This window comes from Nycticebus coucang, chromosome 17 (genome assembly GCF_027406575.1).
Source record: "Nycticebus coucang isolate mNycCou1 chromosome 17, mNycCou1.pri, whole genome shotgun sequence".
Classification (NCBI taxonomy): Eukaryota; Metazoa; Chordata; class Mammalia; order Primates; family Lorisidae; genus Nycticebus; species Nycticebus coucang.
Window position 1 is genome coordinate 87,270,100 of NC_069796.1, and position 70,476 is coordinate 87,340,575.

The 70,476-nt window shown below is 48.4% G+C and overlaps 3 protein-coding genes and 1 pseudogene across 3 annotated transcripts; all 4 read right to left on the reverse strand.

Annotated features, from left to right (window-relative positions):
• Window positions 1-15,745: 15,745 nt before the first annotated feature.
• Window positions 15,746-15,870, reverse strand: LOC128569429 (uncharacterized; annotated as a pseudogene).
• A 20,234-nt stretch (window positions 15,871-36,104) lies between these two features.
• On the reverse strand, window positions 36,105-36,869 carry BLOC1S4 (biogenesis of lysosomal organelles complex 1 subunit 4). Its single transcript, XM_053567484.1, has one exon. It carries the CDS (start codon window positions 36,831-36,833, stop codon window positions 36,186-36,188), a length of 648 nt encoding a protein of 215 aa, XP_053423459.1. The 5' UTR covers window positions 36,834-36,869; the 3' UTR covers window positions 36,105-36,185.
• Window positions 36,870-37,136: 267 nt separating this feature from the next.
• On the reverse strand, window positions 37,137-39,472 carry LOC128569311 (male-specific lethal 3 homolog). Its single transcript, XM_053567483.1, has one exon. The coding sequence runs from the start codon at window positions 38,795-38,797 to the stop codon at window positions 37,733-37,735; it is 1,065 nt and encodes a 354-aa protein (XP_053423458.1). The 5' UTR covers window positions 38,798-39,472; the 3' UTR covers window positions 37,137-37,732.
• A 6,174-nt stretch (window positions 39,473-45,646) lies between these two features.
• Window positions 45,647-48,920, reverse strand: S100P (S100 calcium binding protein P). The gene is made up of 2 exons (XM_053567486.1): window positions 48,652-48,920; window positions 45,647-45,944 (listed from the first exon to the last, which is right to left on the reverse strand). The coding sequence occupies exons 1-2, from the start codon at window positions 48,787-48,789 to the stop codon at window positions 45,795-45,797; spliced, it is 288 nt and encodes a 95-aa protein (XP_053423461.1). The 5' UTR covers window positions 48,790-48,920; the 3' UTR covers window positions 45,647-45,794.
• Between the last annotated feature and the right edge of the window lie 21,556 nt (window positions 48,921-70,476).

Consider the following 70,476-nt stretch of genomic DNA (forward strand, 5'->3'; position numbering starts at 1 on the left):
ACGGTTGCCTCCCTCCTGGAATAGCTGCCATGAGCTGGAAGAGCACCATGCCCAGTCCAGAGCACACACAGTATTTGCTGGTTAAATAAAATCAAGCTTCTTAGGGGTGGCTGAGAGAGCTGGGTTCCCTGGACTGTCAGAGGCTGTTGGGCTGACCAGTGGTATCCAAGCTGCCTCCCTGGCTTGGAGGTAGTCACTGAGCCCCTCACCCTGATGGGACCACTTCAGGGCTGCCTCTCCCTCTGCCTGGTACAGGCTTGAGTCTGGGGTCCCCATGGCCCACCTGCCCTGGTTTATAGTGACCCCTCTCACCCAGGAAGTCAAGCCCCCCTGAGTGGGGCTGGAGACCTCTGCTGAAGTCAGAACATCCACAGGAAGCAGGGCTAGGTCCCTATGACAATACTCCAGGGCACAGTGGGGGAACTGTCTCCATGTGGGGGAGAGGAGAACTTCCTGAGCAGTGCCTTCCTAGCAGGGTGTCACAGAAAAATGAGAGTTAGACAAGACAGGAGAGGGAAAGGCTTCAAGCCATAAATGGAGAGGGAGTGAGCAAAGGCAGGGAGGTGGGGAGGGCAGGGGACACTGTCTCTGACCCCATGGCCTCCTGTGCTTTGGCAGGACAGCCAGGACTGGACTCACCCACCCCTGGGTAGCAGCTGCCAGGAAGACAGGTCAGAGAGGGACAGACCTTGGCAGGATGGCAATCAAGCTTAGCGGCTGAGTGGGCTGGACCCTGACCTCCTCCCTGGAGCTGTCGCTCCTACCCTGACGTCTGGGTCACACAGCAAGTTTGTCAGCCTAGCCTGACCCTACGGGGTGCCCCAGTGTGGGTGGGAGCCCTGTTCTCACCCAGCTGTGCTGACACAACCCCACCCCCGCTGGACCTGCCCGGTAGCACAAGACAGGACCTGGCTGAGGTGTGCCTCAGTCTCCCCATCTGTAAATGGGGATGAGAATTTCTACTCACAGAGCTCTCAAGAGCATCCACTAAGAGAATGTTAGAGAAAGTGCACTTGAGCATGACACCATCATTCACAAAGGATTGTTTTGTTGTTAATACTATTAGTATTACTGGGTGGTGCCTGTGGCTCAGTGGGTAGGGCGCCGGCCCCATATACCAAGGGTGGCAGGTTCGAACCCGGCCCTAGCCAAACTGCAACAAAAAAATAGCCAGGTGTTGTGGCGGGCGCCTGTAGTCCCAGCTACTCGGGAGGCTGAGGCAGGAGAATCGCCTGAGCCCAAGAGCTGGAAGTTGCTGTGAGCTGTGACGCCACAACACTCTACCAAGGGTGACATAGTGAGACTCTGTCTCTAAAAAAAAAAAAAAAATATTATTGCTATTACTGTTTTTTGTTGGATTGACACATGGGAGAGTCAGAGACCTCCCATGTGAATTCCAGTTCTGCTCTGGGGAGCTGTGCTTCTGGGCAAGCCACTTCTTTGACTCAGTTTCCCAGTCTATAAGTATTTATGAGAGGTGAGCCTCTGGTCAGGACAAGGTCAGCATAGGAGGACAGGGCCCGGCTGGATCTAGTTCAAAGCCAGAAGCAGTGTCCTCTTGGACGAAGGCCAAGCCACTGCCCTGGCCTCTGACGCCATTCTTGCCCCAGGCTGACCCCTCCCTCCTACCTACTCACACCCAGCAAGCATTGAGCGTCCACTCTTGTAACCGGTCACCCCTGCATGAACCCACAGTTTATGAGGCATTTTACCTGAAAGGCACGCCAACCCCTTCTACAAGTAACACTGTGCAGCTGTGGACGTGGGTGGCCCAGGCTGGGCTGGGGCTGGTGGTGGGGAGGGGCAAGGCTTGTGAGGAGGTAGCCTTTGGCCTGGCCTGAAAGGCCCTTGTACCCCTCTCTCAGGTCCAGATTTGGTGTTGGATCCTGGTGTCTAGCACAGGCCTTGGGTAATTGGGTGTCTAGTGAGTGAGTCAGCAGCATGATGTGGAGAGCGTGTCACTCTCTTTACATGAGAATCTTTGCAGGGACAGAACTTGATTCTGAGAAATTACTTCATTGAGCCTCTTTGAGTGGTAGCAGAGGTGTCAGGGAAGGTTTGGTGTCTGAATGGTGGATGATTCCCCAGGTCCTTCCCAGGCATTCTTCTCAGCCCAAGAGCAGGGCCTCCCCACGCTGTGTGGCCTGAGGCCATCCGCTGACTCTCCCTTGGCCTCAGTTTTCCCATCTGTGAAATACGGTTGTGACTGTTGGCTGCCCAGGCCTATGTCCAGGAGATGTGGGAATGAGAGGACTCAGTAGACAACAAGGCCATGTAGTCGGGGGTGTTATTTGAACTCCTGGCTCTCTGGAGCTCCTTCCCCCACCCCCATCCGTGGGGAAAAGCCCTTTTATTCATGTTCCTGGGCACCCCAGTGCCAGCCATTCTGGCTATTGGCATACTTTTTAATTACCATGTCTGTCCCTACACCCTGGCACAGCTCTGTCTGCCTGAATGGGCTCATTAAGGCCCCATAAAACAGAGTGACAATGAGCCATCTCAGAGAAGAGGAGAGAGGTCTTCCCAGGGGCACTCTGGACTCACACAGGCACCTGGCAGGGCAGGCCCCGGGCTCCTGGGAGAGCTCCTCCGTAGAAGGGAGGTAAATAGGAGAGAGAAATAGACACAGACCCAAGGACAGAGACAGCAGAAGAGCCTGGCACATCCAGGAGTGTGGGGGGAAAGGAGACGGGAGGGGACGAGGGCAGAGAGGGGTCTTCTCCATGGATGGTTTAGACACAGCAGCTCTGCCTGGATACCAAGTGACCCTGGGACTGGGAAGCTCTGCCTAGGAAGCCTGGGCAGGTGGATGGTGGAGAGGGGCAAGGGGCCAGGTTGGGAAGGCCCCGAGGCTCCCGCCGTCTCTCCTCCCTGCTCCCAGCTATGGGCATCCGGATATGCCCTCTCATGTACATAAGTGCCCAGCCACCTTTCTGCACCCACACCAGCTTTCACACTCCCACACAACCAGCCATGTTCGTGCATGACTTGGGGCTCGGTCGGTGAGGGTGGCAAGTCCAAACCCAGGACCATAAACACAATACCTGGGACCCTTGTCCATCAAGGCCCTGGATCCACAGACACCTCTCAGGGTGGTCCTGGACTCTCCCCACCACAAGGCTGCACAGTCACGGTCCAGTGCTGACCCTGCCCACCCTTCACTCACCCCACCCCCGACACAGCTGGGGCCCCTTGGCACCCATTGTCCTTTGCCTGTGCCTGGTCAGACATCCCCAAGATCTCTCCTCACTCGGGGGTTTCCGTGTCTGTGGGTGCCACTGTCTCTGTGCTGTCCTCTGGTGCTGCTGTCCCTGGTGTGATGCTCAGCTACCCATTCATTGTGTACCCCCCAAATTGGGAACCGAGGAAGACCTAAGGGCTTGAGAGAAAAGACAAGAGGGGCCTTCACACTTCAGCAGCAAGGCAGCTCTCCAGGGAGTGTGCCTGTCACCCATACACAGACAACCTGCAGAAGGGGATGACCCTCAGAGCAGGCAGCCGCTGCCCTCAGGGCCCCTCTGTGGCATCACCATCTCAGTGGGCCCACGCCACTTCCCACTCCAGAACCTGCTTTCTTGTGCCCAATTCAAGGCCAACTAGAAGGGCTGGGAACCGGTGACAGCTCAGTCGCACTATTCTGCCTGGAGCAGAAGTGTGAGCTCTCTCTCTTCCATTTTGGTTAACCCAGATTTGTTACAGTTGCAAAATCCAAGCCAGCAGGACAATTCCACGAAGCAGAACAAATTGGGTAGGGGAGTTCCCAAAGGAAACGGCACATGCCAATAGGGCCAATAGGGTCGCAAAATAAAACTTAACGTTGTCGTGTTTACAGGTCTCAACCCTTTCATTTGTACATTGTTTCAGTGAGATATCATTCACATGACACAAAATCTGTCCTTTCAAAGTACAGTTTGGTAGTTTTCAGTATGTTTACAATGTCGTTTAACTATCACCACTAATTCTCAAAATTCTCATCATCCTCAAAAGAAGCCTCACATCCATTAGCAGTCACACTTTATTTTTCCCTACTCTTAGTCCCTGGCAACATCTGTACACTTTTTTTTTCTATTGTTTTGCTTATTTTGGACATTTTATATAAATGAATGCATACAATGTGTGGGTGTTAGTATCTGGCTTCTCTTATTCAGCATAATTGTTTTTTTTTTTGAGGCAAGAGTCTCGCTTTGTGGCTGAGTACCCTAGCATCATAGCTCATAGCAAACTCAAATTCTTGGGCTCAAGTGATCCTGTTGCCTCAGCTTCCCCAGTAGCTGGAACTAGGGGCACCCGCCCAATGACTGGCTATTTTTAGAGGCTGGGTCTCACTCTGGCTCAAGCTGGTCTCAAACTCCTGAGCTCAGGCAATCCACCTGCCTCGGCCTCCCAGAGTGCTCGGATTACAGGTGTGAGCCACCACCCCTGGCCTCAGCTTGATGTTTTTGAGGTTCACCTATATCACAGGGTGTATCAACACTTCATTCCTTTTTTTTTTTTTTCTTTGCAGTTTTTGGCCAGGGCTGCCAAACTGGTGGCTGGTTTGAACCACCTCTGGCACATGGGGCCAGCGCCCTACTCCTTTGAGTCACAGGAGCCACCCAACACTTCATTCCTTTTTATGGTTGTGTAATATTTCACTGCGTGGATAGGCCATCTTTTTCTTTACACACCCGTCAGTTGAGGGGCATTTGGGTTTTTTCAAACAAACTTTTTTTTTTGGTTGCAGTTTGTCCGGGACCAGGTTTGAACCCTCCACCCTCGGAATGTAGGGCCGGCTCACTGCCCACTGAGCCACAGGCGCTGCCCCCAAACTTTTTCTTTTTGAGACAAGAGTCTCACTCTGGCTCAGCACCCATAGCCCAGTGGTTAGGGTGCCAGCCAAATACCAGCTGGCAGGTTGGAACATGGCCTGGGCCTGCTAAAAAACAATGACAACAATAACTAAAAAATATCCAGGCGTTATGGTGGGTGCCTGTAATCCCAGCTACTTAGGAGGCTGAAGCAAAAGAAGCGCTTAAGCCCAAGAGTTTGAGGTTGCTGTGAGGTGTGATGCCACGGCACTCTACTGAGGGTGACATAGTAAGACTCTGTCTCAAAAAACAAAAAAGAGTCTTGGATGGTGCCTGTGGCTCAGTGGGTAGGGCGCCAGCCCCATATACCAAGAGTGGCAGGTTCAAATGAGCCCTGGCCAAACTGCAACAAAAAATAGCCGGGCGTTGTGGCGGGCGCCTGTAGTCCCAGCTACTTGGGAGGCTGAGGCAAGAGAATCACCTAAGTCCAGGAGTTGGAGGTTGCTGTGAGCTTGTGACGCTACAGCACTTGAGGGTGATAAAGTGAGACTCTGTCTCAAAAAAAAAAAAAAGTCTCTTTTATTTCTGTTATCTTGGCTAGAGTACAGTGGCTTCATCACAGCTCACTGCAATCTTAGACTCCTGGGCTCAAGCACTCCTGCCTCAGCTTTCTGGGTGGCTGGAACAACAGGCATACACCACCCCACCTGGCCAAGTTTTCTATTTTTTGTGACACCTGGTGGTGGTGGGGTTCCTTGTTCTTGCTTAGGCTGGCCTTGAACTCCTGAGCTCTGGCAATGCTCCCACCTTAGCCTTCAGCTTCCCAAAGTGCTTGGATTATAGGCGTGAGCCACCATGCCCAGCCACAAACTTTTAAGATAAGTTCTTTTTTTTTTTTTTTTTTGGTAGAGACAGAGTCTCACGTTATGGCCCTCAGTAGAGTGCCGTGGCCTCACGCAGCTCACAGCAACCTCCAACTCCTGGACTTAGGTGATTCTCTTGCCTCAGCCTCCCGAGTAGCTGGGACTACAGGCGCCCGCCACAACACCCGGCTATTTTTTTGTTGCAGTTTGGCTGGGGCCAGGTTTGAACCCACTACCCTTGGTATATGAGGCCAGCGCCCTACTCACTGAGCCACAGGCACTGCCCCCTAATTTTTTTTTTTTCTGACACAGAGTCTCACTTTGTCGCACTAGGTAGAATGCAGTGGTGTCATAAATCACAGCAATCTCAGACTCTTGGGCTCAAGTGATTCTTTTACCTCAGCCTCCCAAGTTAGCTGGGAGTACAGGTGCCCGCCACAATGCCCGGCTATTTTTAGAGATGGGGTCTCACTCTAGCTCAGGCAATCCACCTGCCTTGGCCTCCTAGAGTGCTGGGTTTACAGGTGTGAGCCACCTCGCCTGGCCTCCCAGTTAATTTTTTTTTTGCAGTTTTTGGCTGGGGCTGGGTTTGAACCCACCACCTACGGCATATGGGGCCAGCGCCCTACTCCTTTGAGCCACAGGTGCCGCCCGTTAATTTTTTTTTTTTAATGTATTTTTAGTGGAGGAATGATTCTCACTCTTGCTCAGGCTGGTCTCAAACTCCTGAGCTCAAGAGAAGTTTCTCACCTCTGCCTTCCAGAGTTCTAGGATTACAGGCTTCAGCCACTGTGCCAGGTTGAAATAAATTTTATTTATTTATTTATTTATTTATTTTGTAGAGACAGAGTCTCACTTTATGGCCCTCGGTAGAGTGCCGTGGCCTCACACAGCTCACAGCAACCTCCAACTCCTGGGCTTAAGCGATTCTCTTGCCTCAGCCTCCCGAGTTGCTGGGACTACAGGCGCCTGCCACAATGCCCGGCTATTTTTTGGTTGCAGTTTGGCCGGGGCCTGGTTTGAACCCGCCACCCTTGGTATATGGGGCCGGCGCCTCACCGACTGAGCCACAGGCAGCGCCCTGAAAAGAAATTTTAATGTAAAGACATGATGGTAAATGGGGTGGCGCCTGTGGCTCAAGGAGTAGGGCACCGGTCCCATATGCCGGAGGTGGCAGGTTCAAACCCAGCCCCGGCCAAAAACCTCAAAATAAATAAATAAATAAATAAATAAATGATGGTAAATGTAGAACTCCAAATTGTTTCCACGGCCTTTGTCTTCTTCCCTGGTCTGGAGACCGCAGGGCTGACGAGCTGTTAAACTTATTCAGATGTGACAGTGCCTTTGTGTGTAATTAGGATTTTCCATAGTCAAGGTATTTTTAGAAATCTGATCTAGGTGGAGAAGGTGATTCCAGCCCTCAGGGAAATGAACAATCATTATGTGTGTTGTCAGCACGTTTCCTGTCTGTTCTCCTTCTCACCCTGGGCGGCTTTCTGCCCGAGAAGATAGGGGAGGAGGCGTGGGCCAGAAGGCCACAGCTCCGGGCATGAGGGCTGCAGAGTCACCCGGGCCTGGGGAGGTCAGGCCTGCTCCCTAGATGATCCAGCTGGCCTCAGCCGTGTGTCCCTTCCTGCTGCTGACCAAAATAACAAGAGAGGATAGATGTCAACTGTATACTGTTCTTCCTAGCTAAGTTTAGGTCCCAGTCATCTGGAAATGGGGGTTGGCATTGGGAGGATAGGAAAGTGATAAGAAAATCATGGCTGGGCGGCGCCTGTGGCTCAGTCGGTGGGGCGCTGGCCCCATATACCAAGGGTGGCGGGTTCAAACCCGGCCCCGGCCAAATTGCAACCCAAAAAAAAAAAAAAAATAGCCCGGCGTTGTGGCGGGCGCCTGTAGTCCCAGCTACTCGGGAGGCTGAGGCAAGAGAATCGCTTGGGCCCAGGAGTTGGAGGTTGCTGTGAGCTGTGTGAGGCCACGGCACTCTACCGAGGGCAATAGGATGAGACTCTGTCTCTACAAAAAAAAAAAAAGAAAATCATGGCTTACATGATTGCAAGAGGGACTTTACCTAATAATGGCAATCAGTGTAACCTGGCTTATTGTACCCTCAATGAATCCCCAACAATTAAAAAAAAAAAAGAAAATCATGGCTCAATTCAATGGGTTAAAAATGACAGCATTTATTATAATAGTAATACAATTAAAAAAAAATTAACAATAGGAAAAGAAAGAAAAAACCCTCTGTTTTCACCTAGCACTGGTACTTACATTTTGCTGAAGTTTTAATTTGCTTAAGCATAAAAAAACCTACTTCTCCCTCCAAAAGCATTGTATGGCCTCATTACAGTAAACAAGTGAGTAAAGACGGGCAGAGGGGGAAAAACGAAAAATGACACGACTCATTTTACCACAATTTAAAGACAGCCATTATTTTGTTGGCATATTTCCTTCCAGACTTTGTTTTTTAGTCATTATATTTTATTTTATTTTTTAAATTATAATTTTATTTGTACTTTTTTTGTTTTTTTTTTTTGAGACAGAGCCTCAAGCTGTCACCCTGGGTAGAGTGACGTGGCATCCAGCTCACAGCAACCTCCAACTCCAAGCGATTCTCCTGCCTCCGCCTCCCAAGTAGCTGGGACTACAGGTGCCCGCCACAACACCCGGCTATTTTTTGGTTGTTATTGTCATTGTTATTTGGCGGGCCCGGGCTGGATTTGAACCCGCCAGCTCTGGTGTACGTGGCTGGCGCCTTAGCCGCTTGAGCCACAGGTGCTGAGCCCTTTTCCTTTTTTTTTAAATTATACTTTTATTTATACATTTTTTCTTCTGAGACAGAGCCTCAAGCTGTCGCCCTGGGTAGAGTGCTGCGACATCACAGCTCACAGCAACCTCTAACTCCTCGCCTTAAGCGATTCTCTTGCCTCAACCTCCCAAGTAGCTGGGACTACAGGCACCCGCCACAAGGCCTGGCTATTTTTTGGGGTGTAATTGTCATGTTGTTTGGCGGGCCAGGGCTGGATTTGAACCCGCCAGCTTTGGTGTACGGGGCTGGCGCCTTAGCCACTTGAGCCACAGGCGCCAAGCCACTCATTGTATTTTCCATGATAGTATTACATATGATACTATAACAATTTTCATGTGCAGTTTCATAATCATTTTCACCAAAAATTATGGACTGAAATTTTTCAGTCTGTTAACAAATAGTTGAAACTGTTTCATGGGTGGGGATCTCTCCTGAGTTTAAACATCCCTCAGGAAAACTTCTGTGTCCTGACTCTGTCACTTACCCTGTCCTCTGCCTTCACCATATCACATAGCTTTGACACGGGCACTTTGCTAACTGTCGTATGCAAATATACACATGGAATGGACAACAGTTTGCTGTTGTAATGGTGCTGCAAAGCCTAGTAAGTGTTCCTATGAATAGGGTTACCAGGTAAGAGTGTAAATAATGTTAGGTTTCTACAGGGTGTCACCCTTAAAGTCACATACATAGGGAAAACACGAAATAGTAGTTAAATGGACCTTTCTTTACAAAATATTCATTAAAAATATTTACAAAATATTCTCCATGTGTTGGCCACCTCTTTGTAAAATTTTGTAATGAATATTTTGTAAATAAATGTACATTTAGCTACAATTTTCCGTTTTCCCATTTTCCCTATGTATGATGACTTTAGGGGCGACTTTTAGGACTGATAGAGTCAAACCCTGCCCAAATAGGGCAGACCTGCATAAAAGAATCAACCCCCTACTCTGGCCTACTGGACGTCCACCTAAGAAAGGTGAATGTAGCTTAGTTGCTAGGGCACCAGCCCACATACACCAGAGCTGGGTGGTTCAAATCCAGCCCGGGCCTGCCAAACAACAACGACCACTGCAACCAAAAAATAGCTGGGTGTTGTGGTGGGCGCCTGTAGTCCCAGCTACTTGGGAGGCTGAGGCAAGAGAGTCGCTTAAGCCCAAGAGTTTGAGGTTGCTGTGAGCTGTGACACCACAGCACTCTACCCAGGGTGACAGCTTGAGACTCTGTCTCAAAAAAAAAAAAAACAAACAAACAAAAAGAAAGAAAGGTTAGTGGGTCAATCCCCTACACTACTCCACCAGATGTCCCACCTGGGAAAGGTAAATGGGCCAACCCCCACCCTTAAACAGATGTCCAACCCAGGAAAAGGAATGCCCTGCCCCCACCATTCCCACCTATAGATTTTTTCTCAGGAAATCTCACTCCCTGCACCCAGGTGGAATAAAGCCATTTTAATTGCACAAACTGGGCCTCTTCTTCCTTTTGTTTTGCACCTTTGAATAGTCTTTTATCTTTGGCTCTGTAACCTTTCAGGGATACCCTGTATTTAAGAGTCATTTTGTAGAATTTGCCTTCTTAATTTTGTAGGCATGAAAATAATTCTCAAACTCGTGTGCTCAAGCTATCCACCCGCCTTGGCCTCCCAGCGTGCTAGGATTACAGGTGTGAACCACTGTGCTCGGCCAGCAAATATTTTTGGCATAAAACTGGAAAATCCAGTACAGTGTTATTATATACATATAAGTAGCCAGGTCTGTTCGAGCTCACGGGTTCAAGACTAGCCTGAACAAGAGTGAGACCCCATATCTAAAAAATAGCTGGTAGGGCAGTGCCAGTGGCTCAGTGAGTAGGGCGCTGGCCCCATATACTGAGGGTGGCAGGTTCGAACCTGGCCCCAGCCAAACTGAATAAATAAATAAATAAATAAATAGCTGGGGTGTTGTGGTGGGCACCTATAGTCCCAGCTACTCAGAGGCTGGCGCAAGAGGATTGCTTGAGCCCAAGAGTTTGAAGTTGCTGTGAGCGATGATGCCACCGCATTTTACCAGGGTGACAAAGTGGGATTCTGCCTCAATAAAAAAAGTATGTGTAAGTAGATGATAAGTAGAACAGCAGCAGCAGAACAAACCGTAGGGCTTCTCTTTTGCAAGATACAGTCTTACAATCACAGGTGTCCCCACCAAACTCTCAGGGAGCAGAGAAAAGCCCAGGCAGGGGCAGCAGTAGGAAATGTGAGCCCAGGTAGGCTGTGGGCTGAAGATGCTGTCTGCCAGGTATGTGTCCACCTGCAGGCAGGGTTGGGGGGTGCATAACTTCAGACAGCAGAAAGTCGGCTAGCACGGCTGGGAAACCTCAGGAAAGCCAGTCTGTCGGGGGTCCCTCATGGATGCCACTTATCAGGACCCAGGACTGGTTGGTCTCCAGCCCCAGCCTATCTAGCTGTGTTCTGGAAGCAGATCACTCTGCTGTTATCTCGCTCAGGAACACTTGCTCTTAGGTGCCTGAGGGCTATTTCCTTTAGCTGAAGGGAGAGAGAGAGATAGTCTTTGAGAGTAAAGCAGTCTTCTTAGAAAGGTAGATCTTAGTCTTTAGCAGAGCTTAGTATCTTCAGCAGAGAGACACCGCGTTAGCGTTCTTGCTCCTGCCTGCTCCTCCAGCCTAATATAAGGCTGATCTCGTCCCTCTCAACACCACAGGTGTAGAGACTGCCAATTCACCAATGCTCTCACCTTGCAAGCTCTCATGCTTGTTAGGAGCGATAAATCCCTCTCCATGCCCTTTTCACCAAGGTGTTCCATTATTAAGCTATGCAGGTGTTTCTTATAACTCTCACTCCTCCTAGCCATAGGCTATACGGCCTGCTACACCAGTCAGCTGATGCCCAGGGGAAGTGGAGAAAACTCAGGAGTAATCACTCAATTCTGACATCCAGCTGTAATTTGCATCTTTGTCTTTTCTCAAGGGGTAATTTTCTCTTTTTCCCCCTTCCCCCTCTTCCTCCTCCTCCTCCTCTCCTCCTTTTTTTATGACAGAAAGATTTATTTATTATTATAATTTTTTTTCCTTTGAGACAGAGTTTCACTTTGTCACCTTTGGTAGAGTGCTATGGCCTCACAGCTCACAGCGACCTCAAACTCTTGGGCTCAAGCAATTCTCTTGCCTCAGCCTCCCTAGTAGCTGGGACTACAGCACCTGTCACAGCTCCTGGCTATTTTTAGAGATGGGGTCTTGCTCTATCTGGTTGAGACTGCTGATCTCAAACTCGTGAGCTCAGGCAATCCACCCATCTCAGCCTCCCAGAGTGCTGGGATTATAGGCATCAGCCACCTCCCGCGGCCCAAGAAAGGTTTATTTACTGTGCACACTGGGAGAATGACAGAGTGATTACTCCTAAAACATTCTCTTCTGTGTGTTTTTCTGTATTTCCAAATCGTCTTACATGAAAATGCATAACATTGGCTTGGTGCCTGTCGCTCAGCAGCTAGGGTGCCAGCCTCATACACTGGAGCTGGTGGATTTGAACCTGGCCTGAGCATGCCAAACAATAATGACAATTACAACAACAACAACAAAAATAGCCAGGCATTGTGGTAGGCTCCTGTAGTCCCAGCTACTTAGGAGGCTGAGGCAAGAGAATTGCTTAAGCCCAAGAGTTTGAGGTTGCTGTGAGCTATGATGCCACAGCACTCTACCAAGGATGACATGTGAGACTCTGTCTCAAAAGAAAAAAAAAAGTAGAAAAAGAAAATGCATGACATTGCCAATCAGGGAATAAATATAACTTTTTAAAACCTTTTTTTAGGCCAGGTGTGGTGGCTCACACCTGTAATCCTAGCACTCTGGGAGGCCAAGGCAGGTGGATAGCTTGAGCTCAAGAGTTTGTGACCAGCCTGAGCAAAAGCGAGACCCCCATCTCTACTAAAATAGAAAAACTGAGGTAAGTGGATTCCTTGAGCCCAAAAGTTGGAGGTTGCTATGAGCTATGATGCCAGAGCACTCTACACAGGGCAATAGCTTGAGATTTTGTCTCAAAAAAAAAAAAAAAAAACCCAAAACAAACCAAAAAACCCTTTTTTTTATTATAAGAAAATATATGCTTATGTTACAGAATACAAAATTTTCCATTTTAACCATTTTTAAGTATTTCTTTCAGGCTGGGCTCGGTGGCTCACACCTGTAATCCTAGCACTCTGGAAGCCTGAGGCAGGTGGATTGCTTGAATTCAGGAGTTATAGACCAGCCTGAACAAGAGTGAGAGCCTTTCTCTAAAAATAGCCTGGCATTGTGGTGAGCATCTGTAGTCCTAGCCTCTCAGGAGGCTGAGGCAAGAGGATCTCTTTAGCCCAAGAGTTTGAGGTTACTGTAAGCTGTGACAGCCATAGCACTCTAACCAGGGCCAACAACAACAACAACAAATTCCGTTCAGTGGCATTAAATACATAACCATCACCAATTGTGTAACCATCACCAATATCTATATATGTATAGAACTTTTTCTATCCCAAACAGAAACTGCCCCTGTGAACAATAACCCATCATTCCTTCCTCCTTGCTGGTAACCTCTATTCTTCTTTCTACCCCTATTGAGAGAGGGATGCCCTACGATGCCTTGGCACTCTACCGAGGATGACCAGAAAAATAAAAATGTCTAAAAAAAAGGCTTCTCACAGAAGTCCCAAGGACACACCTACAAAGTCCCCCCCATAGGGCTCAGCTCTTAAGAACTTTTAGAAACTTGGGTGGTGTTGGGGCGGCGCCTGTGGCTCAGTGAGTAGGGCGCCGGCCCCATATGCCGAGGGTGGCGGGTTCAAACCCAGCCCCGGCCAAACTGCAACCAAAAAATAGCTGGGCATTGTGGCGGGCGCTTGTAGTCCCAGCTGCTCGGGAGGCTGAGGCAAGAGAATCGCTTAAGCCCAGGAGTTGGAGGTTGCTGTGAGCCGTGTGACGCCACGGCACTCTACCGAGGGCAATAAAGTGAAACTCTGTCTCTACAAAAAAAAAAAAAAAAAAAGAAACTTGGGTGGTGCCTGTAGCTTAGTGGGTAGGGTGCTGGCCATGTACACCGAGGCTGGTGGGTTCGAACCTGGCTCAGGCAGCTAGAACAACAATAAGAACCACCACCAAAAAAAAAAAAAAAAAAAAGAAAGAAACACTAGCCTGCTATTGTGGCCCTAACCTGTAGTCTCAGCTACTTGGGAGGCTGAGGTAAGAGAATCATTTAAGGCCCAAGAGTTTGAGGTCGCTGTGAGCTGTGATGCCACAGCACTCTACTGAGGGTGACATAGTGAGACTCTGTCTCAGAAAAAAAAAAATTATCTTTAATAGTGATGTTAATACTGCCCAAAGTGGTCTATAGGTACAATGCAATCCCTATCAAACTACTAATACTTTAAAGCTGTACTCAGAAGGCAGAGGCAAAAGAATGATTTGAGCCCTAGAGTTTGAGGTTGCTGTAAGCTACAACACCATGGCACTCTACCAAGGGCGACAAAGTGAGACTTTGTCTCAAAAAAAAAACAAAACAGGGCAGCGCCTGTGGCTCAGTCGGTAAGGTGCCGGCCCCATGTACCGAGGGTGGCGGGTTCAAACCCGGTCCCGGCTGAACTGCAAACCAAAAAATAGCCGGGCGTTGTGGTGGGTGCCTGTAGTCCCAGCTACTCAGGAGGCTGAGGCAAGAGAATTGCTTCAGCCCAGGAGTTGGAGGTTGCTGTGAGCTGTGTGATGCCACGGCACTCTACCGAGGGCGATAAAGTGAGACTCTGTCTCTACAAAAAAAAAGAAAAAAACCCAAAAACTAAAAATGGCTCAGCGCCCGTAGTGATTACGGCGCCAGCCACATACACCAAGGGTGGTGGGTTTGAGCCCTGCCTGAATCAACTAACCAACAATAACAAATGCAACAAAAAATAGCCAGGTGTTGTGGCGGGCGCCTATAGTCCCAGCTACTTGGGAGGCTGAGGCAAGAGAATCGCTTGAGCCCAACAGTTTGAGGTTGCTGTGAGCTATGATGCTATAGCACTCTATCCAGGGTGACCAAGTGAGACTCTGTCTCAAAAAAAAAAAAAAATTACTCAAAATGGATTAAAGATAAAACTGTTAGAAGAAAACAGAGAAAAAGATTCATAATATTGGATTTGGGAGTGATTTCTTGGCAATGACAGGAAAGCACAGGCAACAAAAGGACAAACAGATAAACTGAATTTCCTTAAAATTAAAAACTTTTGTGCGTAAAAGGACACTATCAAGAGAGGGGAAAGGCAACTCCTAGAATGGGAAAAAGAATTGCATATCATATATCTGATAAGAGATTCATATCCAGAACACAGAAAGAACTCCTAGAACTTAACACCAAAAACCCAAACAACTCAATTAAAAAATGGATAAAGGACTTGAATAGACATTTCTCCAGAAAGATATGCAAATGAACAATAAGCACATGAAAAGATATTCACTGTCACTAAACATTGGGGAAATGCAAATCAAAATCACCTTCAGACAGAGCTTCACAGCCACTCCTTGGCTGCTGTTAAAACAAACAGGCTGGGTATGGGTGGCTCACACCTGTAATCTTAGCTATCTGGGAAGCAAGGGGAGTAGATTGCTTGAGCTCAGGAGTGCACAACCAGCCTGAGCAAAAGCAAGACTCCATCTCTACTGAAAATAGAAAAACTAGCTGGACATGCTGGTGCAGGCCTATTGTCCCAGCTATTCGGCAGGCTGAGGCAAGAGGATCACTTGAGCCCAAGAGTTTGAGCTTTCTATGAGCTATGACACCACTGCATTTAATCTCAGGGCTCCTGAGACTCTGTCTCAAAAAAGAAAAAAAAAAAAAGAAAGAAAGAAAAGAAAAGAAAATAACCAGTGTGGATAAAGTGTGGGGAAATTGAAACTCTTGTGCATTGCTGGTGGCAATGATATGGAGATATGGTGCAGCTACTGTGTTTTTTTTTTTTTACTGTAGAATTATCTTTTTATTTTGGGTAAAAACCTACAGTCATTTTGGGGAGCTGTAATTAAGATTTAACAGCATTATAATTCTAACGAATAACTTAAATATCCTCGTGAGATAAATATAATAATATTTTATGGGTATTTTGGAACCCGACAGTGTTAAGACTACAAATCACACTAGCCTACATTTATCACCAATGACTCATGTTGTTTCTTTGCAAATTTTTTTTTTTTTTTTTTTGTGGTTTTTGGCCGGGGCTGGGTTTGAACCCGCCACCTCCAGCATATGGGACCGGTGCCCTACTCCTTGAGCCACAGGCGCCACCCCATACTGTTTCTTTCTAATAAATTGACCATTACATTTCCAAAGTTCTGAAATGGCCAACAGACCATAGAAAGATAATTCTTTAGGCTCCTGCTTGAGCTACTATGTTAAATAGTATGCTAGTTCCTAAAAAAATTAAACAGAATTACCATATAATTCAGCAATTCCACTTCTGGCTGAAAGGTTAGAGACAAAGATAAAAGACCATTCCAAGGCCCCACTTTGTGCAATTAAAATGGCATTAGGGGGTGATCAGATTGAGGGAGGGCGAATGGTGAGATCACACCTGTGGTGCATAATGCAAGGGTGCATATCAGATCTATAGGATAGAGTATAAATGTCTTAACACAATAATTAAGTAAACGAGATGAGGTATATAGTAATCAGTGTGATGTAAGCGTTCCTGATTCTATATGAAATCAGCACGTTGTACCCCATAAGTGCATCAAAGTGTACATGATCTATGTGTTTATGATTTAATAAAAAAATGCTTTTTATTCCACCTGGGTGAGGGAGGGGGGTGAGATTTCCAACTAGGAAGAAATCCACATGTGGGTAATGGTGGATGGGGGGGTTTAAAGGTGGGAAAGGTGGGGGTCAGGACATTCCTTTTCCTGAGTTGGACATCCGTTGCAAGGGTGGGGGTTTCCCAGATGGAACATCCCAGGGGGAGAGAGTCGGGGGTTGGTTCTTTTAGGCGGGTCCACCCTATTTGTGCAGGGTTTAACTCTATCACTGGCTACATTACCCGAGAGAACTGAGAAGCACAGACTCCACAGACATGTGTATACCAATGTCTGTGGCAGCATTATTCACAGTAGCCAAGAGGTGCAAGCCCGGATATCCACTGACAGATGAGTCAGCAAAATAACAAAATGTAGGGAATCCATACAAGGAATGTTATTCAGTGTTAAAAAGAAAGGAAATTCTGGAGGGCCCGAGCAGTGGCTCATTCCTATCATTCCAGCACTTGGAGAGTCTGAGATGGGGAGATCACTTGAAGCTAGGAGATTGGAACCAGCCCGGACAGCATAGTGAGACCCTGTCTCTAAAAAAAAAAAAATTTTCTTTTAATTAGCCAGGTGTAGGCCAGGTGTGATCACTCACGCCAGTAATCCTAGCAGTCTGGGAGGCCTAGGCGGGTGGATTGCCTGAGCTCAGGGGTTGGAGACCAGCCTGAGCAAGACCTAGACCTCATCTGTAAACATAGCTCAGCGCCTGTGGCTCAAGTGGCTAAGTCACCAGCCACCTACACCTGGGCTGGCAGGTTCGTAATCCAACCCAGGCCCGCCAAACAACAATGACGGCTGCAACCAAAAAATAGCTGGGCATTGTGGTGGGCACCTGTAGTCCCAGCTGCTTGGGAGGCAGAGGCAGGAGAATCACTTGAGCCCAGGAGTGGGAGTAGTGAGCTGTGATGCCACAGCACTCTACCCAGGGCGACAGCTTGAGGTTCTGTCTCAAAAATAAATAAATAAATAAAATTACAAAATAAAAATAGCTGGGCATTTTGACAGGTGCCTATAGTCCCAGCTACTTGGGAAGCTGAGGCAAGAGAATCATTTGAGCCCAAGAGTTTCAGGTTGCTGTGAGCTATGACACCAAGGCACTCTACTGAGGGTGACAAAGTGAGACTCTGTTTCAAAAAATAAAATAAAATAAAATTACCTGGATGTGGTAGTTTGTGCCTATAGTCATAGCTGTTCAGGAGGCTGAGGCAGGAGGACTGTTGCCCAGGAGTTTGAGGCTACAGTGAGCTATGATTGTGCTACTACATTCTAGCCTGGGTGACAAAGTAAGACCCTATCTTAAAAAAATAAAAAAAAAGAAGGAAATTCTGACATATGGTGTAACATGGATCAGAAGAACCTTGAAGACATTATGCTATGTGTTTCTTCTTTTTTTTTTTTTTTGGCCAGGGCTGGGTTTGAACCCGCCACCTCTGGCATATGGGACTGGCGCTGTACTCCTTGAGCCACAGGCGCCACCCGTTCTTCTTTTTTTTGAGACAGATTCTCACTTTGTTGCCTTTGGTAGAGTGCTGTGGCCTCGTAGCTCACAGCAACCTCAAACTCTTAGGCTCATGCAATCCTCTTGCCTCAGCCTCCCAAGTAGCTGGGACTACAGGTGCCTGCCACAGCACCCAGCTACTTTTAGAGACAAGGTCTCACTCTGGCTCAGGCAGGTCTCCCACCCGTGAGCTCAGACAATCCATCCACCTCGGCCTCCCAGAGTGCTAGGACTACAGCCTTGAGCTACCGCGCCCACCCAGCATTATGTTGTGTGAAATAGACTAGTCACAAAAGGCCACTCCTGTATGATTCCATTCCTAGGAGGGTACTTAGAAGAGTCAAATTCATAGAAACAGAAAGAAGAATGGTGGGTTCCAGGGCCTGCAGGGAGGGCGAAGTGGAGAGTTAGGGTTTAATGGAGACAGAGATTCAGTTGGGGGAGAGGAATAACTTCTAGAGAAGTGCTAGAGAGGGAGGTGATGGTTGTCCAACACTGTGAATGTATTTAATTTCCCCCAGAACTGTGCACTTAAAATGATTTAAAATGGAAAATTTTATGTCATGTGTATCTTATCACAATAACAAAATATTTGTTACTTACATCTCTAATTTGTTTTTTTCTCACATCATTCTGACCTCAGTGAAAATGAGGTTCTCCTCTAAGGTATCTGCTGCCCACGGACAGCCATCATCTACTAACCCAGGCCTCCCTGGCCCTCCTCAACTCACAAGGAGTCTTGGTCCTGGGAAGCAGGTCAGCAGTCAGGATGCAGAGGGTCCTTAGTTTATGTTTGACGTCTTGTAGATGTCTCCTTACCCTGGTCACCTTGCTTGATCCTTGAACTAACTCTAACAGGAAACAACTGTGACCCCCATTTTATAGATGGTAAAACTGAGGCTCAAGAAGTTAAGTGACATCCCAAGTTCACAGAATTAGCAGCGTGACCTGATCCAGGTGTGCTGATGATACCTTAGTACTTTCCAGTCCAGAGGATCTTAACTTACTGGAGGATATACCTGGGAATGAACCTTCTTGGGAGTTAGGGAGTGAGCTCCCCATCTCTGAAGGTGGGCAAGTAGAGGTGGAATCACTGCTGGACAGGGATGGAGCGGAGTTGTCCCATATATCAGGTGAGAGTTTAGGGGATTTTAAGTTCCCTTCCATCTCTGAAAGTTTTTTTTTTTTTTTTTGTAGAGACAGAGTCTCACTTTACCGCCCTTGGTAGAGTGCCGTGGCATCAATCACACGGCTCACGGCAACCTCCAGCTCTTGGGCTTACGCAATTCTCTTGCCTCAGCCTCCCAAGCAGCTGGGACTACAGGCGCCTGCCACAACACCCGGCTATTTTTTTGTTGCAGTTTGGCCGGGGCTGGGTTTGAACCCACTACCCTCTGTATATGGGGCCGGTGCCCTACTCACTGAGCTACAGGCGCCACCCCATCTCTGAAAGTTTTGATTCTAAGGGCCAGGATGGTTAAGTGACTTGCCCAAAGTCACACAGCTACAACCCAGGTCTCCTGATTCCTGATTTAGAGTCCTGAGGAGGAATGATTTGTGGTAGCTACTCAAATAATATTTAGAATCAATTAAGGTCCCTGGAGACACAACTGTGAATTTATTCATTTGGTCAACAAGTAGCTATTATTCACCACCACATGTGAGTCCTAAAGGATGGGCACCTTAGCAGGTGGAGAGTGAAGGGAGCAAGTTCCAGGTGGAGGGACAGCTGTTCTGAAGGCTTGGGGTAGGCAGGAGCACCAGGGTAAAGAGGACGGCAGCTGAGTGAGGCCTGGGTAAGCTGTTCTGACACCTGGTTAAGGATTTGGGTCTTTTTCTGACGCTTGGTAGTCCCTCAGGGCCCTGCCCTGGCTGTTTGTGACTATGGCCTTCTGAAACTGGGTTGTACTAAAAGGAGGGAAGGGATGAGGTGAGCCAGGGGGCAAGAAAAAACCTCAAGGAAGTGGCGTTGAAAACATGGCACATTTCAAATGGAATTTATTTATCTCCTTATCCTCTGGTATCTTTGTACCTCCTGGAGGCTGAGCAATTCTCCTGCCCTGGGACAGAACAGGCTGATTGCACAGATGAGGAAGCCCAGTGCCCACTCCCAGTCCACAGCCTGCACAGACGCACTGTCCTCGCCCCCAGCACTCCCTCTCTCCCTCATCTGTTCATCCAGCAGCTCCCCCAGGATTCTTCTGCCTCAGGGCCTTTGCACGCTGTTCCCCCACCTGGAATGCTCTTCCTGTAGAAACCCACTTGGCTGGTGCCCTCACCTCATTCAGCTCTGCGTTCCTTGTCTCACCCGTGAGGAGTAAGGAACGGGAGGGCAGGACTTGGTCTTCTGTGGTCACGGCGCTATCTGTAGGCCCCAGGACAGGAGGACCTTGTCCACAGCAAGTACCCGTAAATATCTGTTTCATGAATGCGTGAGTGTGGGTTTCACACAGGCAGCGACCAAGTTCACATTGCTCTGACCCCTGAATTCCAGCCTGTTCTCAGGAGAAGCAAATTCTCCATGTGTGTTCAAGTTTGCCATCTACCTGCATATGTGCGTGGGGGGCCGGCTGGGCATTTCTCCAGTAATGGCAGGCAGGGGGTGTTTTCTTCCTCAGGGCTATGGGGCCACCTCCCACGAGCTTTGGTGAGCACTGAGCCAATGGCCTGCCACAATCAGCAGGTCACAGAACCCCTCCAGAGATCCCAGCAGGTGGCCAGAGGGGAAACAGAAACTGAGGCACAGAGCCAGGGCTGGACCCCAGGCCCCCCGGGTCTCCCACACCTGCTGTGCACTACTAGCCTTCAGGAGACTGTTGTACCTTTGGGAACCTTTCTCCAGGAAGTCCCATGACACTGCCCCAGGAGCATTGTGGCTCTGAGCAGTGTGGGTTCTCTCCAGAGGGATCTGGGGGCCCAAAGCAAAGAGCACAGGCTTATTCCATCCTTGATGCTGCATGACCCTGGGCAGGTCAGCCACTCAGGCCTCAGTTTCCTCAGCTGTGAAGTGAAGGAACTGCTGGGCTCATCTACATTGTGGCTTTTCCTGTGACCAAGGCTTTTCCAAGGAGGGGGCATCTTTTCAACAGGCTCCCTGGGTCATGGCCTAGAGGCTTTGAAAGAAAAATAAAAACTTGACCAGTGCCTCTCAGGCTGCTCCTGCCTTCCTGTGGCCTGGCCGCTCCCGGCTCCCCTGGAGCGATCCCAGCCATCTGCCCACACCCAGATGCAGGAATAGCTGAGTCACCCTGGCAGGGCCATTCACTCCAGAGATCTGGGCTGGCCTAAGCAGGACTGGTGACCTCATGGGCTAGCCCCCACTCAGTGCACCGCTCTATGGGAAGTGACCTCCATGAGAAGTCTCTAGATCAGACAGGGCCCTAGGTCCCCAAAGTCTGGGAAAATCAGAGGCAGCCCCTTAGGACTGAAAGAGACACAGGGGTGTTTTGTGGAGTGCCCTCTGGTTGGTAGGACGTCAGGCTTAAGAAGAAAGCATCTTGGGGCATTTGTTTCTCGGGACTGATGTCAGGAAAGTAAGAGGTGGTTTTTGGAGGGTAACACCTGGTTGTTCAAGGAGATAAAGTCCAATCCTAGGCAGAACTCAGTAGAGGCTGCAGGAATAATAGAAATCACAGCTGATGTTGCCTGGCCAGTGAGGCCTGTACCACACAGCCATTTGTCCCTTGATACTCTTCCCCCACTGTCTGCAGGGTGCCCCTCTTGGGAAAGCCTCCCCGACCATCCAGCTAAAGGGCACCTCCCCTGCCTCGTGGCCTGTGCTCTGCCCCTCCCGCATCTGTCCAGCTGGCTGCCTCTTTACTGTTCGTCCTTTACTGGAATGCTAGGTCCTCAACAGTAGCACCTGCTCTTTCCTTAGGTCCCGCAGCAGTACCTGGTGCATGGTAGGAGCTCAACAAACATATCCAAGGAGGAGGGAATATGTCCTGTGAAGTAAGTTTACTTTCAACAGTTTTCCAGAGAGGTTGTATAACTTCCCTGAGAACACACAGCCAGAAAGAGGCAGGAGTGTGATTAGAATGAGGCCTCCTGCTAGGGTTGGGCTCCGTGACCTCAAAGCACCCTGCACATGAGGAGCTGTGTTTGTGCTGTCCACAGGGTGGGACAGCCGCAGGCATGAGCCCCGGGAGCAGGGTCCTGGGTGGCAAAGTTTGTGCTGTCATTGTAACCACAGAGGTGGGGGTCCCCTTCTGTCTCCTGTGGAGTCTTCACACTTCCTCAAGCCCTGGCTTACGTGGCACTACTTCTAGGAAGCCTTCCCCAAGCCAAGGAGTCCCCTTCCTCTTCCAAGTGATCCTAACATCTTGTACAAAATCCTGATCATAAATACAGCGGAGACACTGTGGGTCAGGCCAGCCCAGTGGCAGATTTGGATTTGCCAACTGTGGGCTGGGAGACCCTGTGTGTACTGCTTCACCTCTCTCACTGGCCATGGAAGCTGGGCACACCCACTGGCGTGTCTTACTGTAGCTAATCCTCCCCTCCCCCCAACTCTCTGACAAGGAGGGGCCACTCTGGCGTGCAGAACTCCAGCCCAGAGCGTTCTACTTCCCTAGGGCCATGCATGGTGAACAGAGATGCAGGTAACCTCCAACCCATCCCCACCTGAGGCTGAATCCCTTTGGACCTCAAGAACTGGCGCACTGCCTCACAGTCTTGAACAGTCCAGAGCAAGTTGTTTTCTGGCTGAACACTCAGAGAGCTTGCTTGTTTCAGAAGACAAAGTCAAAGGCAGATTCCTTGTTGGTGGCACTATCTGTGTTTTGTTATCTGCCCTCAGCAGAAGTAGCTTTGGAGCACCCAAACAGCATGGATGACTTGTTGGCCCAGATAAATTTCAAGTCCACACCCAAAATATGCTACTAAAAAACACCTTGGGGGGGGCCAGACACGGTTGCTCATACCTGTAATCCTAGCACTCTGGGGTACCGAGGCAGGTGGACTGCTTGAGCTCAGTTCATCGAAACCAGCCTGAGCAAGAGTTAGACCCCACGTCTCTGACAAAAATAGAAAAACTAGCCGGGTGTTGTGGCATAGGCCTGTAGTCGTAGCTACCTGGGAGGCCAAGGCAAGAGGATCACTTGAACTCAGGAATTTGAAGTTGCTGTGAGTTATGATGATGCCACACACAGGGCAACAGAATGAGACTCTGTCTCCCAAAAAAAACAAAAAGACACCTTGAGAAGGAGGAGGACGGTTTTTTTTTTTTGTTTTTCTTTTGAGACAGAGTCTTACTACGTCGCCCTTCGTATGGTAGAGTGCTGTGGCATCACAGCTCACAGTAACCTCAAACTCTTGGGCTTAAGTGATTCTCTTGCTTCAGCCTCCAAAGTAGCTGGGACTACAGGTGCCCGCCACAACACCCAGCTATTTTTTTTGTTGTTGCAGTTATCACCGTTGTCTAGCTGGCCCCTGGCTGGGCTGGAATCCACCAGCCTCCATGTATGTGGCTGGCGCTGTAACCACTGTGCTACAGGCGCCGAGAGGAGGATTTTTGACTAGCCGCTGTGAAACTGAACATTATTTTCTTCCCCAAACCAGTTGGATTATTCTTGCGTGATCCCAACCAGATTGTAGACAATTAACTAGATATTTTAGGCAGGTCGGGGTTAGGCTAACCTAGACTTTTATGGGAATGAGGGTGATTAAGACCCTGTAGGTAGGTTGTTTTGAGAATAGAGTTAACTAAGATCCTGGGAGACTTACAAGAGGCAGCTGATACTCCTCAAAGTTGTGTATAAAACCTAAAACTGTAATTTCCACAGGGCCTGAAATCACTAGGATGGGACCAGCTTGCTATGCAGGTCATTAATAACTTTCTTTTCTTGCTTGGCTTGGTGCCCATAGCTCAGTGAGTAGGGCAACAGCCACATACATGGAGGCTAGCAGGTTCGAGTCTGGCCAGGGCCTGCTAAACAACAATGACAACTAGAAAAAAAAAATAGCCAGGCGTTGTGGCGGGCACCTGTAGTCCCAGCTACTTGGGAGGCTGAGGCAAGAGAATCACTTAAGCCCAAGAGTTGGAGGCTGCTGTGAGCTGTGATGCCACAGCACTCTACCGAGGGTGACAAAGTGAGACTCTGTCTCAAAAAAAACAACAAAAAAAGAGTAAATAAAAATAATATACTTATGTGCTTTGAACTTCTTTTGAAAATAATTTAATTAATGATCTTAAAAAAAATTTTTTTTTTGAGACAGAGTCTCACTTTGTTGCCCTCGGTAGAGTGCTGTGGTGTCAAAGCTCACAGCAATCTCAGACTCTTGGGCTCAAGCGATTCTCTTACCTCAGCCTCCCAAGTAGCTGGAACTACAGGTGCCCGCCACAATGCCCAGCTATTTTTCTGTTGCAGTTATCATTGTTGTTTAGCTGGCCCTAGTGGGTTTTTTTTGTTTGTTTGTTTTTGGCTGGGGCTGGGTTTGAACCCGCCACCTCTGGCATATGGGGCCGGCGCCCTACTCCTTTGAGCCACAGGCGCCGCCCATGGCCCTGGTGTTTTGAACCTGCCAGCCTTGGTGTATGTGACTGGCGCCGTAACCACTGTGCTACAGGTGCCGAGCCAATGTTTAAAAATTTTCACAGCACACCTAAGACCCTGCCACGGCCCATTGGTTGAAAATCACTGGTAAGGGGGCGGTGCCTGTGGCTCAGTCGGTAAGGCGCCGGCCCCATATACCGAGGGTGGCGGGTTCAAACCCAGCCCTGGCCAAACTGCAATCAAAAAATAGCCGGGCGTTGTGGCGGGCGCCTGTAGTCCCAGCTACTCGGGAGGCTGAGGCAAGAGAATCGCTTAAGTCCAGGAGTTGGAGGTTGCTGTGAGCTATGTGAGGCCACGGCACTCTACCGAGGGCGGTACAGTGAGACTCTGTCTCTACAAAAAAAAAAGAAAATCACTGGTTAGCAGAATAAGATGAAAGGTAAGTAAATGGGAAAAATCAAACAGAACAATGAGACAAGGAGAGGCCTTGGCTGCAGCACTCCATACAAGGAGGAAAGAAGAAAACTTAAGCTCAGTCTTGAAGGAGGCAGCCCCTTGGAAGATTAGAGGAACAGCCTGAGCAAAGGTCTGGTGCCTGGGTGGACTTGGCGAACTGGCGTCTCAGTGGGGAGCCTGTTGTCTCTTAGGGGGATGAGCAGCAGCCTGCCCCTCCAACCTGCATTTTGCCCATAAGAAATCACCTCCTAATTTGAAGGGGCTGCTAACAAAGAGATGCCCCATCTGGCCACACACAGTGGGTACGTCTTCCTGGAAACGGGGAAAGTGTGGCCTCCTCCCGGGCAGGCCCCAAGCAGTGGGTGGCTGCGAGGTGGGGAGAGAACAGGGCTGCTTTATGAAAGTGGCACAGGGTGGCATGGGCAAACAGAAAGCCCGAGTGTGTCCAGGGTGGGCAGGCTGGGAGCTCAGAATAGCTCATTGAGCCTGCAGTGGCTGGGCCAAGAGTGCAGCTGGGAAGAAACAGGTCTTTATAATGGGATCCCGGCACGGCCTGAAACGGAGGATGCGCCCGCCAGGCCAGCCGGCTGCCACCTTCGATGGGCTGGCCCCACGCGGTCCCTGTGCACAGATGCAACAGTCTAAATTTACAGTCAGTAGGTAGCTTGTCTTTGGGTTGGGGGGAATCGCCCACCAGGGTTTCTTTCCCTCCTGTTTGCCCAGGACAGAATCAAACTTTAAAATATTCCCATGAAAAGCAGTGGCCAGTGAATACAGCCCTGCATGGCTCTCTCCCAGGAAGCGGGGGCCTTTTGTAACCCTATCCTGCTGATGAGAAAACTGAGGGTCAGAGAGCATCAGTGACTCAGCCAAGTTCACAGCTGGTGCATATGGAACAGGAAGGGAGCCAGGTCTGCTCCTCCAGGAGCTGCGCATCTCACCATCACAGCGTGCGGTTGTGTGTGTGAGGCAGAGGTGATGCGTGTGTGTGGTGTATTTGATGTGTAATGTGGGATGTGTGTGAGGTTTGTAAGTGTGCAAAACGTGTTGTGTGTGTGAAGAATGTGTAGTGTGCATCTGTGTGTAATGTGTGTATATAACATGTGGTGTGTATGATGTGTGTGTGTTTGTGTGTGATATGTGGTGTAATACATGTGTGTGGTGCCTTTGTGTGTGTGTGAGTGGACATGTGTGTACCGCCCCCTTGCTTCAGGGCACATCTAGAAACTTGACCGGGTCAGGACACCCATATGGGCCAGCTGTGGGGGGGCCCAGATTGCTCACAGTAGTTGGTGGGGCCGCAGGCCCAGACGCCCCTGTCTGTGACCTGAGCAGGCACCTGCTCCTCAGGGTGTGTTTCCTTTGTGGCCCAGGGCTGCTGAGGGCTGGATCAGGATGGTGACTTTGCAGGTAGGATGAGGAACAGAGCCCCAGGTGGGGGTTGGGGGCCTCTTGACCTTCCGGCTTCTCAGCAGATCCACCAATGTTTGTGGGACCCCTCGCTGTCCACCTACCTCTGCTGGTCACCCCTGTCTTTCCCCTTATTGAAGACCTTCTTGGGGACAGACTCCAAGCCAAGGCCCAGGGACCTGCCTGCCCCTGTCATCCCTGCCCCCTCCCCCATGTCTGCTTCCTGGACCCCATGCTGACCCCTAGGCTGAGTGGTGCTGTGTCCTGAGCTCTCTAGCCACACATGCCTTCCCCTACCTACCAGTGCCCATTCAGTGTAGAATGACAGCTCCACGTCCTGCCCTGAGCTGTTCCCTTTGCTAGGGTAGGGCGAGTGTTCCTGGAACTTAGGCTATGGAGTAAATTAATTCAATAAGCTCACAGATTCTGTGTTTCGGGAATTTGGGTTGGACACAGAAGGGATGTCTGGGGACTTGGCTGAGAGACTCAAAGGCTGGGACTGGAATGGCTGGGGGCTTTGGGCTTCCTCATAGCCTAGAGGCAGCTTCCCTCAAAATGAACATCCTCAGGATAGAGGGAGATGGAAAGGAGACCCAAGGGGTGGGAGAAGTGTTGGTGTCAGGCCAGGTGTGGTGGCTCACACTTGTAGTCCTGGCACTCTGGGAGCCGAGGCAGGCAGATTGCTTAAGGTCAGGAGTTTAAGATCAGCCTGAGCAAGAGTGAGACCCAATTTCTACTAAAAATAGAAAAACTGAGGCAAGAGATCTCTTGAGCCCAAGAGTCTGAGGTTGCTGTGAGGTATGATGTCTTGGCACTCTACCCAGGGTAACAGACTGAGACTCTGTCTCAAAAAAAGAAAAATTAGGGCAGTGCCTGTGGCTCAAGGAGTAGGGTGACGGCCTCATATACCGGGGGTGGTGGGTTCAAGCCTGGCCCCGGCCAAAAACTGTGGAAAAAAAAGAAAAAGATAAAAAAGGAAGTATCAGCGTCACAGTGTGAGGAGGGTGTAAGGGACTGCGGTCAATAGGGAAGAAGCAATCTGCCACACGTTATCCCCGCAGCCCAGCACAGGGTTGGCCCTAGCAAGTACTCAGATTTTACTGGTCTGGTGAACTCGCGGAGTTCCCAGTCCCTGCAGTCGTTCACTCAAGGACCTCAACTTTGGGGACCATGGTCAGCTGTACCACTCTGCCCCCTAGTGGCCAGAAGCAGTACGTCCTGGAGCTCAAGGCCTGAGTGCTAGCCTGGATAGTCATGCAGAGCTGGTCAGGACCCTCCTGGGGTATGTGGACAAGCATTTGAACCTTGGCAGATGCCCAGCACAAAGATTACATTTGTAGTGATCAGGTGTCTTCACGTTCATACTCTGTCATCTGTTCCCTCCCCATCAGGGGTGCTCCCAGTGATCTCTGAGGTCACCATGGAGTATATAGTGCAGACTGGGCCTGCTGCCTGCGGGGTTGACCTGGAGTGAATGGATGGCCCCTGAGTCAATGTGACTGCACTCTGGGTTACTCCCAGGGGAGTTCCCCCAGGCCACAGTCTTTAGAGTGGGAATCTTGGAAGGCTCTACCCGCTCTGTCCTCTCTGGCAGGCTGAGAATGCCAAGGCTCCAGAGATTCCCACTACCCTGAGGTGAGTGCTGTTGCGTCACAGCTCACAGCAACCTCCAGCTCTTGGCTTTGGCAATTCTCTTGCCTCAGCCTCCCGAGTAGCTGGGACAACAGGCGCCCACCACAACGCCTGGCTATTTTTTGTTACAATTTGACTAGGGCCGGGTTTGAACCCACCACCCTTGGTATATGGGGCCAGCACCCTACTCACTGAGCCACAGGTGCTGCCCAAGGAATCTACTTTTTATTTATCTGTTTTTTTTGCAGTTTTTGGCCGGGGCTGGGTTTGAACCCACCACCTCCGGCATATGGGGCCAGCGCTCTACTCCTTTGAGCCACAAGCACCACCCCAAGGAATCTACTTTTTAAAAAAACCTGAAAAAGCACTGAAATGGGTGTTCTTGTTTTGTCAGCATAAATCTCAGACTGAGACTCAAAGAAGCAAAATTATTCTGCATACATGCATAAATAAAGTACAAGTTTGTCTCTTTAGGTGTTTAAGAACGGAAGGAAGGAAGGAAGGAAGGAAGGAAGGAAGGAAGGAAGGAAGGCAGGCAGGCAGGCAGGCAGGCAGGCAGGAAGGAAGGAAGGAAGGAAGGAAGAGAAAGAAAGAAACCTCTATTTGAAGGCACTGGAAGTCTACCAAGATAGGACAGAGGCCAGGGGAGGTGATCAGATGTCTGGGTCTATTTCTGTCTCTGGGACAACTGGAAAGAAAGGAGAGGAAAAGGAACACAGAGCAAGTGTGATGAAGAGAAAGCATTTACACACATCAGATGATACAGTAAAGTTTCACCAACTGAATGTGCCTATTAAGAAACAAACACTTGGGCAGTGCCTGTGGCCCAGTGAGTAGGGCACTGGCCCCAAATACTGAGGGTGGCAGGTTCAAGCCCGGCCCCGGCCGAACTGCAACAAAAAAATAGATGGGTGTTGTGGCGGGCGCCTGTAGGCCCAGCTGCTTGGGAGGCTGAAGCAAGAGAATCGCCTAAGCACAGGAGCTGGAGGTTGCCGTGAGCTGCGTGACACCACGGCACTCTACCGAGGGCCGGCCATAAAGTGAGACTCTATCTCTACAAAAAAAAAGGAAACAAACACTTGCCAGCCTGGACACTAACAATCAAGTCCATGACTCCGTGCTCGTAGCTCACTGGTTAGGGTGCTGGCCACCTACACTGGGGCCAGCGGGTTGGAACCCGGCCAGGACCTGCTAAACAACAATGACAACTACAGAGAAAAAAAAAAAATAGCCTGGCATTGTGGCAGGTGCCTGTAGTCCCAGCTATTTGGGAGGCTGAGGCAAGAGAATTGCGTAAGCCCAAAAGTCTGAGGTTGCTGTGAGCTGTGACACTACAGCACTCTATGAAGGGTGACATAGTGAGACTCTGTCTCAGAAAAAAAAAAAAAAAAAGAACCAAGTCCAAGGATATCTTGTTTATGAGACATATATCCAGAAGTCAGAAGAGAGAGGAGGAAGGGGACAGGCAGGAAGAAGGTGTCTCTTGCACCCACCAGAGGCAAAGCCAGGAGCTGAACTGATGATGGGGGCAGCCTGCAGGCCTGGGGCGTGTCCTGCCCTCTGACCAGCGTCTGCTCACGGGAGCGTCCCCTTCATTCATTCAGAGAAGTGTTTTAAGAGACTGTTGTGTGGCAAGGTGGTGCTGGGAGCCAAACAAGGGAATGCAAAAACAATCCTGCTGCTTTCCCTAGAGACAGCAATGCGGGGAGTAAACGCGGCGAGGGGGCGTGGCGACCGTCCGGACGGGGCTCTCCCAAATTAGCACCCTCTTACTCTCCCCATCTTCTTTCCTCCTCTCCCACAGCCCAGCTGCGCCTTGGGCTCCAGCTGCCTCCACTCTGCCTGCACAGCCCTTCAAGGATGGACAGGACCTGCTGCTCGTGCACAGCGATGGACGGACGTCGTTCCTTGCAGGCAGCACGCGACCATCCGCTTTCAGGCCTTTCTCGTTCTTGTTGCGCCCCCTGGTGAGCAAAGACTGCCCCTGCAGCCACCCACACTGGCCCTGGCCACTGCAGGGTGTCCTCAGAGACCTCAGTTACATGGATGCTACAGAGACCACTGCCCGGACCTTCTCTTCCCTGGATGATGAAGATCATAAAGGACAAACTGTCATTTATCTCTTCAGAAAGTGTTGTTTTTTAAAAATAATGTTATAACATCTGTATTAACATCCTTGGGGCATGATTAAGAACTAGGCCTGGCTGGGCACCTGTAATCCTAACATTCTGGAGGCCAAGGCAGGAGGATCCCTTGAGCTCAGGAGTTCAACACCAGCCTGAGCAAGAGTGAGACCTCATTTTCTTTCTTCTTCTTTTTTTAAATAACAATAACAGTGTTTAAGATAAGGACTAGAAACAAAAACCTCGTAAAGAATGAACAAATACGTTCAGAAAAGGAATCAGACAATTGCTACATCGAAATATTAAGCAATAATAATAATAATGCAAAGAAAGTAACATTCACATTATTATAGAATGCTTTGACTCTAAGATTCAGTATGGAGTCATCAGTTAACTTATTTTTTTTGAGTATCAAAAAATAGACAACTAATATTTATAAATAAAAGACAATTTCAAAAAACAGATCAAGTAGTATGATTTTGAAGTATTTCTTCTTTTTTCTATTGTCTATATGATTTGGCATGATTTTATTTATTTATTTATTTTGCAGTTTTTGGCCGGGGCTGGGTTTGAACCCACCACCTCTGGCATATGGGGCCGGCGCCCTACTCTGTTGAGCCACAGACACCACCCATGGCATGATCTTTTTTTTTTTTTTGAGACAGAGTGTCACTCACCCTTGGTAGAGTGCCAGGGTGTCTTAGTTCACAGCAACCTCAACCTCTTCGGTTCAAGTGATCCTCTTGCCTCAGCCTCCCAAGTGGCTGGGACTACAGGTGCCCACCACAACGCCTGGCTATTTTTTAGAGATGGGATCTCACTCTGGCTCAGGCTGGGCTCCAACTTGTGAGCTCTGGCAATCCACCCGCCTTGGCCTCCCAAGTGCTGGATTACAGGCCTGAGCTACTGCACCTGGCCCCCACTTTCTATTTTTAAAAATAGAAAAATTAGCCAGGCATGTGGTGGGAGCATATAGTCCCAGCTACTCTGGAGGCTCAGGCAGAATTGCTTGAGCCCAGGAGTTGGAGGCTGCAATGAGCTAGGCTGATACCACTGTACTCTAGCCCAGCAACAAAGCAAGACTTTGGAGTCCACACTTCACAGGAACGCTTATATGGTTTTGAACAAGTGCAGCTTCTGAAACTTGGGTTGGACCAAGTTGGACTGGGCATCTGACTTTCTCACCCACTGAGCTGCATCTTGTTCTTGTGGTCTCAGCCCTCCCATGGTGCTTGATCCCTGGCAAAACTTTGAGGGTTTGATCAAATGCCTATATTTGCTTTTCTGTCTTGCATTCCTTTCAGGGTGCCTAGTTTTTTATTTTTGTTTGTTGAGACAGAGTCTCACTCTGTTGCCCAGGCTAGCTACAGTGCAGTGGCATCATCATAGCTCACAGCAACCTCAATCTCTTGGGCTCAAGCTATCCTCTTGCCTTAGCCTCCCAAGTAGCTGTGACTATAGGCGCCCACAACGCCTGGCTAGTGGGTGCTTAGTTTTTGTCTAGCTGTTCATTCACTCATCCATTCTGACGGTCACTTATTCAACAGATACCTGAGCACACACTGCCTGCTTGCTGAGAATGCAGCCAAGTCTGTGGTGCTAACATGCAGTTGTTAATCCTGGAGCGGGTGAGACAGACAATAATTAGATGGCACAGATATTATTCCAGAGTGTAGTAAGTGCTGTGGGGGAAACACACTGGGCATCTTCAGGATGAAGGGGTGGCTAGAGGGAAGTGAGCTGGGGTGCAGGAGCCTGGTCCTGTGGGGCCTGGCAGGCCATAGGACAGGATCCACGTTTTATTCCAAAGTAAGGAGGAGCTGATGACAACTTTAGGCAAAGCTCTACATATCTGGTTTATGGTTTTTGAAGATCTCTTTGGCTGCTATATACCAGGTGGGGAGTGGCTTGGGGTGGGGAAGAGGAAGGGGGAGACACTTAAGAGGCTGCTGAGTGGCCCAGGTGAGATGGGAGTTGCTTGGATGGGGATGGATACAGGAGTATCCTTGGAATATACTGTGGGAGTGATGAGTTGGATGTTAGCTCTTACTATGAACCAGAGGTCATTCTAAGCCATAGTCCTTAGAAAATACTGCTGTGAGAGAGTCCATAGAAGTTTCTGGTACAGATAGTGGGGTGATGAGACAGATAAGATCCCAGCTGCGCAGAACTTTTTTGTGACTTTCAAGGAGAGCTGGTAGCCCGCCTTCCTGTCTGGCATCCTGAACTTGTCTTTCTCTTTATTTACTTTTGGCAGCAAGAAAAAATCCTTAGGAACTAACACTTTTTTTTTTCTCATTAAGCTTTGTTTTAATGGGTCTCAACATTTTGTGACAGATTTTTGGTAATTTCCATTAAAAAGTACTGATTTTAAAAACTAATAACTTAAAACTGCCACACAAAAAGAAACAAATGGTCCACAAAACAATCTCCTTTCAGGTGGCGCCTGTGGTTCAAAGGAGTAGGGCGCCAGCCCCATATGCTGGATATGCCAGAGGTGACAGGTTCAAACTCAGCTCTGGCCAAAAATTGCAAACACCCCCCCCCCAAAAAAAAAAAAACAACAATCTCCTTTCCTTCTGAAGATTTATTATTTATTTGTTCAGTTTTTGGCCAGGGCCAGGTTTGAACCCTCCACCTCTGGTATATGGGCTGGTGCCCTAATCCTTGAGCCATAGGCACCGCCCCTTCTGAAGGTTTTACAATACATTTTTTTTTTTTTTGGAGATAGAGCCTCAAGCTGTCACCCTGGGTAGAGTGCTGTGGCATCACAGCTCACAGCAATCTCAAACTCTTCGGCTCAAGTGATTCTCTTGCCTCAGCCTCCCAAGTAGCTGGGACTACAGGTGCCTGCCACGCCTGGCTATTTTTAGAGATGACGTCTTGCTCTGGCTCAGGATGGTCTCTAACTCGTGAGCTCAGGCAATCTACCTACCTTGGCCTCCCAGAGTGCTACTTGAGACGTTGAGTGCCACCCTTCGTCCCCTGCATGGCCCTCTTTATGCTTCAACAAGATCAAAGAAACAATCATGATGGCCAGGCTCAGTCGCTCATGGCTGCAATCCCATCATTCTGGGAGGCCCAGGTAGGTAGATTGCCTGAGCACACACGTTTGAGACCAGCCTGAGCCAGAGCGAGACCCTGCCTCTGAAAATAGCCAGGTGTTGTGGCGGGCACCTGTAGTCCCAGCTACCTGGGAGGCTGAGGCAAGGGAATTGCTTGAGCCCAAGAATTTGAGGTTGCTGTAAGCTATGACGCCATGGCACTCTACCAAGGGCCACAAAGTGAGATTTTTGTCTCAAGGGCCACAAAGTGAGATTTTTGTCTCAAACAAACAAAGAAACAATCATGAACCAAGAGAAACTCATCAAACTGCAGGTACAAGTGCACACTGGTGGGAAAGTAACTGCTTGAAGAGGTTCATAGAACAGCTAAAGCAGACAACAAAAAACTTTAGAAGTTAAGGGTATCGGAGGGGCAGGCAGTGAGGATACAGAATGACCCTCTGGCCCTACCATGAGGCTCATGCTGTCACTCCTCCTGCTGGTGGTCAATGGATTTAGGCCCAGCCCCAGCCCAGGTGGCTCCGGACTTCTCCAGCACCCTGAATAAGCTGAAGGAATTTGAGAACACCATGGAGGACAAAGCCCAGGAAGTCAATGACTGCATGAAACAGAGCAACATCTCTGCCAAGACCAGGAATTGGTTTTCAGAGGAGTTAGAGAAAGTGAAGGAGAAACTCAAAATCTTTTTTTTTTTTTTTTTTTTGGTTTTTGGCCGGGGCTAGGTTTGAACCTGCCACCTCCGGCATATGGGACCGGCGCCCTACTCCTTGAGCCACAGGCGCTGCCCAATCTTTTTTTTTTTTTGTAGAGACAGAGTCTCACTTTATTGCCCTCGGTAGAGTGCCGTGGCGTCACACAGCTCACAGCAACCTCCAACTCCTGGGCTTAGGCGATTTTCCTGCCTCAGCCTCCCGAGTAGCTGGGACTACAGGTGCCCGCCACAATGCCCGGCTAGAAACTCAAAATCTTAATACCTGCAGGGCCATGCCATGCCCAGGAGGGGGCTCTGAAAGCTCCTGCATCCCAGCACCAGTCCCAGGACTCCCTCTAGGATGCCCCAGTCCCCGCCCCTACCCACCAGTAATAAAATTCCTATAGAAAAAAGTTAGGAGGTAAATACTTATTTCTGATATTGAAGAGGTGAATATGTTTACACACCAAGGAACAATGATCCACTTTAACAAGTCAAGCATCTCTGAACTGGCCACACAGAGACAAAGCAACTGCTACCCAGCATCATAAACCAGCCTGGTACAGATAGTCTGCCCAGTTTAAGGAGACTGGCTGAGGCTCTAATAAGCAATCTGTGGATGGTAAAGCACCATTTATTACTGGAGAGGATGATGATGACGAAGTTCCAGATCTGGAGAGTTCTGTTGAAGTTTCCAAGAAGGAGGCAACTGAATTGAGTCAACTTCTGAAGATAAAACCTGAAGGTTACTGGAAGGCACTATTTTACATTAGGACTGCTTTTTAAAATTGTTTTATGGATCTGATAAAGTCTAGATCTCTAATGTATATTATATATATATATATATATTTTTTTTTTTGGTAGAGACAGAGTCTCACTTTATCGCCCTCGGTAGAGTGCTGTGGTGTCACAGAGTCCACAGCAACCTCCAACTCCTGGGCTTAGGCGAATCTCTTGCTTCAGCCTCCCAAGTAGCTGGGACTACAGGCGCCCTCCACAAGGCCTGGCTATTTTTTTGTTGCAGTTTGGCTGAGGCCAGGTTTGAACCTGCCACCTTTGGTATATGGGGCTGGCGCCCTACCCACTGAGCCACAGGCACTGCCCTAAATCTCTAATATTTTTAAGTCTAAGCCCCTTGAACATTGCAGCTTTTTTCAGTTTTCACTTACCTAATTCATTTATTGCAGCTAATTGAAGAAACCTGGGAATAACACTTGAAAGAAAGATTAATAAAGTTCTTTGCCTAGAAAATCTAAGTTTGAGATATTACCAGAGTCTTCGTAATGGACAGCTAAATGAGAGAACCTCTTTTAGCAACCTCAGAGAAACAAAATAATAACATAGGCTACCTAAGCTGTATGTTTTTTGGGGGTCTATTTTCTAGGAGGGCCACCTTATGAAACAGATTTAAATCTAGATGTGGGCTTGTATCTGCAAGGGGTCATTAAACTTTCCAGGTTGTCAGAGTGAAAGAAAAAAAATCCCAATACTACTCACTCATGCAAATGATTTAACTATTCATTTCCAGGAAAACAAATCTATACTGTGAAGTAGTAGCTATGGTTAGTTTTTCTCATTAGCTTTCTAAGCCACTTTTATCTTACTACTGAAATGGTATGGGCAATATATATTTAAATAAATGAAAACAGAAATATGTAGAGTTCTTTTCAGAAGGAAAGCATTTCCAATGAAATTAAAAATTTTTATTATTATAAACCAAACATTGGCAACTATATCTATAGACATGTTTGCTATGGACAAACTAAGACTGTGAGGTCATACTTTCAAATATAACTTCAGAATTAGGTACAAAAAACCAATATATTTTCTCACAAAATGTATCATTTCCTTCAGTTACAACCCATGCTACACAAAGTTTAATATAATGCTCAATAATGTGCCATCTATGCTAAAAGGTTATAGAAAAACGAACCACTATTAGGATTGAAGTTGAATAAGTAACAGAGACATGCATGGCTGGATACTTTCCGAACAGCCCTCAAGTATAAATATATAAATCTCTAAAAGGTTAATACTGTTAGTTGAATAGTAAAACCCAAACAAATAACAGTTCTGCCACAGTGCACGATAAGTTCATTCATTTTGCTTCCCCAACCCCTCACCAAGCAACTTTCAGGTTAGAACCGGAAGACATAGGCCGGGTAGGGTGCACCAGTAATCAGTAGTCCCAGTTACTCGGGAGGCTAATGCCAGAGGATCGCTTGAGCCTAGAAGTTCGAGGCCAGCCTGAGCAACATAAGGAGACCCTGCATCTATTTAAAAAAAAAAAAAAATTGGGGGCGACGCCTGTGGCTCAGAGGAGTAGGGCGCCAGCCCCATTTGCTGGAGGTGGCAGGTTCAAACCCAGCCCCGGCCATAAAAACTGCAAAAAAAAAAAAAAAATTGGAAGACATAGAAAACCTATATTCTATATGGAAAATGTGCAGACAGGAAACTTAAAAAATTCCGTACATCCGACATCAAACATTCATAGAGTTTTAATTTACTTTGTGCTCGAGGTGAGATTCTCAGCAGGGTCCTCTTGCAGGAGTGGTCAGACCACTCAGAGCTGAGGTCTTTCGCTGCAACAAGGAAAGTAGTCTTCGGTCCGAAATAGGACTGGGGGTTCGTAGCCGGTTTGCGGCGGCCTGGAGGGGGACGACTTGTTAAAGAGGGCAGGCACGTTCATTGTGTGCAGGAGTTTTTTGAAGGCTCTGGGGAAAGTCCCCAGCTCAGCTTCGGCCTTGGTGACTTGCTCCTCCATCCTGGCCACGCTGTTGCCCACCATCCTCACGAAGGCCTCCAGCTTGTCGATCCTGCTGTAGATCTGCCTCATCTCGGCGGCCTTCGCGTAAATGCAAGGCACCCCCTCACTGACGACGTGCGACGAGTCGCCGCGAATCATGTCCAGCATGCCCACGAACTCGTCCACTCTAGTGAGCAGGTCTTCCAAGCTGGCGTCCAGGGCCTGGACCTCGGGCCGGGCCCCGACACCGGGCAGCAGGCAGGAGGCGTAGCCCGCGGCGGCACGGTGCAGCAACGGCAGGTCCCGGCCCGGCGCGCCGTCCTCAGCGCCCTCGTCCTCCCACGGTCCTGAGGCGCTGCTATGGCTCTGCGACACCGTGCCGCTGTCTCCGCTCCAGGAGGTGCCCCGTGCCTCAGCCTCCTCCGCCTGCTCCTCCGGCTGCTGCCCAGGGGAGCCACCCTCCATCGCCTGCGACCTCTAGGGGGGCGCAGCCCCACTTCCGGTTCTGCGCGCTCCCGTCACCCTGATACGCATGCGCACGTTCCTAATTCCGGCGACCGTGACGCGATGTGCGTGCGCGCGCGCGCGCGCCCACTTTTGTGTATCACGTCCCGGCGCTTGAGCTCACCCGCTGAACTCCCCCGCCCCCAGCAAGACGGGCATGCTTTTTTTTTTTAGTTTCTCAAATTTTTAAGTTACCAGATAGGCATGCTTTATTTAGATCACCCAAAATAACATTTTACAGAAAGGGAACCATAACATTACACAACAAAGTGTAGCTATAAAATCTCAAGACAGGCAATGCTTTATTTAGATCTATAAAAATAATGTTTCGCAGAGAAGGAACCCTTACAAGCAAATGTATAGCTGCAAATTTTCTTTTGCCATCAATACCAATGGCCTCTAAAATGCTTTTGAGACACCTTGTGGTTCCAAGTACAGACTAAAATTCGTTGGGCAGAGCTGCTCATCATAAAAGAATGGAAACAGTTTGCAAAAAAATTTTTGTTTAATGCTAACAAATAACTAAACAATGCGGTTCTTCCTAACTGAAATATCTACCAAAATGGCCTAACCTACGTACATTTTTATGAACATTTTACTGTGAACACACATGCTTTTGTTTCTGCCTTTACAGATGGCATGTGTAGTAGTGTGTCAGAGCACTTTTAAGCACCTAGGAATAATTAACAAAATAACTACAGTACGTGGGCAACTAAAACAATAGGGTCCACCTCTGCCAGAGCCCACAGGATGGACATTGCGTTTTCACTCTCTAAAAAGAAGATCCATCATCGTGTTTCACCTGGAACCAGAGTGCAAAAGTTGGATGGTACAGCTGGTCTTACAGAACCATCGAAACTTTAATAAATTGCCTGAGGGTTCTTGGTGCTGTAATGTACTTCACAGGCAGCAACATAAGCTGACTCTGGGAAGAAGTCATCATGGTATTTTGCTAAAAACGTCAGAAAGAGATCAAAGTGCTTCAGTAAAGCCCTCAGATTCTTCTCAGGAAAGGACATCTTTCCAAGGATTTCTGGAAGTTTTACAAACAATCTCAGCAGGTGTTGTGCCCCATAAATATAAGAGGGTGGAGGTGGCTGGTCACCTGGAGGATAATTATCAGGCACAAGCTTCCAGGAAAGGACTTCATTTATTTCATCAGTTCTTCTCCCTTCAAAGCCAGCAAACACGGCACTCCCTTCCTTGCTTGGAGACAGAGGAGTAGGTGAAGATGATCTGCTATGCACTGATGTCTTCTTTTTCAGGTGCAGGAACAACGAAGGCATACCGGTGGGCGTGTCCTGCTGCCCACGCATGGGCTGAGGCAAAGCGCTGCTCTCAGATGGCTTGTCACAGTTGGCAGTGTGGCGCGTGGACCGCCTCAGAGACTGCAATGCTTCCGGCTCAGCTTTGCGACTTCTGGGAGTGGCCGGCTCACGTGTGGTCTGCTGACTCTCTGTGGACTGCAGCAAGGACGGATTTAACAGAGGTGGGCTAGGGGACAATTTTTCCTGGCTCCTGGTAGTGTTTATGGTACTTCCCTTAATTGGAAGAAAACATTTAGACCACATCACTTTTTTATACTGAGTTTGTTCATATGGGTAGAGCAAAATCAATGGGAGAGTATAATCAAAGATTATTCTTAGTCCATCCATCATCTCCTTACAAAGGTCAACATTCTTTTCTGCTGGGATATAATGCAGCTTCGTGCTGGCGTGCGGCATAACATGGTGGTGACGAGGCCTCTCACTGACTGAAAAGGTTGCATTGATAGCAAAATCCTTCACATAGGATTCCAAAATCCTTATGATGTTGGTCTGGCAAGGAAGTTTCACTAACCGTTTCCTCCTGTTAATATAGCAATAATCATTCTCAAGCTGCTGCTTCAGAACTTCAGGGATTTCTATAGTTATTGTTCTTTCCATTTTCCTTTCTGTTTTCAGCTCTGGTTCTTTCACTTTCGCCTTTTCGTGAATATCGCTTTCTTCTCTTATTTCTTCAACTGTCTCCTCACTACTAGTATCAAAGGAGCTGCTTACTGAGTTTTCATCATTTTCTTCAAAAGGAAGGCTTTTTCTTTCTTCCGGGTTCTCTTGTGCTTCTCAGACGAGCTCCCGCTTTTCTTGCCAATTTAAGCTGTAATCTACGATTTTCATCAGTATCGCCAAGCACGTGTTCTTCGGCTGCCCATCGATCCCAGCTTCTACTCTAACCGTTAACATGGATCAGATATTCTGGGATCTTTCTGCCTTTTTCGTTTTTCCCAGCAACAGCATAGACAATCTGGAGCCGCCCCCGTCCCTGCTGCTAAATGTTTGGCCCGTGGCCCTAGGGATGCCGGTGGCTGAAAGGCACTGTCCTCAGGGTTCCACGACTTTGGTACTCACTCCTGCCTCCAAGCCAGACTCCACCAGCTGCAAGATGTCGCTCAGTGCTCCTGAGACTTAGGTGGATGGGCCCGAGCTACAATTTTGCTCAAACACGGTCAGATCCTTACAAATCCTTCAGGATTTGAAAAACATAAATGTTGCCAGGCCCGGAGGGGTGAAAGCACTGGGCCAACTTTACCCTCCGGATGGCCTAAACTTGACCAGGGTCCTTACCGCACCTCAGCCGCCAGCACCGCGACTCGGTGCATTAGGAACTGCGTCAGACGGCGGGGGCGTCCCGCGGGAACTCTCGCGGTACTGGGCGGCGGGCGAGATTAAGGAGACGGCTGACGCGCTAGTGGAGAGTCTGGCTCCGCTTGTGGCCAGTGCTGGTGTTGAAGGCGCAAACAGCTGCCCCCAGAACTTTGTTACGAAATATGTAGGAGGAATACAATAACGTGCGTATGTTGTAAGTGTGCACATTGATGACATTTTTATTTTTATTTAAAAAATTTTTTTTTTTTACTTTTGTTGTTGTTGTTGCAGTTTTTGCCCGGGGCTGGGTTTGAACCCACCACCTCCAGGTATATGGGGCCCATGCCCTCCTCCTTTGAGCCACAGGCACCACCCATTGATGACATTTTACCTATCCCTACTACCCTGTAACCTCTATCCAGATCAACGTCTCGAATATGTTCAGCACCCGTGAAGGTCTCTCTCCTGTACCTCATTTCTTTTTGTCACTTACAGTAAATAAAAGATAACCAAAAGGAACGTCTCTTGAACACAAAGGGGATGAAGCTTGATGACTTGAATGATTTTTTTTTTTGAGACAGTCTCATTATGTCCTCCTCCCTAGAGTGTGGTGCCGTCACAGCTCACAGCAACCTTAAATTCTTGGGCTTAAGCGATTCTCTTGCCTCAGCCCCCCAAGTAGCTGGGTGCCCGCCACGATGTTCGGTTATTTTTTTTTGTTGCAGTTGTCATTGTTGTTTAGCAGGCCTGGCCGGTACTCGCCTTCCTCCGTGTATGTGGCCAGTGCCCTAACCATCGAGCTATGGGTGCCCAGCCAACTTTGGATGATTTTGAAAGTTCTCAGCTTCTTCTAGCACTCAGGGAGGCCGAGGTGGGTGGATTGAGTTACCTCACAGGTTTCAGACCAGCCTGAGCAAGAGCGAGACCCTGGTCTCAAAAAATAGCCAGGTATTGTGGCGGCCACCTGTCGTCCTAGCTGCTTTGGAGGCTGAGTCAAGAGAATCACTAGATCCCAAGAGTTTGAGGTTGCTGTGAGCTATGACGGTACTCTACCAAGGGAGACAAAGTGAGACTCTGTCTCCAAAAAGAAAAAAAAAAGTTCTCAGCTTCTTCAGACTGCAAATGATGTAAAACTGAGAAACATTTAAGCAAATATCAAATCCCAGGTATTGTCAGAAGAAACAAAGATGAAACTGAGGTATGATTGTAAAATCCTTCTTAAAACGCTTAGAAAGAACAAAGGTGGTGCTCGATAGTACCATTTGGTCAGACCAACAGCTCCTTAAAGAGATTAATGATGTGCCTCCGAGCGTCTTAATCAAACAATAGGCTTTCTAGGAAGTTTAAAGCCTTATTGTTCAGTATTATCAGCAGAAGCCCAAGATAGAGATGGACTTATTTCAAAGAAATTTTTTGGTGGGGCTTTTGTCTAATGCAATTAACCCCTCAGAGACTCAAAGGAGACCTACAAAGTCTTTTTTTTTTTTTTTTTTTTTGAGAGACAGAGTCTCCTTTTGTCGCTCTCAGTAGAAAGCTGTGTTTGTTGTCATAGTTCACAGCAACCTCCAACTCCTGGGCTTAGGCGATTCTCTTGCCTCAGACTCCCGAGTAGCTGGGACTACAGGCGCCCACCATAACAACTGGCTATTTTTTTGTTGCAGTTTGGTTGGGGCCGGGTTTGAACCCGCCACCCTTAGTCTATGGGGTTGACGCCCTACCTGCTGAGCCACAGGCACTGCCCAGACCTACAAAATTTTAAGATACATTGGCACAAACATTGAAGATTGGACTGAATGGAACAGAGATGATGTGAAATAAAAGGCATTTGGAGCCCTCCTCTCAAACTTCTACAACCAGGAAACAGGCTGAGAAAAAGACTCATCAGCAAACACAAGCTACCTTTCTTTTCTTTTCTTTTTTTTTTTTTTTGAGACAGAGTCTCACTATGCCTCAGTAGAGTCCTGTGCTGTCACAGCTTACGGCAACCTCAAACTCTTGGGCTTAAGCGATTCTCTTGTCTCAGCCTCCCAAGTAGCTGGGACTACAAGTGCTCACCACGCCTGGTTATTTTTTTATTGTTGTTGCAGTTGTCATTGTTGTTTGGCAGGCCCAGGCTGGATTTGAACCTCCCAGCTCTGGTGTATGTGGCCGGCACCTTAGCTGCTTGAGTTACAGGTGCTGAGCCTCTAAAATCTTTCTTGATGCTCCTACCTTTCCAGGTTCTTTGGTGGAAATGAGAAGTACAGTTGGGGAGCCATTGAGACTTTCTGGTGAGCGGGGGAATGACAGTCACATCTGTGGCTTAAAAAGGTTTTTCAGGGCGGCGCCTGTGGCTCAGTCAGTAAGGCGCCAGCCCCATATACCGAGGGTGGCAGGTTCAAACCCAGCCCCGGCCAAACTGCAACCAAAAAATAGCCGGGCGTTGTGGCGGGCGCCTGTAGTCCCAGCTACTCGGGAGGCTGAGGCAAGAGAATCGCTTAAGCCCAGGAGTTGGAGGTTGCTGTGAGCTGTGTGAGGCCACGGCACTCTACCGAGGGCCATAAAGTGAGACTCTGTCTCTACAAAAAAAAAAAAAAAAAAAAAAGGTTTTTCAAGACTGCAGTGTACGGGCTGGGCGCGGTGGCTCATGCCCATAATCCTAGCACTCTGGGAGGCCAAGGTGGGTAGCTTGCTTGGCATTGGTGTGTTCAAGGCAGAGGTGTGTTCTTCAGAAGGCAGAGGTGTGTTCAAGGAACATGGCAATGTGTCAAAGACACAGAAGCCAGCTTAAATGGGCTCCACTGATCAAATCAGGGACAATTGGAGCATCAAAACAAATAATGACAGTAGACGATTACAGCCCCCTGAATAATACGGGGAACCAGTTCCCATAAATAGGAAAACAGGTGTAAACTAAATGCCTGCTGGGGAACAGAGTGTTTGCATAGTTCCAAAGTTCCTCTCTATAAAGTATCAATTAATTATAAAAGTGAAAAGAATAACTCTATGGTAGATATATCTTTGATTTCACCAGCAGGAGCCCATCCAAGCTGACTTCTGTCTCCTTTTGGTGTATCCTGGTTGTTCTGCGAACACACCTGTGCTTCATGGCGCAGCAAGATATTCTAGACACATACTGTACTTTCTTTGCCCCAGTTCGGGTATGGACCATTTCTTCAAACACCATCTTAATCAAGAGATCAAAGTACACGTGAACAGTAATGGGAGAAATGAAACTGGGTGCTATCTGATATGAAACCATGAGTAGGGAATTGCATAACTTCCCAGATATTCTGGCCAAAGATACATAACTTTGTACATGACTGAGTAATGAGGAAACATCAGACAAATTTAAATGGAAGGAAGCCCTACATAATAGCAGCCTGTACACTCTAAAATTGTCAAGATCGTGAGTGTCTGAGAAAGAAAGACAGAGGAACTTTACCTGATTAAGAGGACCAAAGAGGTCGGTGCCTGTAGCTCAGCAGCTAGGGCACCAGCCATATACACCGGAGCTGGCAGGTTCGAACCCAGCCTGGGCCTTCTAAACAACAACAACAAGTGCAACAAAAAAATAGCCAGGCATTGTGGTGGGCACCTGTATTCCCAGCTACTTGGAAGCTGAGGCAAGAGACTTGCTTAAGCTCAAGAGTCTGAGGTTGCTGTGAGCTGTGATTTCACAGCACTCTAATGAGGGTGACATAGTGAAACTCTGTTGTTATAGGATGGACGCAAGATATCAAGACCCAAAGTCAATTAATATAGTGCCAATTAGGAATTCTTTATTAGAGAAAAGACCGAACGGCCAGCTGTTTCCCCAATATGGAGAGCAGCCCAGACCACTGGTAGAGTTCAGCTTATATAATGTGGGCTGATGGAATCTTGGGTGAGTTTGTGTGGTTAGAAAATTGCAGAGGCAGGTATTGTATAAATGCTTACATGATATACAATAAAAATAATCACAGACATCCAGTCACATTGGTTTTAGTCATTCCTTCTAACAATATCCTTCTAGCCACCATGTCTGGTTGGGCTCTCAGTATGATGGCGTCTCGGAGGGTAAATTGGGAAGTGTGGACCAGTTTCTGCAGCTCAGACTTCTCAGCACCGCTACCTCTGCTTCCCCCCTCTTTTTCCTTCTGTCTCCTTTAACATTTCATTAAACAGTAAACAATTTATTGTGATTTCTTACACACTTATACTATATTTAATGCTTTCTACCATTTATCATTTATTAGTCTTTTTGTTATCTATTTTACCTACTCCTAAACTATTGTTAAGCCTTAGTAACTTCCCTAAACTACTGTTAAGCAGTCTCCCTCCCCCTCCCGCTATTAATTGTGTCTTGCTGATTTAGCAAGAATTTAAGGGTGAAGCAAAAAGGAAGGCAGCAAAGGGGGGGAGTGAGAGTGACAGAATTTTTATCCCATCTCACTGTCTCAAAAAAAAAATAAATGAATATACCTAACATTGTTGAACTGTATGCTTGGAAGTGGTTAAGAAGCTAAATTTTATGTTAAGATATCACAATTAAAAACAATCTCCCCGACTGGGCATGTTGGCTCCCTCCTGTAACCCTAGCACTCTGAGAAGCTGAGGCCTCTCCAGCCATGGGTGATTTTTTTCATTCATAAGATGATGACTAATTTGTTAAGCAGAGAAAAAAGAAAAAAAATTTCCACTCTGTCCCTCCCTTTTGGTTCTCGCATGATTAACTTTATTCTTTGCCCTTTATTGAAGTATGTATATCTGCTCCTGACTTATCTTTTTTTTTTTTTTAAGTGTCACTTTGTCGCCCTGGGTAGAGTGCCAAGGCATCAGCAGTTCACAGCAACCTCCAGCTCTTGGACTCAGGTGATTCTCTTGCCTCAACCTCCCCAGTAGCTGAGACTACAGGTGCCTGCCCGGCTATTATTTTTTTGTTGCAGTTTGGCTGGGGCTGAGTTCGAACCTGCCACCCTTGGTATATGGGTCTGGCGCCCTATTCACTGAGCCACAGGCACTACCCTGCTCCTGTCTAATCTAATGCAGATTTCCCTCTGGTAAAAATGTTTGTGATCTGCAGTCTTTTCCGCATGGGGATATACCAGAGCCTCTTAATCACTATGTCCACCTCTAAGTTCAGGGTCTTTTGGTGATACCCATTTCTTCTCTAGTAAAAATGCCTTCGAACATAAGAGGAGGCTTCAAATGCTGGGCTTTCAAGGAATGACAGGAGTGCTAAAACCAGATCCTTGCTGATATCCAAACCTTGCCTGAGTTACTGTGGGTGCCTCCTGAAGCTAGTGTTATAAAACTGTAAACCTGGGGCATGTGAGCAGTTGTTCACTGGTGACTCTAATCCTTACTTGCGATTTGTTTTTGTCTGTCACTGTGAGTTTTTTCTTGTTGTTTTTGCTTTTTATTGGTTTTGTTAGTTTTTGAGACAGTCTCACTCTTTTGCCCTGGGTAGGCTGTAGTGGCATCATCATAGCTCACGGCAACCTCAAACTCTTAGGCTCAAGTGATCCTTCTGCCTCAGCTTCCTGAGTGGCTGGGACTATAGGCACCTGCCACGCCTGGCTAATTTTTCTATCTGTGGTAGAGACAGGGTCTTGCTCTTATTCAGGCTGGTCTCAGACTCCTGAGATCAAGGGATCTTTGGCCTCCCAGAGTGCCAGGATGACAGGGGTGAGCCACTGCAACCAGCCTATTAATGGCTTTTATGGTCTTTGTGGGCCATAAAATTAAAATATGTTAACTTGTTGGGCGGTGCCTGTGGCTCAGAGGAGTAGGGTGCTGGTCCCATATACCGGAGGGGGTGGGTTCAAACCCAGCCCCTGCAAAAAAAAAAAAAAAAAAAAAATATATATATATATATATATGTTACTTGCAAAAACGTGATGTTCAGAGAGACAGAGGGGCCTGAGTTCATTAAGTGGCTAGTGACTGAATGCATGATGGATATCCCTGAGCCTCCCCTGGCTGGCACTCTGACAAGGGCCATTCTGTGCCTCAGTTAAGGGCTGGCATAGGTGGGTACTCAGGAAATGACCAGTGAATGGATTCCTACTGACTGACGACGTGTCCAACATTCAGGGAATGAGTAATTAAATGACAAATTTCATTTGTGAATTATTTTCTGTGGGGAGAGGACACTCAAGTTAAGGAAATAGCCAGTTTTTTTTGAGACTAGGATTATTTCACAAGCATTTATTAATCAGAGGGGCATCAGCAGGCTTAGCCCAGGGTGTTAATTGCCAAGAAGGACTTTATGGAAGGCAGGGACTCGCTCCCAAGCCCTGCTGTGCCTCTGTCAGGAATCTGGGTCTCCAGGGCATCATTTAGGTCTTGCCTGCTCAAAGTACTTGTGACAGGCAGATGTGAGTGCAGCCACAAACACGACGAACTCGCTGAAGTCCACCTGGGCATCCCCATTAGCGTCCAAGTCCTTGAGCAGTTTGTCCACGGCATCCTTGTCCTTTCCGCTCTAGAAGAGGGAGAAACCCAGGGTCAGCGAAGGGTGCACATGGGCAGGGCCTTGGCTTCAGCCACACACTGCCATGCCATGGGGCAGAGAGAAGGCACTTGGTTGTCCCTCTGGCTCAGTGCTGGGGCTGGCTGTACATAGCAGACACATAGTGTCTCTGGAAAAACTTGAAGGCTTTTAAGAAGTGAGCTGTCCTAGGCTTTGTGGCACGGCAAGAAGTAGCTTGTGGGAGGCGCCCGTAGCTCACTGGGTAGGGCGCCAGCTACATACACTGAGGGTGGTGGGTTCGAACTCAGCCTGGGCCAGCTAAAACGACAATGACAACTGCAACAAAAAAAATAGCCAGGTATTATGGCAGGCGCCTGTAGTCCCAGTTACTTGGGAGGCTGAGGCAAGAGAATCACTTAAGCCCAAGAGTTTGAGGTTACTGTGAGCTGTGACGCCACGGCACTCTACCAGGGGTGACATAGTGAGACTCTCAAAAAAAAGAAAAGAAAAAGAAGTAACTTGTAATGTTTTTAGGTGAAATTTCAATTGTGTTGTGCTATGCAGGAGGGAGTTTTATTTATACTTTCTAAGGGGATAGGCTTTGATTTTATCGTGTGCTTTACAGTGATGGTTATTCCCAGGAAATGTATCCACTCAATGCTCTAGTCTTTGTGCACTGAACTAGCTGCTTTACACAAACCAGCGACCTCACAACCACCAGGCAAGGAAGATGGATCTGTGTTACAAAGGGAGACCGTGGTCTCCGAGATCACATAGGGAAGAGAGGAAAGCTGGGTGGAGACCCAGGCGGGGAAGGTGCACAGAGGTGTTGTCTTCCTCTCTGCTTAGGGACCCTGGCCGGGGCCCAGGGTCCCAGTTTTCTTTGAGAGGATCAGGCAGTCAGGGGTTCTGACATCAGCAGCAGGGGGTGCTGACGACCCAGCCCTGGCCGGAGAGCTGCGCGTTCCTGCGGAGAAAACAGTTAAAACGGTGGCAACGGATTATCTGATAGAGACTAGGCCTGAGGATGTTAATTATAGGATAGTTTGTAATAACAGAAGTAAGGGAGAGAGCACGAGTTCAGTAGTAAACAAAGAGCAGTATGTTGGAAATACCTCGTGGCCATTCCAAATGATGCTTATGAAGTTTGTCCCCAGATGGTCACACAGTATTTATGAAAATCCAACTGTGCCGGGCGCTGGGTGGGGCATGGAAGAAACAGGGCCACCGGGCCATTCTAGTCCCTGCCCCGGTGGACACAGTTCTGACTTGCCCTGGCTTTGCTGTGCTCCAGAATCCTATGGAGGGAGGGCTGGGGTTTCTGTTTTGCTCAGCCCCCAGGAGACACTAGTGTAACTCAAGTTCGGGAATCCCTGGTTTAGCCACTGGTTCTCAAAGCGTGTTACTTGGACACTTGTCCCTTGCTCTCCCTTACCCCAACATCTTGGGTCACAATCTCCAGGGGTTAAATTCTCAACCCTGGACCACGGATCATCAGAATATCTCATGCCCCAGGTACAAGTTCCCAGGGTGGGTCAAATCTGAGAATTTGTGCTGTGATGTTAAGTTCAAAATGAAGTTAAAGTGCATATAGATTAGGATTTCACATCACTTTTGCATGGGGAAGAGTCTGGGAGGGAGACACAGAGTCAGAATTCCAGGGGGAAATGTCTTCCTTCCATGTTTCTACATTTTTACATTTTCTTTCTTTCTTTTTTTTTTTTTTTTGAGACAGAGTCTCACTTTATCGCCCTCAGTAGAGTGCTGTGGCATCACAGCTTACAGCAACCTCCAACTCTTGGGCTTAGGCGATTCTCTTGCCTCAGCCTCCCAAGTAGCTGGGATCACAGGCACCTGCCACAACACCTATTTTTTTGTTGCAGTTTGGCTGGAGCTGGGTTCAAACCTGCCACCCTTGGTATATGGGGCTGGCGCCCTACCCACTGAGCCACAGGTGCCGCCCTATTTTTACACTTCTATCACAAATAGAACTTTATTTTTAAAAGATGTTTTCATAGCATTCACGTTTAGAAAATAGAAACATAACGTGCAGAAGTGATGCTGGAATTTCCAGTTGTGAGCACTAGCAAGGCGGATCCCCAGAGGGCAGTGGCCATTTTCTGAAGGCCTGAGGGGGGAGGAGAGTGGGAAGCAGGAAGGAAAGCAGAGGTGGGGGGAGAGGCAGGAGAGGGCCCCTGCTAGCACCCGGGAGGCTGCCCGGTGGAGAGAGGCCACTCCGTCAGGACCTGAGGTCCTCCTTAAGAGATTGCTTCCAGACATACGAACCCGCTGGCTGCACCAGGGTGGGACCTCTTTCTGTCCTCATTCCTGTCGGTCTCACTAATACCAGGTGACAAGGCTTGGGACTGGGAGGAAGGCAGGCAGGTAGGCGGTGGAGCAGGGGTGTTGTGGCCAGTAGTCCGGGAGAGGGATAACAGCAGGCCCTCTACATGGTCCTGCATTCCACCCCGTCCCCACTCACCACTGAGGGTTAAGTCCCATCCTACAAACTGGCCCCACAGGCAAGGAATCCTGGCCGCCTGGACACTGGGCTCAGCTCCATGTGTCAAGGATCAACCTGCTCACACCCCCCCCCATTGCTCACACACTCTGGTGTACCCCCCCTGGGATGGCAGATCCATCTGTGGGCTAGGCCGCCAGGGCGTTTCAGGATCCACCTCTCTGCCCCACCCCACTGCCTGCCGGGCTGGGTGCTCACCTGAAGAAAGCCCGGGAGCTCCTTCTCCATCAGCACCTTCAGCTCCCCCTTGCTCAGGGTATGCCCGCTGCCCTCACGGCCGGAGTACCGGGCAAATACGTCGATGATCATGCCCATGGCTGTCTCCAGTTCCGTCATGCTGCTGGGCGGTTGGTGACTCACCTTCCTCCTGGGGCTGCTGTGGCCAAAGAAATGTCCCACCAGAGGCCTCTTGGTGCTTTATGTGGCTGGCCTCATGTTGACACAGAGGGTGGGACAAACAGGGTTGGAATAGTCAACAAACCCTGCTCCTCCCCATGCTGTGCCTCTGGGTTCTGATGAAATGCACTGCTGCGACTTCCTGTCTGGAACCTTTCCTCCAGCCCAGGTCTAGGGCATGGGCCACCTCTGGCTGCCCTCACCTTGCTGTGCTTATCTGTATCTGGGGCTCATCACTGAGTCACAGGGAGCCACAGAATCTCGGTTGCTTCTGGCATTTTTCCAGGGCCCTGCTGTAGGGGAACTGGCGGAGGATGGCTCCTGCTGGCTTCAGGATGGACTCGGCTATTTTGGGAAAGAAAAGTTCTTCTTTCCTCAGAAAAATGCCCTCAGTTCAAGCTGCACAACCATCTAACAACTGGTGTCCCCACCCAGAGGGTGGACAGAGGGCCCGTGGGCAGTAGCAGGGAGAAGGCAAGGCCCTTGCCCTCACCTGGGTCTCTGCCTTGGAAGGCTCCAGCCTTTCCCTGGAGCTCTTGGTTCCCCTCCTGGGCATCAGCAATGCCTGTCTGGCTGACGCAGACATCTGGGTGCTGGGCTAGATGAATAACTACAGTCACAAGTTTCCTGCATATTAACCTGGGCACAGAGGAACCCCTGCAGGACAAAGGGGACACAGGTCCATCCCATCCCCACCCTGGGAAGCCCAGGGCCACCCTAAACCAGGGGGATGGGCAGGCAGGAAGCATTTCCAGTAAGTCGGGCCCCGGGTGAGGTCAAGAGGTTTCAGAAAACCACAAGGTGTGTGGTGGGGCAGGCAAGGCCTGGCCAACCTGTCCTGAACAAGACATGTAAGGACAGCAGCTCTGGAAGTGGCTCTTCTGTCCTCTGGAGTCTGGGTCACATGAGGTGCTCTGAGGAGGAAGTCCATGCTCAGCAGATGCGACCCCAGGCCCAGCACAGAGCCATGCAGGTGAGCAGGCTGACCTGAGCATCGAGCCCTGCCAGGCCGTGGGACACACACAAGCAAAACTTGGGCCCTGGCCTTGGGGGATCCCCAGCTAAAGAGGGGTGCCATGTGCACAGAGTAGGTGGCAAGGGAGAGCTGACTGAGGGGGGGAGACGCTGGGAGGCCAGAAGGAAGGTGGGGCCCAGGCTGGAGGGACCCTGGCCCGGGTCAGGGCTGGAGAATGGAGTGGGGTGTGGAGAGGGAGCTCGGCGTGGAGGAGATTGTGCTGTGGGACGTGGGACACCAAAGGAACAGAGAAACAGAAAGAACTGGTACTCAGGAGAACTGAGAAGTTGGGTGGGCTGGAGGACGAAGGGGGCACCCCTGGGAGAGGCCCTGCAGGCAGCCCACTTGGGCCCACTTGGGTGCAACCTTGCAGGTCTGGGCCTCACAGCCCCAGCTGCACATCAGAGGTCCTGGGTGATGAAGATCTGGCTCTGCTGGGACCCTGCCCACACATCTCTGCCCATTTCAAAGGCTGGCTGGGCCCAGAGCTTCCAGGTAATTCCAAAGGGCAAGATCCATGGTCTGGAGAGTATTCATCCTGGAGACACACGGTCAGCCTTACCGTTTGGAGGCCACTGAGCACCTGGAGTGGGAGGCCTGTGAGGAGCCCACTGCAATACCAGGTCAGGGTCCCTGTAGCAGCTGCTCTGGGAAGAGGGGCCTCAGAGGAGCAGGGAAGTGAAGGAAGAGGGGGCCTTGCTATTCTCTGATGCAACCTCCCCACTTTGCAGAAGAGGAAAGTGGGGCTCAGAGCAGGAAGGCCACTAACAAGCCTGTGCCCACTTGCACTTTGCTGCACAAACCGTTCCTGAGTCAAATCGCTTTTCCCCTTGATAATGTTTTAGACAAATATTTGATAAGGGAGGAGGCTGAGAGAGTTGAGGAAACACGTTTCTCAGGGACCAGCTGAGTGAGTGGCAGGGGTCATGTTCCATGTGGCTGTGAGGGCAAGGGCCGTGTCTCACCCTTGGCACATGGCTCCCAGGGAAGGCAGCAGAGGCCCTGAGGCCCAGGGTGTCCACTTGCAGACCTCTTTCTTCAGGCTGGAAAGCTGAATGACCCTATCTCCCAGATTCCTTACAGTCAACGGCCCATCCCACAGTCCTGGTCAAATGTTTCACTGAGGGCAAGGGGAGGCTGGCTGTGGTGAATACAAAGAGAAGGCTGTGACCTTTCCTGCTCTCTTCCTTGCTGAAACCTGGGAATGATCTCTGGAGAAGCAGCAGCTATGTCATGGCTGTGTGGATGAGGCTGTGACAGATTCTTGTGGCTCGAGACTGAGAGTGTCTCCAGCTGGCTACATGTGTCTCTTAGGGGCTTCCATATCAAATCAACACAAATTAGGTGGCTGAAAACCACAGACTTTTTCCTTCATGGTTCTGGAGTCTAGAAGTCTGAAATCAAGGTGACATCAGGCCTGGCTCCTTCTTGGAGCTTCAGAGAGAATCTGTCCCTGGCTCTGGTGGCTGCAGCAATCCCTGGCAATCTTGGCTTGCAGCCATGTCACTCCAATGTTTGCCTTTGTTGTCACATGGCCACCTTCCCTCTGTGTGTCTCTATGTCTCAGGAGGATGCAGCCATGATGAATTCAGGGCCCACCTTCTCTAGCACAACCCTATCTTATTACATTTTCAATGACCCTATTTCCAAATAAGGCACATTCTGAGGTTCTGGAAAGGACACAAATTGACATCTTGGACAAGTTCTGTGATCTGTCAGAGCATTGTCATTATTCCTATGCACTGGTGACAATAATCGTTACTCTCTCAGGTATGGGGGACTCAGGGATGAGCTGCAGCAGGGCTTGGTGGTGGGAACCCAGCATGCTCAGAGCATCCTCAGTTCCTTCCTTCCACGTTCCCAGCTGCCCTCCCCATGTCAGGCGCCCTAAGGCGAGTTGCGTGTCTTGTTACCCTTGCCCCTCAGGAGCTGCAAGTCGAGGACACGGAGGAGCATCAGTGGTGATGCAGGCAGTCAAATGCTAGAGGCCCATGGGAGCCCCACAGAGGGGCTGACCCAGCCAGGGAGGTCAGGGGACCTTCCTGGAGGTGGTGAGCTTTAGGTGAGAATTGAAGGAGCAGGTGTGGGTGCCACAAAGGGGTCTATTTATTTATTTTGAGACATGGTTTTACTCTGTCACCCAAGCTGGAATATAGTGGAACAATTATAGCCCACTGCAACCTCCAACTCCTGGGCTCACACAATCCTTCTGGCTCAGCCTCCCAAGTAGGTGAGACTGTAAGTTCATACCACCATGCCCAGGTAATTTAAAAATTTATTTATTTATTTATTTATTTTGTGTGGTTTTTGGCCGGGGCTGGGTTTGAATCCGCCACCTCTGGCATATGGGACCGGCGCCCTACTCTTTGAGCCACAGGCGCCGCCCTTATTTATTTATTTTTAAAATTTTAAAATTTTCTTTTTTTGACACAGACCCTCAAGCTGTCACCCTGGGTAGAGTGCTGTGGCATCACAGCTCACAGCAACCTCCAACTCCTGGGCTCAAGCGATTCTCCTGCCACTGCCTCCCAAGTAGCTGGGACTATAGGTGCCCACCACAACGACTGGCTATTTTTTGGTTGCAGTCATCACTGTTGTTTGGCGGGCCCAGGCTGGAGTCAAACCCACCAGCTAAGTTATATGTGACTGGTGCCTTAACCGCTTGAGCCACAGGCACCGAGCAAAAAAAAAAAAAAAAAAAAAAAAAAAAAAATTTTTTTTAGCCAGGGCTGGGCTGAACCCGTCACCTCTGGCATATGGGGCTGGCGCCCTACTCCTTTGAGCCACAGGTACCACCCCCCACCCAAAAATTTTAAATAATTTATTTATTTTTAGAGATGGGGGTCTCACTGTGTTGCTCGGGCTGGTCTTGAACTCCTGGGCTCAAGTGTCCTCGTTGCTAGGTCTCCCAAAATGCTGGGATTACAGGCGTGAGTCATGGTGCCCATCCAGAGGCTTATTTAGATGAGTGGCCTTCAGGGTATGGTCCCCAGACCAGCAAGCGTCAGAATCCTACCAAATAAGAAACCTAGGGCAGGACCCCCAGATGCAGGAAAGGCTGGTTCCAAGGCCGCCAGCATGAGAACTGCTGGCTAGACACTGGGAGTCAGAGTGCTCTCAGCAGAGGGAGGAGCCTGTGCAGAGGATGAGCTGGGAGAGGGGGTGGCACGTCTAAGAGAACTTGGTGGGGCAGTGGCAGAAGTTCTGAGGCTGGTGGGAGGTCAGGGAGCTGGGTCAGAAATTGGGGTGCTCCTTAGAGCTGGAGGTCTGTGATTCTGGGCCTTTGTGACCTGGGTTGAGTGTAGAATGGCTTTGGTGATAGCAGTGTAACATTAAACGTTGGCCGCGCACCTGGATAGAAAACATAGCCCACCTTCTCAGAGAAGATGCTGCAGGTTAGGTAGTGTCTTCCAACCAACTTTTGGGACCAGAGTTTAATGTTACACAGTCTCCCGAACTCACCACTGCTCTATCCCCCTGCTCACCCAACGGCTTCCTCAACACCACCGCTTAATCAATCTTTGTTGATTCCTTTTGTGAGTCAAGACTTCTAGCTGACAGGGTTTGGGAAAACCCACAGCAACTTGAGGGTGACTGAGTACCAGGGTGAGGCTGGAGGCAGGGAGCTGAAGCCAAGGGGATCAGATAGCTTTCTATGTGTTCAAACCCAGGGCTGACTCCAAACTAATGTGTTAACACCCTTCAGATGTCTTTCCTGGTTGGATCCTCCTGGCACTAGGATGGAGTCTTTTCTGTGACCTTTGTTTAAAGCAGAAGCACAAGGAAGTCTCAGGAAGTGTCCAAGTGGCAGCAGAAACCTGGCTACTGCCTCTTAACACAGGCTGCCTGATGCAGGGCATGTGGCTTGGGGTGAGGAGCCTGTAGGCTGCCTGGCCTTGGCCCCACTGGGCCACTAACTCACTGAATGACCCTGGGTGAGTCCCTTCTTCCCTCTAGGACCACTTTCTTCATCTGTAAAACAAGGGGTTCAGATTAGATCACCTCTAAGACTCACGGTTCTCAAGCTGAGTTGCCCACATTCCCTGGCAGCATAATGCATGCTTTGGTGCTCTGGAATGCCCAGAATTTTTTAAATTATTTCTGTTTATACTGAGAAGTTCACAAGGATTGCCAAGAGAAAACGAGGAGCCCTGTGGTGATTACATGGGGTCTCCATCTCTCAGGCCCATTCTTGTTCCTGGAAAGATAGTGCCCCCAACCCTGCCAAGCAACCGCGTGGCGTGGGGGCCCTCCTCTGTGTAAGCCACTCCTGGGTGCCCACTAAGGGCGGTGCCTGTGTGAGAGCATAGAGGAAAAGCTGAAAGATGGAGGAGGGGGCTGGGCTCTGAGGCCCACTGAGGCCTCCGGGAAGCCTAAAGTCAGCACATCACACATTTCCTGCCCGCACCCTCACAGTAAGCCACCCAGCCCCACCAGGGCAGCTCCAAAGCCTGGGGGCAGACAGGTGGGTTTGAGTCTGGCTCTGGCACGTACTGGCTGAAGGCCTCCCTGAGCCCAGTTTTCTCATCTATAAAATGAGTATCTCCCTCCTCTCAACTATTGTGAACATTGCCAGTGTCCACCCAGAGGCTGCCTGCGGCGGGTAGCTGTGGTGGTTGTTATGTGTCCACTTGGTTAGGCTATTTGGCCCAGTTTGTTTGTTCAAGCTCTAGCCTAGATGTTTCAGCAAAGATATTTTTCAGGTGTAATTAATATTTAAAATTGTGGGGCCAGGTGTGGTGGCTCATGCCTGTAATCCTAGCACTCTGAGAAGCCAAGGTAGGAGAATCCCTTGAGCTCAGGAGCTCCAGACCACCTGAGAAAGAGAGAGACCTTGTCTTTACTAAAAATAGAAAAAATTAGCCAGGGGTTGTGGTGGGCACCTGCACTCCCAGGTACTGGGAGGCTGAGGCAGCAGGATCACTTGAGCCTAGGAGTTTGAGGTTGCTGTGAGCTCGGCTAAGCCCATGGCACTCTACCCAAAGTAAGTGACAGAGGGAGACTTTGTCTCAAAAAAAAAAAAAGAAAAAAATTCAATTTGTGTACTTTGAATAAGGCTGATTACCTCTTATAATGTGGGTGGGCCTCATCCAATCAGTTGAAGGCCTTAAAAGACTGAGGTTTCCAGAACAACATAGAAAGGCTGCCTGCATAGTTTGGACTCAAAATGGTGACACTGACTCTGTCCTGAGTTTCCAGCCTGCTCTATGGATTGTGGACTTGCCACAGTCACGTGAACCAATTACATAAGTCAGTCTGTCTCTCTGTCTATCATATATAATGTTCTCTTTCTCTGGAGAAACTTAATACAACAGCCACTGGACTGAATCCATCCCATAGATGGATTTTATTGGCTAACATAGTGTGAAAATTATTAATGTTCAAAGATAAGATTTTACCCCCTCAAAAGTGCATTCCTAACTTGGAAATCAGACAATCCAACCTTACTGGGTGTTCTTCCCCACCACAGTGGCGCAGCGAAGCCCCAGCTGCTCCCCTGCCTGGTGCCAGCTGGCTCGGGACATGTGTGGTGACCTGTCTGGGGCCAACCCACTAGCCCATGGAGCAGACAGTTGGTTCTGGAATGCAAGGCCTGATGGGACATGGCCTGGTTCCTCTCTTCCCAGTGTTGTTATCCACAAAGTGAAGATCACACCTGCCTCAGGAGAGAGCTGTGCAGACCCTGAGCAAAGTCACAGGATATTTTCCTCAAGTCCAGCAACTGGACTCCCCTTGAGGCCTGTTTCTTCAAGTGTGTAGGTGGGCCCTGCTGCTGGGACCTTGTCCCTTTATTTCAACTGACTCTCAGAAATAAGACTAGAGTTGAAAAGCCTGAATGATCTGGACTATTAAATATTTTACCTTTAATCTTAATTTTAAAAATTGCCATATTACTACTTTTATTATTTCTTTTAATATTGGGAAATGTTAGGCTCGGTGCCTATAGCTCAGTGGTTAGGGCGCTAGCCATATGCACTAGGGCTGCTGGGTTCGAACCCAGCCCAGACCTGCTAAACAAACAAACAGACAAAAAATAGCTGGGCATTGTGGCAGGCACTTGTAGTCCCAGCTACATGGGAGGCTGAGGCAAGAGAATCACTTGAGCCCAGGAGTTTGAGGTTGCTGTGAGCTGTGATATCATATCACTCTACCGGGGTGACAAAGGGAGACTCTGTCTCCAAAAAAAAAAAAATTGGGAAATGTTAAGAACAAGACAAAAGGAAATGGAGCCTAATTTTCCTTCTCAGATGACTTGTGTTGACATTAAGAATTAAGTAAATGAAGTGACTCCAGAGCAAGTTTGGACAATTCAAGCGAGATTAGAAGGCACCTGATGATCCGTTCTCTCCCCTCCTTGAAACTGAAAACCTTTTCCCTTGGCCCCAGCCCCCAGTTCCTTCCTGTGATTCCTTCCAGAACATTCTCAGTCTTAGTGTCTAGGAGTCAGTGCTGGTGTTGATGGTGGTGAGGGTGTATCACTTCCTTGCTTCCGGATCCACAGAAGCCCTGGCTGCCCACCTCTCCACCCCAAAGCCTGCTTTCCCACTGGAGCCCTCCGCAGAGGGCTGCCCCCATCCTCTGGGCCCAGGGAGACCTCCCTCTCCTTCCGCACTGCCCCCTCCAGTGGCCAGGGGGTGGGGCGGGGTCTGCAAAGGCTGGGCGAGCATCCTGAGCCCAGGGCAGGTGCTCTTTCCTGGAGCTGTGGGTGGTGTCAGGCAGAGCAGGGAATGGGGAGTCTGGTCAGGGTGGGGGCTGCATCCTGCCCAAGTTCTGCAGCCCACAGCATCCTGTGGTGCTCTCTGCAGCCAGAGGAGGACGGCTGGCCAGTGTCTCCCCAGGTTCATGGGCAACAGACAGATCTGTTGTGCTGCTCCCAATGCTTGTGGTCCAGACATAGCAGTTTGGCCTTCTGTATTCCAGCTCAAGGAGCACGTCCACCACGGATTTTAAGTGGTTCCCTTTATCCAGCTAGTGCCAGAATGAGAAGCTCGACAGTGAGGGGTGTGCTCTGGACTGCCTGAGTTGCTTTTGCTGTGCCTTACGGGACTATTGAGTGTTTGCCTTCCTCCACTAATCTGCTAATGGGGTGAGTTGTATTACTGCACTTACTAAGGCTGAGTAGCTGTGACAGAGACTTTATGGCTCCTTAAAGAAAAATTTTCATCCCTAATCTGGGGCAAAGTTTCCTCCAATCGATCAGTGCCCTAGCAGTTCTGGGAGGAACACAGGCAGGGACTATTGCACCCATTTTATGGATGAGGAGAGTGAGAAAGGTTTAATGCCCTTCCAGGGTCACACGCTCACAGATGCAGAAAGCACAAATGGAATTTATCCCCTGCCCCATCCCACCTGCACCAGGATATGGAAAGAAAGCCTGCCAGCACCCCGCCCTCTTCAAAGACCCTGAGAGATGCACGGGACCGCAGCTGGGAATATGCTCCTTACTGGGCGCTCCCTCCTCCACCCACAGGGATTAGGCATCTTGGGAGGGTTGGGCTGGCAGCAGTCTAAGGAGAGTAATGAAAATGCTGGCAAACAAACTTCCTCGGCCTGGGCCCTGCAGAGGCTGGTTCATTCTCTTGGTGAAATGGACATGCAGGGTGAGTCCTCAGAATGGACCTCATAGAGTCTAAGCAGCATGTAAAACACTCTCCCCAAAGTGTGCTTTCTAGGCATCTCCCCAGACCAGGCACAGGTAAGGGTTCTGGAGTCCTCATCTGCCATCATGTGAGCTTCATGAAAAGCTTGAGTGGACTGCTGCTGGTGTTCTGAGCAAGGGAGGTGAGAACACAGCTGTTAGCAGGGCTGCCCCCTTGGGTGGGAGGAGGGGAGAGAACAGATCCACAGGTGCAGGGATCCTGGGCCTCAGTGAGCTTGACTATGATGCTGCATGGCCTTCCTTCAGTGATGAGTGGGGCCTGCCTGCACTCTTCCACACAGGCACATGCGCTGGGCAGCACTGGGACTGGGTGCCGCAGGGCAGTGAGGCCTCTCGACTGTCAGCAAATGGCTGTGTGGAGGGCAGACAGCAGGGGGCGCTCCTCTGGGGAAGCCACACTGTGCCTCCTGCTTCTCCTGTAAATGTGCAGGCCACTTCCCAGGGAAAGGGCCCATGGATCAAGGCTTGAACCCATAATCATCCAACACAGAACCTTACAATAAATTGGATTGCTTCAAGAGGGAGAATGGTCTGAGAGGCTGGGAAGGGGTTGGTGGAACAGGCCAGCAACCAGCCTGGGGTGGGCTGAACAGTGGGACCAGCCATGTCAGGGAAACCTAAGGTGGGGTGCCCTCGTACTTGGAGTTCAAGACTCTTGGGGGACAGGGAGGGCACTGGGGGCTGGGGAGAGGGCATCTGGAATGCTCCCCAAAGGAAATGTCCTAGAAATGGAATGTCAGTGCTGGTGTACCTCTGGCTGCTGGGAGGATATGATCACTGACTGACCACCGGGGCAGGCTGAGCCACTTTTGAGTTCTGCAGGGTGAAGAGGGAGAGGATCTGGCACAGAGAGCAGGAGGGACCACCTGCTGCCCCATCTGCCCTGCTGCACAGGTCAGTCCCAGTAGGTATGTCTGTTCATACTGCACACCATCAAGCAAGGAGAAACTTTCCCTTGAGCTACTCCTACAGTTACCCCCTTTCTCTACCCCAGGTCACAAGAGAACTTCTCCAAAGAGGGAACCATGTTTTCTTTCTTTCTTTCTTTTTTTTTTTATAGAGACAGAGTTTCACTTTATCACCCCTGGTAGAGTGCCGTGGAGTCACACAGCTCATAGCAACCTTCAACTCCTGGACTTAGGCGATTCTCTTGCCTCAGCCTCCCAAGTAGCTGGGACCACAGACACCGCCACAGTGCCCAGCTATTTTTTTGTTGCAGTTTGGCCGGGGCCGGATTTGAATCTGCCACTGAAAGGACAAAGCTAACTTCATTTTGTTATAACCATTTTTTTTTTTTTGGCCAGGGCTGGGTTTGAACCCACCACCTCTGGCATATGGGGCCGGCGCCCTACCCCTTTGAGCCACAGGCACCGCCCGCTAACTTCATTTTGTTAAAACTAACTCCATTTTGTCTCACAGCCTTCACTGACCCCACTTTGCCCCCAGCCTTCAATTTACAGCTGCATACCAAAGGTGATAGGCAACCTGCTTACATACCAAAGGTGATAGGCAACCTGCTTCCTCCCCCACCCTGGCTCCAGTGTGTTTGCCCCGAGCGATAACGGCACCCAGTAGTAATAAATCTTTCCCCTAAGCCCCTATTCCTCCCCCCCTTTTCTTTTCTGTATCCTTAAAACTGCTCTTCCCTCTGCGGTAGGGGCTTCTCTGCCCTCCTGCTGCGGCAGGAACGAGAAGCCCAGATTCGAATCTGTGAATAAACGGCTCTATTGTTTTTGCATTGGACTCGGCTCCTTAGTGGTCTTTGTGGGGGTTTTCAAGATCTGGGCACACCACCACCCTCGGTATATGGGGCCGGCGCCCTACTCACTGAGCCGCCCAAGGGAACCTTGTTTTCTCTCTCTAGTTTTGCCACCTTTTAGCTACAGCAGAGGGTCTCCATCACGGCACTAGCATGGACAAATTTCCTAAGGCCATCATGTGCTTGTCATGGTCAGAGAACAGCACAACAGCTCGTGTGGCCAGAAATAGTGAAGGAGCACTGTGGAGACTGCAGAAGCCTCAGCGCTTTGCACGTTGTGATCTGGGGTCCAGAGTTAGATTCCATTCTAAAGGCCAAACATCGGAGTGATGGCTGAATTCTTAACAATAGATGCCAGAAGCTAGAGCAAATCTTAAATGTACAAGGAGAAAATACTTCTCAAACATCTCACCTCCTCTCCCCAGACTCTGGTAACCACTATTTTACTCTTTATTTCAATGAGATCAGCTTTTCCTGGTTTCCAGATGAGTGAGATCGTATAGCATTTGTCCTTCTGTGTCGGGCTTATTTTACTTAAGAATATCCTCCAGTTCAACCTATGTTGTCATAAATGAGAGAATTTTACTCTTTTATAGCTAAATAGCATTCCACTGTACATATATGCCACAGTTTTCTCTCTCTCTTTTTTTATTGTTAAATCATAGCTGTGTACATTTGTGCAATCAAGGGGGACAATGTGCTAGTTTCATATACAATCTGAAATATTCTCATCAAACTGTTCAACGTAGCCTTCATGGCATTTTCTTAGTTATTGTATGTAGACATTTGTATTCTGCATTTAGTAAGTTTTGCCTGTACCCATTCTAAGATGCACTGTAGGTGTGGCCCCACCCATTACCCTCCCTCTACCCTAACCTCCCCCCTCCCTTCCCCTCCCTTGGCCCTTTCCCATATTCTTGTGCTATAGTTGGGTTATAGCCTTCATATGAAAGCTATAAATTAGCTTCATAGTAGGGCTGAGTACATTGGATATTTTTTCTTCCATTCTTGCGATACTTTGCTAAGAAGAATATGTTCCAGCTCCATCCATGTAAACATGAAAGAGGTAAAGTCTCCATCTTTCTTTAAGGCTGCATAATATTCCATGGTGTACATGTACCACAGTTTGCTAGTCCATTTGTGGGTTGATGGGCACTTGGGCTTCTTCTGTGACTTAGCAATTATGAATTGGGCTGCAATAAACATTCTGGTACAGATGTCTTTGTTATATTGTGATTTTTGGTCTTCTGGGTATATATCTAGTAAAGGAATTATAGGATCGAATGGCAGGTCTATTTTTAGGTCTCTAAGTATTCTCCAAACATCCTTCCAAAAGGAACGTATTAGTGATATACCACAGTTTTTTGAATCTGCATCAATTGATGGACACTAAGGTTGATTCCTTATCTTGGCTATTGGGAATAGTGCTACTATAAACACAAGAATGAAGGCAGCTTTCAGCTTGGTGCCTGTAAGTCAGCGGCTAGGGTGCTGGCCACATACACTAGGGCTGGGGGGTTTGAACTCGGCCAGGGCCAGCTAAACAATGACAACAACAAAAAAATAGCTGGGCCTTGTGATGGGCGCCTGGAGTCCCAGCTACTTGGGAGGCTGAGGCAAGAGAATTTCTTAAGCCCAAGAGTTGGAGGTTGCTGTGAGCTGTGATGCCACGGCACTCTACCCAGGGTGACGTAGTGAGACTGTCTCAAAAAAAAAAAAATAAAAGAATGAAGGCGGCTTTCTGATATACTGACTTCGTTAATTTTTTTATGTGTACAAATTTTATTTATTTATTTTTTAAACCATCAATTAATTACTAAGTATTTGCTGAATTCCCACTTTATTTTTTTAATTTCAGATTAATATGAATGCCTAATTGGTACAAAAGTTCCTGGTAAAAACAATTGGGTTACAATATTTGTGCCTGTTAGGTGAGAACCCTATTGTTGTGTGCATAAATTTTAAATTAAGTAATTTTCTCCCCCAGGAGAGGTCCACCTCTCTACACAGGTTTTGATCAGGCTATCTTATAGCTTCAAAGCTTCTTATATAAAGTGAGACACAAGATTGAAAAATTGCTTATTTAGGGCGGCACCTGTGGCTCAGTGAGTAGGGCGCTGGCCCCATATACCGAGGGTGGCAGGTTCAAAGCCGCCCCGGCCAAACTACAATAAAAAATAGCCGGGCGTTGTGGCAGGTGCCTGTGGTCTCAGCTGCTTGGGAGGCTGAGGCAGGAGAATCGCCTAAGCCCAAGAGCTAGAGGTTGCTGTGAGCTGTGATGTCACAGCACTCTACCGAGGGTGACAAAGTGAGACTCCGTCTCTACAAAAAAAAAAAAGAACAATTGTTTATTTAATTAGTTTAAAAAGGGTGAGTTTTTTTTTTTTTACTCTTCCATAAAATTTAACTACTGCTTTAGTCTGAATGTTTTATAGAGATCAGTCCTAAAAGATTAATCATCAAAACCTATCAACAAATGTTTTGGTCTTGATGATTTCTAGTCACAGATTCATTTTATTTTTTAATACTACGGAGAGTTCTCTTACCATATATACTTGAAAACAAAGCAAGTCATAAAGCATTTAGTAGGTTTTTACTTGTTAGCAAGATCCACAGAAATGAAGAAAAAAAGAAAAAAACAAACAGGCCTCATGAGAGGAGTGATTTCATAAGTATCTCGAGTTTGGAGAGTCGCACTCTCTGTGGCTGTATTTACAATTAATGAGTATTCTCCTACGCATTATGTTATTCACCAAAGACAACAGCAGAGCAATTGCCTCTAGACTGCCACACTGCGAGGTTATTCTACCTGGGAGCAGATACAACGTTCCAAGACCACACATTAATCCAGCCAGAACAGAATGAAAAACTGTGTTGGCTATGTTATTTCTTTCTGCCAGGAATTAGAAATTTGACAGTCTCAGCACCAGCACAGCTTGGACATTTATAGCCGTCTTCTGCTGCTAAGATATGTGTAAGCTTGTGAACTGGATGACCAGTGTCGTGAGGAGCATTAATCCACCTGCAAGTGCTGCTGTAGACTGGTCTTTCGGGATGCCTAATTGGTACAAAAGTTCCTGTTCCATCCCAAACCCATGGCATTAGACAAAGGATAATCCGATTAACATTTATGCATGGAGGGGCACAATAGCCTATTTTGAGTCGAGGGCCTCTGAGAACACCGTGGAAAGCGCTTCAGAAAGAAGTCCTGTTGGTAATCATTCAGCAGAGGCACATCGGACTCATCCTTCTCACTCAGGATTATTCTGGAAGTCACATCCTTTCCTGGAACACAGGTTTCTCAAGTCACCCAAGGGAAGAGGAGATATGAAGGCATTCCAGGGACGTCATTCTTACAGGTGGAGCTGTGTGGGGCGCTCCCGCCGGGAGGCTGGCTTTGAGCAGGAGGGGAAGGCAGAGCGGCTGCCGCGGTAGGACCACGACCTCTCCGAAGTCACTCTGTGCCGCTCGCCGTTTCCCCGGCTGAAGTCTGAGCAGAGCGCACGCGCGGAGGCGGGGCTGGCGGATCGCCCCGCCCCGCCCCGCCCCTCCCTGCCCCGCCCCGTCCGGCTCGCCCCGCCCCCGGGCCGAGGGCGCCCCCGGGCGGGCCCTGCCGGGGCCTATGGAGCCGCCGAGCCGGGTGAGTGGGTTCCTGGGTCTGGGTCCACGCCTGCGGGCGAGTGGCCTGGGAGTCCCCCCTGCTCCCGGCCTGGGAGAGGCATCTGCGGCGGAGAAAGCCTTCGCAGCGTGGGTCCTGAGCTTTCTTTCACCCTCTGACTTCTTTTCTTTGGGATGTATACCCCGCTGTGGGATTGGTGAATGATATGGTGGCTCTATTTTTAATTTTTTGAGGAACCTCCATACTGTTTCCACACTGGCTGCACTAATTTGTATTCCCATCAGTAGTGTGGAAAGGGTTCGGTTTTCTCTACCTTCTCACCAACACCTGTTACCTTTTATATTTCTGATAGCAGTTATTGAACTAGAATGAGGTGATGTCTCGTGGTTTTGATCGCATTTTCCTGATGATTAATGATGATGTTAAGCATTTTTTTTATATACCGACTGGCCATTTGTATACCTTTTTGTTGTTCTCATGGCTACATACAGTGCAGTGGCGTCAGCCCAGCTCCACAGCAACCTCAAACTCCTGGGCTCAAGCAATCCTCCTGCCTCAGCTGAGACTATAGGCAAGAACGTATTTCCTCTCTGATCGAGTCTTTCTTTCTCTTTCCTGTACTCTCTGATGGTCCCACCTACACAGCATGTCAAAAAATGTTCTTATTTTTCCTCCCTCCAACTTGCATGAAATGAGGGAAGTAAGTTTATGTAAAGCATGAAGCTTAAAATCATTTTGAAGTTCCCTCTAAAACTCAATCCTGTGATGCCAAGGCTCTAATACATAAATCAGAGACAGCCCCAGGAGACTTACTGAGAATAAAGCAGCAGAGAAACCATCCCATTTGGAGAGTGTTCTATGTGGCAGAGTTAAAACAAGCAATTTGTTGATTCAGCCTTTGAATATCAATTAAGCTGATTAAGATGAGAAAAATACAGATGGAACTGGGATGGGATGCTCAAAGCCATCTAACTCAATCTTCCAGTTGAGGTGGGCACATTTTTATAACATCCTTTCAGCCTCTAAACCAGCAGGAAGAGATGAGAATATTACATTTCCAGAGAGTCTATTTTTGGATTGCTTCATTTTATTCAAGTCTTTTTTATATTGAGCCACAATCTGTCCTCTTTTTTTTTTTTGAGACAGAGACTCAAGCTGTTACCCCTGGTAGAGTGCTGTGACATCACAGCTCACAGCAACCTCCAACTCCTGGGCTCAAGTGATTCTCCTGTCTCTGCTTCCCAAGTAGCTGGAAAGCAGCTCCCCACAGGCACCCCCCACAATGCCGGCTAGTTTTTGGTTGCAGCCGTCATTGTTTGGTAGGCCTGGGCTGGATTGAAACCCGCCAGCTCAGGTGTATGTGGCTGACAACTTAGCCGCTTTAGCCACAGGCGCTGAGCCACAATCTGTCCTCTTACAAGTCTTACCAGTTATTCCTAGTTTTGGCCTTTGTAGAAGAACAAATCTAGTCCATCATGCCCTCTGTGTGACACATCTATACTATTTTATTTCATCTTATTTTTTTGTGGTTTTTGGCCTGGGCTGGGTTTGAACCTGCCACCTCCAGCATATGGGATCAGTGCCCTATCCCTTGAGCCACAGGCTCTGCCCTATTTTATTTTATTTTTTTGAGACAGAGTCTCACTATGTCACCATCCATAGAGTGCCATGGCGTCACAGCTCATAGCAACCTCAAACTCTTTGGGCTTAAATGATTCTCCTGCCTCAGCCTCCAAGTAGAGGGGGACTGCCTGGCTATTTTTTGGCTGTAGTTGTCATTGCTGTTTGGCAGGCCCGGGGTGGGCTTGAACCCCCCATCTCTGGTGTATGTAACTGGTGCCCTAGCTACAGGTGCCGAGCCTATTTTTATTTTATTTTATTTTAATTTTTTGAGACAGGGTCTCACTATGTTGCTCTTGGTAGAGGGCCCTTGTGTCACACCTCACAGCAACCTCAAACTCTTTGCAGGGGTCTTCAAACTACGGCCCGTGGGCCACATGAAGCGGTGTGATTATATTTGTTCCTGTTTTGTTTTTTTACTTCCAAATAAGATATGTGCAGTGTGCATAGGAATTTGTTCATAGTTTTTTTGTTAACTATAGTCCGGCCCTCCAATGGTCTGAGGGACAGTGAACTGGCCCCCTGTTTAAAAAGTTTGAGGATCTCTGGAGTGATTCTACAGGAGCCAGCCACAACACCTGGCTATTTTTTTTATTGTAGTTGTCATTGTTGTTTGGTGGCCTCTGGCTGGATTTGAACCCGCCAGCTCAGGTGTATGTGGCTGGTGCCTTAGCTGCTTGAGTCACAGGCACTGAGCCCAGAATATTTTTAAATTCAAAAGAATACACTATCTCTGGAGGTCTTTTACAAATTTTAATTATCATATTAGTCAGTGTTAAGTGGGTGAGAATCTTATTTGTGGAGTTCTTTTGTATAATATGAATTAATTGAGGAAGGAGAGATAAATCTTACAGTCTTAATGATCCTGAGAAAACAGCAGGCAGCTGCAGAAGAACTCCTCCTCCAAAGATAAGAACAAACTTTACACTGAGCTGAAATAACCTTGAAAAGCAAAAGAAAAAAAAAAGACTCTATAACTAATAACAATACCCTAGCCATAGCTATATAGCTGATATTGAACTGAAAAATAAAAGTATAAAAGAGTTTTGGAAAAAAACTGTTCCCCGGAACTCAGCATTTCATGCCTTGAGGCACCTGAGTTCTCACTGGTAATTAAAGGTTTTCTTCCTCTGTATTGTTGGTGTAAGTGTCTGTTTTAATTCCCAATTTTCCTGCAACATAATAAGAGATTAGCATAGGTAATAAGCAGCAATGAATCACTCCTCAAAACAAAAAGTATTTGAGAAGAAAGTTGTGGATATAACATCTCTTAAAATAATTTTCTTTTTTTTTTTTTTTGTGGTATTTTTTTTTTGGCTGGGGTTGGGTTTGAACGCGCCACCTCCGGCATATGGGACCGGCGCCCTACCCCTTGAGCCACAGGCGCTGCCCCAAATAATTTTCTTGATAATGTTTTTAGAAAAGAAGTCAAAGTTAAGAAATGAACAAAAATAACTAAAATATCCAGGCATGGTGACTCACACCTATAATCCCAGCACTCTGGGAGGCCAAGCTGGGTGGATCACTTGAGCTCATGAATTCAAGACCATCCCGAGCAAGAGCAAGACCCCATCTAAAAACTAGTCAGGGCTTGTGGCGGGTACCTGTTGTCTCAGCTACTTGGAGGCTGAGGCAAGAGGATCACTTGAGCCCAAGAGTTTTGAGTTTGCCGTGAGCTATGAAGCCATAGCACTCTATGGGGGGCAAGAAAGTGTCTCAGAAAAAATAACTAAAATGGAAATACAATTATCTATCCTAATTAATTAATGCAGACTTTTGTTTCTGGCTGCAATAGAGTAATTTTAGAAGAACATTACTGCTACCCGGAGAAGCTAAAAAGAGAAGACCCAAAAATTATTCAGGAGAATTTTGGTGGTGAAGACTTGAAAAGCCAAGCTCAGACAGTGGAGGGGACTGCATAGCAGTGGACCAGTGAGTTATGAACAACTTTCCCCCATAGGAGCATGTCAGTCATCGACACGAGGCCGGAGAATAATAGACGTATATACAGAGGACCTCCTCCAATGGGCAGGGAGGTCAGCAGCGTTCTTGGTTCTCTCGTGGGCTAAAGAGACAAAAGTGGACATTAGGCTTCCGCGATAACCAGGACTTGAAAATCCCAAAGGATAAGGTGGCCCAGAGAAGTAATTTAGGCTCTCCCTTGAGACGCTGGCCACATTGTCCCAGTGCACAGGGCAAGAGACCAAAAATCGAAACAAAGTCACAGAACATTTGAGAAAGAAAGTTTGCTATTTCCATAGTGTGCAGGAGTCAGATTTTGAGTTCAATATTTACAAAGGAGAAGAGGCTTAATAAAGACAAACTAGAGACTTGTATTATAATCTTGGGGGACTACACCATGGCAGCAGGTGGATCCACATTCTGAATTCTATTTCTGACATTACAACAGTTTCTCTGCGGATGAGATTTCCTGCTGCATTTCCCTTGTAATCTCTTGGGGGAGTCGATCTACTCTCATTTTTCATGTTGCCAGAATTCTTCCGTTGGATCCTCCCAAAGAGGATTTTCAGCTTTTTAAAATATTAATTATAGGTTTTTAGCTGAAATGTGAGGTTGTCCCTACATAGTTATTGAGAGATAATACAATTTGGGGTCCTTAGGGACTATTTGGCAACTCAAACTGGCAGGGTGAGGCCAGATCTGGGGGCCCCAGGAAATGGAGCTAACCACCCCTTTGTTCCTAAGCTGGAGTTTGCGCTTGTGGAAACTAAGCTCCCTTCCAGAATCTCCGAGGCCGGCTTTGCTTAGGTAGTGCAAACTGATTGTGTCCTGGTGTCAATCTATCTTTCACTCAGTTAAAGAACTGTGGTATTTTGCTGGAATTTCTGCTGTGAAAGATTTAAACCCCGGTGTCCCCCACGCTGACAAAAGCTGGAGGAGGGGAATTCACAGAACCACTGTTCCTGCCTCTCACAGAGCCACCCACCCTACCAAGCAAACAAATTCAAATTAGTCAGGAACTTGCAGCTCTAGCCATTGTCACCTGGAGGAGGGGACTCCACAAAGACATTCAGAGATGCTATGGTCTTTCCCACCCAGAGTCATGGCTGGGGACTGCATAAAATGCAGCTGTCACCCATGTCTGCGAAGGGGATATGGTTCCTGGACCTTCCCTGTGTGGGTCGCCTAAGGCTAGGCCTGTCTGTCTTCAAGTTGTTAGTAGGGGAGCTGGGGGTTGCAGAGCACAGACACGAGGCAGGGGCTCTCCAGAGAGCAGGGGTAAGGTCCTACCTAGCAGGAGTGAGAGCCAGGAGAGACCACACCAGGCCAAAGTTAGTACTGGGGCGCCACTGTTCCCTCTCACAGCAGGGGGCAAAGCGCACTCAGCTCAGTGGCTTACACAATGCAGAGGACTTTCAGAGATCTCGTCAAACACTCTGGCCTCTGGAGAGGGCAGTCTATCAGGCGACCAGAAAGGGGGAAGGGTGGGCTGTAGGCTCAGGACAGCAGAGAGGAAGTTTGTTCACTTTTGTGTCGGGCAGGATGGGGAACTAGAAGTAAAAATTCCCAGGTGTAGGAGAACCAAGACATCATAAATCTCTTTCTCTCTCTGGAGGTGTGAGCTGAGAGGTCCTTTGTTCCTTGCTCAGTCACAGACAGCCCACATAGGGCCTCCTGATTGGGGAGGGGTCTCCCATCCCCTTCCCACCAGGCACCTTCAGTCTGGTTGCTCCACACCTCATCTCTGTTCTCTTTCTTCCTCTTTCTCTCTCGCCCTCCCAGCTTGTCTCAGTGGGGATGATGTGCACCTTCATTTCTCCTCCTTGTGCTCAACTCCCCAATTTTGACTTCACAGAGTTCATTTCAGTCCAATCTTTCTCCTGGACAGGAGCCTCTGGTGAAGCTGTCTCTAGTCAGCCATCTTGCCCCTCCTCATCGACAATATCTTTATGATAGATTGAACCTGCTTGATTATTCTTCTGGGGTAAAGGTGCAAATTTGTGCCATGAAAATTGGATACACAATTTAGACATGTGGCAGATGTGTGTGCAGGGACTGATGGGAATGTCACTTTATGGTACATCATTCACTAGGATTTACACAGCTTATGCACTGCTCCTGAAGGACAACACATCCAACATGTCATCAATAAGCTATTTATTGGCTCAGCACCTGTAGCTTAAGCAACTAAGGCACCAGCCACATACACCTGAGCTGGTGGGTTTGTATCCAGCCCGGGCCCACCAAACAACAATGACAGCTGCAACCAAAAAATAGCCGGGTGTTGTGGCGGGCGCCTGTAGTCCCAGCTCCTTGGGAGGCAGAGGCAGGAGAATTGCTTGAGCCCAGGAGCTGGAGGTTGCTGTGAGCTGTGATACTACAGCGCTCTACCCAGGGCAACAGCTTGAGGCTCTGTCTCAAAAACAAACAAACAAACAAACAAACAAAAAACCCCGCTATTTATTATGGAAGTTTGTCTGTTTTCAGAGTTTATGGCCACCATAAACAACTTTAATTCAAAAGACTAATGAATAATCAATTAGTTTAACCTTGTTAAGAAAGTCAATTTGAAAGTATATTATTCTTGTTAAGTATTTTCAGTATGAAATCTTATCTAGTTCCCATTTCGTCTTGATGGTTACATTTATTTGCATATGTTGCACTCTAAAAACTACAAACTATCATCCAGTAGGGTACTAGACGGTATCTAATGAGAGGGTACCTGGAAAAAATAAGGTCTAACAGAGCAGAAGTGTTTCCACAGAAGCCCCAAGGACACACCTACAAAGTCCTCCCCATGATGACACAGCTCTCTGCAATTTGTAGAAACTTAACTTCTTGGAACCGTGAAACTAACAATTGCTTCCGCTTCTGTAAAAACTTGTGCCCGTCTTCTCCAGCTAGATTCAAACTGACCAATGAGAATGGTACTGGTGGACAAGGAACCCTCAGCTGGAGATAAAAGGGCAAAGATAGAACTAGTTGGGGAGTGTGACCATTTTTGTACTTAAGTCCATTGTGGCTCTGCCTGCTGAAATGAAGCCCTTCCTACATCTCTTGGTGTTCAGTGATTCTCTTTCCCCAGGGCTCTTGTCTTTCTCCAACACTAGGAACACATTTTGTCATTTTGTGATTCAGTGTTATTAAAGGGATTAAAAAAAAAAGAGGTATATATGTAATTGTGGAGAATAGAAGGGAATTGCTGGTTGCAACAACGAGGCTCAAGGAGTCCTCATGTAGTTTTTGTAGTTTTGCTCCTTTTAGAGAAAGGTCAGTGATGCTTTTATCCTGATGTATAGCCTGTGTTACTTAACCAGTGACACATGCTTTACAGGCATTATTAGAATGTAGTTAAAGAGGCAAGGACAATGGGTTGCTGATAAACAGTGAGAAACATGGAGTTTCACCGAAGTGCACCCTTTTTTTTTTTGAGACAGAGCCTCAAGCTGTCGCCCTGTGTAGAGTGAGTGGCATCACAGCAACCTCCAACTCCTGGGCTCAAGTGATTCTCCTGCTTCCGCCTCCCAAGGAGCTGAGACTACAGGTACCCACCACAGTGCCCGGGTATTTTTCGGTTGCAGCCGTCATTGTTGTTTTGCAGGCCCAGGTTGGATTCGAACCTGCCAGCTCAGGTGTATGTGGCTGGTGTCTTAGCCAGTTGAATTATAGTTGCTGAGCCAAAGTGCACCCTTTGAAAAGTGTAACTATAGCCTAGGATGAAGGAGGGAAGGGACTGGGGAAGGGAAGGGAGAGGGGGTGGGTTGATGGAGGGTTAATAGAGGGATCACGCCTATGGAGCATATTACAATTACAAGTTGTATCTATCAGGTGTAGAACACAAACGTCTTAACACTGTAATTGGGTAAATGAGGTAAAGGCTATGCTATGTTAATTAGTAGGATGTAAGTACTGCAATTTGTAAATAATCAACACATTGAATCCCAGAATGACATAAATGTATTCATGATCTATGTACAAATGACTTAATAAAA

Excerpts from the sequence above, each read along its gene's own strand:
- S100P (XM_053567486.1), bottom strand. The coding sequence starts at position 48,789 with ATGACGGAACTGGAGACAGCCATGGGCATGATCATCGACGTATTTGCC. Across the intron at positions 45,945-48,651 it reads AGCTCCCGGGCTTTCTTCAG|AGCGGAAAGGACAAGGATGC; the intron begins GTGAGCACCCAG and ends TCCCTCTTCTAG.
- BLOC1S4 (XM_053567484.1), bottom strand. The coding sequence starts at position 36,833 with ATGGAGGGTGGCTCCCCTGGGCAGCAGCCGGAGGAGCAGGCGGAGGAG.
- LOC128569311 (XM_053567483.1), bottom strand. The coding sequence starts at position 38,797 with ATGGAAAGAACAATAACTATAGAAATCCCTGAAGTTCTGAAGCAGCAG.